Source organism: Lolium perenne, chromosome 2 (assembly GCF_019359855.2).
Source record: "Lolium perenne isolate Kyuss_39 chromosome 2, Kyuss_2.0, whole genome shotgun sequence".
Taxonomy (NCBI): domain Eukaryota; kingdom Viridiplantae; phylum Streptophyta; class Magnoliopsida; order Poales; family Poaceae; genus Lolium; species Lolium perenne.
Window position 1 is genome coordinate 72994067 of NC_067245.2, and position 72089 is coordinate 73066155.

The 72089-nt window shown below is 43.9% G+C and overlaps 1 protein-coding gene across 1 annotated transcript; it reads right to left on the reverse strand.

Moving 5' to 3' along the window:
- Window positions 1-19186: 19186 nt before the first annotated feature.
- Window positions 19187-21397, reverse strand: LOC127332940 (L-type lectin-domain containing receptor kinase SIT2). Its single transcript, XM_051359261.1, has one exon. It carries the CDS (start codon window positions 21319-21321, stop codon window positions 19273-19275), a length of 2049 nt encoding a protein of 682 aa, XP_051215221.1. The 5' UTR covers window positions 21322-21397; the 3' UTR covers window positions 19187-19272.
- Between the last annotated feature and the right edge of the window lie 50692 nt (window positions 21398-72089).

Genomic DNA, 72089 nt, shown 5'->3' on the forward strand with positions numbered 1-72089 from the left:
AAGACCTCTCCAATCCCATTTTCATTAGTAGTACAATTAATATTATCAAGTAGCATAGGACCATCATCTAGAGCTTTATCATAAACATTTGCTAAGCAAAACTCTTTAGTACCATGCATTTCGATATCGGGCACAAACAAAGCATTATTATAAGATTTATCAAAATAGCATGGATTATCATAGATAAAAGTAGCATAATTATTCTCACAAGTTTTACTCATAGGGAATATTTCAAGAGAATCCACAGGAACATAACATTCATCCTCCTTTGGTAAGCATGGAGGACAATCAAATAGTGTAAGAGATAAAGAGGTACTCTCATTAGAAGGTTGGCATGGGTAGCTAATCCATTCTTCCTCCTTTTGTTCATCACTCTCCTCCTCTTTTTCATCCAATGAGCTTTCAGGTTCATCAATTTCTTCTTTCATATGTTCCTGTAAATTGTGAGTGCATTCTTGTGCATGAATGAGTCTCTCTTTATAATCAATGATATAAGGATTATTGTTGTAATATTCTATGCAATAATCAAGAATAGAAGAGACATAATCTTTAAGGTCCTTACAAACAATACAAGTTTCATAATTTTTAGCCATGAAGGATTCTATCTCAGAGGCTCCCATAAATAAAACAAATTGTTCTACTTCTTCGAACCCAAGATGAATATAGTTATTCCAATGATAGTTCACAATTAAAACTTCTTCACTAAAGCCACATTGGAATTAAGATGTTTAGTATCCTGTTTAGATCAACAGTTTATATCATGGCGTTTAAGCAAGATTTTAGCAATTGTATTCAATTTTTCTAACACGGCACTCATGACTTTACCCTTTTTTGATTCTCTATAATTCATATATAATTCTATAAGCTCCATACAGGTTGTGGGTTCTTCCATAACAACAGTTTTTAATTTTTCGGTTTTTCAAATTTTTATCGATTTTTGTGTATATAAGAAAAATAAAACAAGACAAAAACAAACTAGACAAAAGTAAGCTAAGCTAAATAATACTAGCCAGAAATAAACTAAGCACAAATAAACTAGACAAAAGTAAACTAAGCAAAAAAAAAAACAGAGAGAGGTAGAGTGTACTCCCTGGGTGAATTTATGAGTAGAGCTATGCTCCCCGGCAACGGCGCCAGAAAATAGTCTTGATAACCCACAAGTATAGGGGATCGCAACAGTCTTTGAGGGAAGTAAAACCCAAATTTATTGATTCGACACAAGGGGAGACAAAGAATACTTATAAGCCTTAACAACTGAGTTGTCAATCCAGCTGCACCTGGAAAAGCACTAGTAACAGGGGTGATGTGAAAGCAGCAGTAATATGAGAGCAATAGTAATAGTAACACAACAGCAGTAGCAGTAACACAGAGGCAATGGCACTAGAAAATAGTTTATACTACTTCTAATGGCATATAGGACCGAGTGAGTATTTGATGATGAAAGATGGACCGGGGTTCCCAGCTATCTACACTAGTGGTAACTCTCCAATAACAAATGTTGGGTGAACAAATTACAGTTGAGCAATTGACATAATTATTTTATTAAAGCATTAAGACAGAACATCAAGTTTATTAATCATGTAGGCATGTTTTCCCTATATAGTCATATGTGCTCGCAATGAGAAACTTGCATAACATCTTTTGTCCTACCAGCCAGTGACAGCCGGGCCTCAAGGGAATCTACTGGTAATTAAGGTACTCCTTTTAATAGAGCACCGGAGCAAAGCATTAACACTTGGTGAAAACATGTGATCCTCATATCTAAGCCATCCCCTCCAGTTATCACAGTTGCTGTCACTCTGGGGCCTCGGGTTCCGGACATAAACATGTGCAAACATCTTGTAGATACAATCCAAGCAATAATTATAGAGCTTAAATCTAAGATCATGTCACTCGTGCACTAGTGACAAGCATTAAACACAATAAGATTGCAGCAACAATAACTTCACAAACTTTATAGATAGACTGATCATAATGTAACAATTCATCGGATCCCAACAAACACAACACTGATTACATCAGATGGATCTAAATCATGTAAGGAAGCTCATGAGATCATTGTATTGAAGTACGTGGGAGAGAGTATCAACTAGCTACTGCTAGAACCCGTAGTCCATGGGGGAACTACTCACGGAGCATGATGGAGGCGGTGGCGTCGATGGAGAAGGCTCTGGGGGTCGATCCCCCTCCCGACAGGGTGCCGAAACAGGAACTTCTGACCCCCGAAACTAGGTTTCGCGATGGCGGCGGCGCTCCGGGAGTCTTTCTGGAGTATGATAGATATATCTCGGGTTTTCGCGTCATGGGGGAATAAATAGGCAAAGGGGCGATGTCGGTGGAGTCCCGAGGTGGGCTCCCTACACCCCGGTGCGCCTGGGGGCCTGGCCGCGCCGCCCTATGGGGAGGAGGTCGTGGGCCTCCCCCGGGCTTGCCCTTCTGGCTCCGTGTGCCCCTCAGAAAAATAGGAGGTTTGGCTTTTGTTTCGTCGAATTCCGAGAATATTGCCCGAACTGCTTTTCTGGAACAAAAAACAGCAGAAAATAGGAACTGACACTATGGCATCATGTTAATAGGTTAGTCCCAGAAAATGTATAATAATGATATATAATGCATATAAAACATGTGACAATGATACATAAAACAAGCATGAAACATCAGAAATTATAGATACATTGGAGACTGATACGTCTCCAACGTATCTATAATTTATGATGTTCCATGCTAGTTTTATGACAATACCTACATGTTTTGCTCACACTTTATAATGATTTTATGCATTTTCCGGAACTAACCTATTAGAAGATGCCGAAGTGTTAGTCCAGTTTTCTGCTGTTTTTGGTTTCAGAAAGGCTGTTCGGGCAATATTCTCGGAATTCGACGAAACAAAAGCCAAACACCTTATTTCACCGAGACGGACCAGAACACCGAAGGGGAGCCGGAGAGGAGGCCCAGGGCCCCCAGACCATAGGGCGGCGCTGCCTGGAGGGGGGGCGCGCCCACCTATGGGGAGGGAGCCCCCTGGCTCCTCCGACTCCGCCTCTTCGCCTATAAAGTCCCTCGTGACCTAAAAACCCGACACCAATTGACGAAACTCCAGAAAGACTCCAGGGACGCCGCCGCCATCGCGAAACTCCAATTCGGGGGACAGAAGTCTCTGTTCCGGCACGCCGCTGGGACGGGGAATTGCCCCCGGAGTCATCTCCATCGACACCACCGCCATCTTCATCGCCATTGCTGTCTCCCATGATGAGGAGGGAGTAGTTCTCCCCCGAGGCTGAGGGATCTACCGGTAGCTATGTGGTTCATCTCTCTCTCCCATGTGATCTTTATATGATCATGAGCTTTGTATTACTATTAATCTATGTGCTACTCTAGTGATGTTATTAAAGTAGTCTATTCCTCCTCCATGATGTAATGTTGATAGTGTGTGCATCATGTAGTACTTGGCGTAGGTTATGATTGTAATCTCTTGTAGATTATGAAGTTAACTATTACTATGATAGTATTGATGCGATCTATTCCCCCTTTCATAGCTATTGTTGACAGTGTGTATGCTATGTTAGTACTCGGTCTAAATTGCAACGGTCTATTATGCACTCTAGAGGTTACTTTAATATGAACTCTGGATGTTGTGGAGCTTGTTTACTCCGGCTAGAGGTGTGCTTTTGTAGCCCTACACAATGAATGGTGTTTGTTATCCAACAAGAGAGTGTAAAATAGTAGCACAAGTGAAGAGAAGTTATTTATTCATGTGATCATTGTTGAGAGTGTTCACTAGTGAAAGTATGATCCCTAGGCCTTGTTTCCAAATATCAAATCACCATTTATTTACTGTTCTACTGCATGTTTACTTGCTGCCATATTTATTCCAGATTGTTATTACCACTCATATTCATCCATATCACTTGCATCTTACTATCTCTTCGCCGAACTAGTGCACCTATACATCTGACAAGTGTATTAGGTGTGTTGGGGACACAAGAGACTTCTTGTATCTTAATTGCAGGGTTGCTTGAGAGGGATATCTTTGACCTCTACCTCCCTGAGTTCGATAAGCCTTAGGTGATTCACTTCAGGGAAACTTGCTGCTGTTCTACAAACCTCTGCTCTTGTAGGCCCAACACTGTCTATAGGAATAGAAGCGTGCGCAGATATCAAGCTATTTTCTGGCGCCGTTGCCGGGGAGGTAAGGTAAAAGGTATTCACATCCTCCGACGACTAAGCTATTTCCTAGCACTGTTGCCGGTGTGTGAGTGCTCGAAGCTATTTCCTTTAGATCCTGCAATTGCATCTTTTTTTTTCTTGTTTTTTATTTCACTAGTTAGGCTTAATGGAAAACAACAAAAAAATTAGAGATCTTTATGAAATTTATCTTGAGTTAGGACATGAGGTGTTTGAAGAGAAAATTTAAAAACCTATGGAACTTTATATGCATGCTAATGGCAATGTTATTAGTATGAATGCTTTGAACACCATTGTTGCTAATGCTATGGAAAATTCTAAGGTTGGGGAAGCTTGTTTTGATGAGCATGATATTTTTAGTCCCCCAAGCATGGAGGAGAAAATTTTCTTTGATGATACTTTGCCTCCCATTTATGATGATTATAATGATAGTGGTATTTTGGTGCCACCTACTATGGAGGATAAAGTTTATTATGATTATACCATGCCTGCAATTTATGATGATTACAATGATGGTTGTGATAGTTTTACTCGCACTATTACTAATAAAATTGATTATGCTTATGTGGAGAGTAATGATACTTTTATGCATGTGAATAAGAATGCTTTATGTGATAGTTATATTGTTGAGTTTGTTCATGATGATACTGAAAGTTATTATGAGAGAGGGAAACATGGTTATATGCATCTTAATAATATTAACTTTCTCCTCTTTATGTTGAGAATCTTGAAGTTGCGCTTGTGTTGCCTTTCTATGCTTATTGCATTATGCTTACATGACTTGTTTATTTACAAGATTCCTTTTCATAGGAAGTGGGTTAGACTTAAAAGTGTATCTTATTTACTTTTGATGCTCTCTTTTGTTTCAACTTTTATTTCTTGCGAGTGCATCATTAAATTTAAGGAGCCCATCTTAATGGCTATAAAGAAAGCACTTCTTGGGAGATAACCCATGTTTTTATTTTGCTACTGTTTTGTTGTGTCTTGGAAGTTCTTACTACTGTAGTAACCTCTCCTTATCTTTATTTTATTGCATTGTTGTGCCAAGTAAAGTCTTTGATAGTAAGGTTGATACTAGATTTGGATTTCTGCGCAGAAACAGATTTCTTGCTGTCACGAATTTGAGTAGGTCTCTCTGTAGGTAACTCAGAAAATTCAGCGAAAATTTATGAGTGATCCTCGGATATGTACGAAACTTTCATTAAATTTGAGATTCTTCATCTGAGCATGTTAAGTGCCTCTAAAAAATTTGTCTTTACGGACTGTTCTGTTTTGAAAGATTCTGCATTTTATTTCACATTGCCTCTTTTGCTATGTTGAATGGATTTCTTTGTTCCATTAACCTTCAGTAGCTTTGAGCAATGTCCAGAAGTGTTAGGAATGATTGTGTCACCTCTGAATATTTAAATTTTTATTATGCACTAACCCTCTAATGAGATTGTTTTGAGTTTGGTGTGGAGGAAGTTTTCAAGGGTCAAGAGAGGAGGATGATATAATATGATCAAGAAGAGTGAAAAGTCTAAGCTTGGGGATGCCCCCGTGGTTCATCCCTGCATATTTCAAGAAGACTCAAGCATCTAAGCTTGGGGATGCCCAAGGCATTCCCTTCTTCATCGACAACTTATCAGGTCACCTCTAGTGAAACTATATTTTTATTTCGTCACATCTTATGTGCTTTACTTGGAGCGTCTGTATGTTTTATTTTTGTTTTTGTTTGAATAAAATCGGATCCTAGCATTCCATGTTTGGGAGAAAGACACGCTCCGCTCGTTCATATGAACACTGGTGTTCTTAGCTTTACTTTTAATGTTCATGGCGAAGGTTAAAACTGCTCCGTTCATTGTTATTTGGTTGGAAACAGAAAATGCTTCATGTGGTAATTGGTACATGGTCTTGAATAATTTGATACTTGGCAATTGTTTTGCTCAAATAGATCATGTTTAAGCTCTTGCATCATGTACTTTGCACCTATTAATGAAGAACTACCATAGAGCTTGTTGAAATTTGGTTTGCATGATTGATCTCTCTAAAGTCTAGATATTTTCTGGTGAAGTGTTTGAACAACAAGGAAGACAGTGTAGAGTATTATAATGCTTGCAATATGTTCTTATGTAAGTTTTGCTGTACCAGTTCATACTTGTGTTTGCTTCAAACAACCTTGCTAGCCAAAGCCTTGTACTGAGAGGGAATACTTCTCGTGCATCCAAAATCCTTGAGCCAAAACCTATGCCATTTGTGTCCACCATACCTACCTACCTACTATGTGGTATTTCTCTGCCATTCCAAAGTAAATTACTTGAGTGCTACCTTTAAAATTTCATTCCTTGTCTTTGCAATATATAGCTCATGGGAAAATAGCTTAAAAACTATTGTGGTAAAGAATATGTAGCTTATGTATCTTATTTCTTATAAGTTGCTTGTTGAGCGGTAACCATGTTTCTGGGGACGCCATCAACTATTACACCTTTGTTGAATATCATGTGAGTTGCTATGCATGTTTGTCTTGTCTGAAGTAAGGGTGATTTATCATGATCAAATGGTTTGAGTATGCATATTGTTAGAGAAGAACATTGGGCCGCTAACCGAAGCCATGTATCATGGTGGAAGTTTCAGTTTGGACATTAATCCTCAATCTCTTATGAGAATATTATCTGTTGTTGAATGCTTATGCATTAAAGAGGAGTCCATTATCTATTTTCTATGTTGTCCCGGTATGGATGTCCTTAGTTAAGATCTATCAAAAACGAGAAATCAAATGCGATCTATCTCCTTGGACCTTTGTACAGGCGGCATAGAGGTACCCCTTTGTGACACTTGGTTGAAACATATGTTATGCAATGATAATCCATGTAAATCCAAGCTAATTAGGACAAGGTGCGAGCACTATTGGTATTCTATGCATGAGGCTTGCAACTTTTTGGATGTCTTATGCATAACACATATGAATTATTACTACCGTTGACAAAATTGTTTCTATGTTTTCAAAATAAAAGCTCTAGCGCAAAAATAGTAATCCATGCTTCCCTCTGCGAAGGGCCATTCTTTTACTTTATGTTGAGTCAGTTTACCTACTTCTTTCTATCTTAGAAGCAAACACTTGTGTCAACTGTGTGCATTGATTCCTACATACTTGCTTATTTGCACTCATCATATTACTTTGTGTTGACAATTATCCATGAGATATACATGTTGAAGTTGAAAGCAACTGCTGAAACTTATATCTTCCTTTGTGTTGCTTCAAAATTTTCTACTAAGAATCTATTGCTTTATGAGTTAACTCCTATGCAAGTATTATTGATGCTTCTCTTGAAAGTACTATTCATGAAAAGTCTTTGCTATATGATTCAGTTGTTTAGTCATTATCTTTATCATTGCTTCGAATCACTTCATTCATCACATATGCTTTACAATAGTATTGATCAAGATTATGATAGTAGCATGTCACTTCAGAAATTATCCTTGTTATCGTTTACCTACTCGAGGGCGAGTAGGAACTAAGCTTGGGAATGTTTGATACATCTCCAACGTATCTATAATTTCTGATGTTCCATGCCAGTTTTATGATAATACCTACATGTTTTGCTCACACTTTATAATGATTTTATGCATTTTCCGGAACTAACCTATTAACAAGATGCCGAAGTGCCAGTTCCTGTTTTCTGCTGTTTTTGGTTCCAGAAAGGCTGTTCGGGCAATATTCTCGGAATTCGACGAAACAAAAGTCAAACACCTTATTTCACCGAGACGGACCAGAACACCGAAGGGGATCCGGAGAGGAGGCCCAGGGCCCCCAGACCATAGGGCGGCGCGGCCTGGAGGGGGGCGCGCCCACCTATGGGGAGGGAGCCCCCTGGCTCCTCCGACTCCGCCTCTTCACCTATAAAGTCCCTCGTGAACTAAAAACCCGACACCAATTGACGAAACTCCAGAAAGACTCCAGGGATGCCGCCGCCATCGCGAAACTCCAATTCGGGGGACAGAAGTCTCTGTTCCGGCACGCCGCCGGGACGGGGAATTGCCCCCGGAGTCATCTCCATCGACACCACCGCCATCTTCATCGCCATTGCTGTCTCCCATGATGAGAAGGGAGTAGTTCTCCCACAAGGCTGAGGGCTCTACCGGTAGCTATGTGGTTCATCTCTCTCTCCCATGTGATCTTTATGTGATCATGAGCTTTGTATCACTATTAATCTATGTGCTACTCTAGTGATGTTATTAAAGTAGTCTATTCCTCCTCCATGATGTAATGTTGACAGTGTGTGCATCATGTAGTACTTGGCATAGGTTATGATTGTAATCTCTTGTAGATTATGAAGTTAACTATTACTATGATAGTATTGATGCGATCTATTCCCCCTTTTATAGCTATTGTTGACAGTGTGTATGCTATGTTAGTACCCGGTCTAAATTGCAACGGTCTATTATGCACTCTAGAGGTTACTTTAATATGAACTCCGGATGTTGTGGAGCTTGTTTACTCCGGCTAGAGGTGTGCTTTTGTAGCCCTACACAATGAATGGTGTTTGTTATCCAACAAGAGAGTGTGAGAAAGTAGCACAAGTGAAGATAAGTTATTTATTCATGTGATCATTGTTGAGAGTGTCCACTAGTGAAAGTATGATCCCTAGGCCTTATTTCCAAATATCGAATCACCGTTTATTTACTGTTCTACTGCATGTTTACTTGCTGCCATATTTATTTCAGATTGTTATTACCAGTCATATTCATCCATATCACTTGCATCTTACTATGTCTTCGCCGAACTAGTGCACCTATACATCTGACAAGTGTATTAGGTGTGTTGGAGACACAAGAGACTTCTTGTATCTTAATTGCAGGGTTGCTTAAGAGGGATATCTTTGACCTCTACCTCCCTGAGTTTGATAAACCTTGGATGATTCACTTAAGGGAAACTTGCTGCTGTTCTACAAACCTCTGCTCTTGGAAGCCCAACACTGTCTACAGGAATAGAAGCGTGCGTAGACTTCAGAGACGTATCAGATACAAAACACTTAAATAACTAGACCCACACACAAACCAAAGCACTTAAAGAACTATACCACACACGAACCAAACCACTTAAAGAACTACACACACACACGAAGCAAAGCACTTAAAAACTACACTCACACACAAACCAAAACACTTCAAGAACTAAACCCACACACGAACAAAGCACTTAACACTGGGTCGACACATGACCCGCTAGACACACGGACTCTACACACACACATACTAATCAGTTGTCGATATCTTCGTCCTTGCTAGGGGTGTCCTCTGAAGCGGTACTTGAGAGGTTCCACAACCACCGTTCATCATCCTCCCCCATGTCGACTCCTCTCCTTTGGCACACTTCGCTTCATATTCGGCCCTCCTCTGCTGCTTTCGCGCCCTCCTATCTCTCATGTACGTCTGCTTCTCCTTCCAGAATGCGCGCGTGGCCTGGACATCTCCGAGATGGTCTCTGCGCCACTGTGCCATGAACTGCTCGTCCGCCTCGGTGGTATCAATCCGCCGCTGGCAATCTCTGTACCGCCGTGCTTCACCCTCTGAGCGAAGTAGGTGCTCAGTAGAGAGACTCTGGGTTTCCGTCAGAGACCTGACCTCCGGGAAGTTCATTTCGTGGCGCGACCGGCCAAACCTCCAAGCCGCAACATCGCATGCGCATGCAGCAGCCTCCTTCGTGTAGAAGGTGCAGAGCCACACACGCGTACCACCGGCGGTGATTTCAGCCGCGAAATGGCCCGCAGCCCGCTGGCGAACGCCGGTGAAGCCCGTGTTGCTACGGCGATGAGGAGCCATCTCAACGGCAGCTGAGCTCAGAGGATTCTGTGGTGCTGTTGGATGAGAGAGGTGATGAGGAGAGAAATGTTGTTGGTGCTGTTAGTGGAGAAGAGATGGCTATATATAGGCCGACGAGGGGCTTAAACGGCGGGAAAACTTGGCGGGAGAGAATGGGCGCGAGAAGATTGGCGGGAAATCATGGCGGGAGAGAAGGAGCGGGAAAAAAGGGTGGGAATGCTTGGAGGGAAAAAATTGCAGGGCAGCTGTGCCGACGGCATGCCGTCGACGCACATAGTGTGAAGGTGGCCGTCGGCACAGCTTGACGCCGTTTCCTTCCCGCTGACGCCGTTGTCGGTGGCTATCGGTGGCCCCACCAGCTGCTTATGTGCCGACGGCTAGGTGGCGTGCCGTCGGCATAGATGAGGCATGTGCCGACGGCTAAGCTGTGCCAATGGCTACCGTCGGCCTAGATGATCCTGTGTCGACGGCTAATCTGTGCCGACGACGACCTTCCTGGCCTGACGGCGTGGCATTCTGTGCCGACGGCGGCCGTCGGCACCTTGGCGGGTTCCTGTAGTAGTTACAATAGATTCCACTGCTATGTTCAACAATTCAGTTCCCAGATCACTTTCAAACAATGGACAAACCCCTCTGGAGAAAAGCCGAGTGCACATGATTAGGTGTATCATCTAAACAAGAATATTCTAAAACGTGTAAGTTCCTTGAAGAAGTGTATCACAATTGAATGAGGTTCTACTATGGGCTGAAACTTCAAAGAGAAGGACGTGTCTGGTAGTAGCAAACAAAGTCTTGCTGTGATTGTGACTTGTGAGTACTAGTCTTCCATATTAAAAACTACTCCTTTCATTGACCCAGCTAGCCGATCGCATCCTTCAGGAGCTGAAACTATACTGAAGTCATCTGAACATTGCCGTCTCTCAAAGAAAATTTGCATGGCATACCATAGTTCACACGTCTCCTGTCTGTAGACCGAAGAAAAATCATAAATGCATGGCTACCTTTGAACTGTGCTGTGCATCCTGCTTAGTAGTAGTCTACTCTGAAACTGCAAGTGGTCACAGTTGTGAGCTGGGTAAGAGCGACGTTTGTCATTACACGCAGTAGAAAAGAAGAAAAGAAGGATAGCTGAGTGCATCCTCTTTTACTTCTCTAAGGAAAAACCCATGGACTTCTGGTCTCTTCTGCTCCTTTTCTCTATATCTTTCACTGCTATTCGAGAAGGTTCGTAGTTCTGACAGCGATACAATGTAACTCATGCAGCCATTTTACACGGACTACTTGTCTCATAGACTCATACTCGCATGCCATCATTTTGTCTGATCTTACCTAAACAATTTAGATTTACATTTTTGCGAATTTTTTGTTTCCTACTCAGCAGCAAAACTTTCTCAGAGATCTTGTATTATACTAGAGGGTTTAACTCATATTAGGTGGGGAAATTAGGGGATAAAAATGACAAGGATTTTGTGCACATGAGAGTCAGTGCTCCCTTCACTTTTGGATTTTTGAAAATTTCAGATTCTCGTATTTCTTTGCTTTCAAGAATTATGACATTAAATATGTAGATAGATGTGTACACGAGGATTAAAATCAAAAAAGTTTTGTCAAAAAATATGTTATATTTTGGGAGATGCAAAAAAGACAAATTTCTGACCTGACAAAATATACGTACTATTGTACTACTATTTATAGTCAGAAATTTGTCTTTTTCATATTTTCAAAAATACAAAGTATTTTTAATGGGACTTTTTGACTACACTCCTTGTGTCTAAATCTATCTACATATTTAATTCCATAATTTTTGAAAACATAAAAGAGCATGGTTTTGAACATTTTCAAAAATCCAAAAGTCCAAGAAGTACATGTGCTCATGTGCACATGGTACTTTCCGGGATAGCTGAGTGCATCCTCTTTTACTTCTCTAAGGAAAAAACCCATGGACTTCTGGTCTCTTCTGCTCCTTTTCTCTATATCTTTCACTGCTATTCGAGAAGGTTCGTAGTTCTGATAGCGATACAATGTAACTCATGCAGCCATTTTACACGGACTACTTGTCTCATAGACTCATACTCGCATGCCATCATTTTGTCTGATCTTACCTAAACAATTTAGATTTACATTTTTGCGAATTTTTTGTTTCCTACTCAGCAGCAAAACTTTCTCAGAGATCTTGTATTATACTAGAGGGTTTAACTGATATTAGGTGGGGAAATCAGGGGATAAAAATGTAGTATTTTCTTGCTTGATATGATTCCTCAGAGTTTGCAAAATTAGGGGATCAAAATGTAGTATTTTTTTACCAGGAAAAACTCAAATATCTTGTTTGAGAACATAATGTGTTTAGATGATCTGAAATTCAATCATCTGTCTCTCATGGATTTATTAAAACAAGAGACAAATGAGCCATGTTAGGCGAGCTGTATGTAACATGAATAAGTATATTGATTTCCTTATCTTTACTATTATATTCGAGTTGGTACGTCGTCAAACATGTTTGATGTCAAACATTGGAGACATCTGAGTCGTCTAATCACTTTAAACAACTCCCGCTTGATATCTAGCCATTCATGCAATCTACCCTCCTTAAATTGTACTAAGCGCATATCACTTTCCAAAATCAACGCCTAGATTACTGAAACCGTTGTGCCACATAAGGAAGTAAACAAGGTGTATTAATTGAGAGATCGCCACAATTGAAATCAAACAAACACGTCCACAATCAAAAAGGCAAGATCTAAAAGCCCACCGCACAAGGATTAGATATGGCTATCAAAGGGGAAATTTTAATATACTTTCCTAACTAATCCTTCTATTTTTAGCATTGGGCCATAGCTGGACTAATTACTCCTATGCCTGATTTAGTCCGCAGTGTTTTAATTAGGGAGGTGTCAATTCTGGCCGGTTTGCATGCTCGGTGTTGCTACCATCATCGCGCCGCCAAACACCAGCTGTTCATGAAAGTTGTTGCCGACGGGCGTCTCACCTACTATCCCAGCGAGAGGTGCTTCCGACGGGCGCCTCAGCGACTACCGCGGTGGCGAGAGCTGCTGCCGACGGGCGCCTCAGCTATGAGGCCAAGTCGACCCACACACACGCGTGCTTAAAACGGGGAGGCCTTCCCGAGTGCGAGAAGCAGCCGTCGACCTTCGTTCATCCGTGCTATTCGGCGATGTGGAACTGAATGCGACAGTAAGATCTTTGTTGCGCGTGACATCGGCAACCACCTCCTCTATCATCGAGGTCTCCAACTCAGATATCCGATTCTTACCGATGTTTCCATGATCGTGATCGCTTCCATCTTCCTTCATTGACAGTAGGGTGCAGTGGATTTTTTGGCCACCATACCATGCATCATGTTCATGTATATGTATAGTGATGAAATGGAACATTTCTTGGCTTAATTTTACATTCAAACTTGGTTCCTTTTAGACTTTTCTTTCTAGAGAAAGCAACAAGAGTAAATTGCAACGGCCGCACTACTATCTACTAACACCATTATTCGTTAGCCATGTCCTACAGGCATCCTACGTTTACCTCTTCCTGATGTTGCATGTGAATCTTCGTAACACAACTCAACCCCTCGTGAATGTAAGTTTTTTTTTTCATTTCAGAAGAACCTTCAGCTGTAAAGGTGTTCCCAGAAATTTCTTACATTGTTGGTACCTAGCACCTCTCTTCTTAGCACCTCCCACACATCTCAGTAATTCTAAACAAAACAACACGACCCGCACCATACCTGCGCTCCTAACTTTTCATACATCATGTAACTGTAGAAGCCTGGATGTGTTATTTTTATTTCAATTTTCAGTCTTAATCTGCACACGAATATGAATATTACGTAGTACTATTAGCAAAATAGAACATGATTTTTTGTGATGATAATTGACAGTAAAACTGCATTAAAATAATTGTGGCATAGTTTCTAAATCTAGAAGTCGGTGCTAGATATGTCAGCACAATATCACCTCCTGATTATCTTTTGCCAATGTTTTGAGCAATTGCATATGTGGACTACTTGATGGGAAGAAATCCTGACGAGAGTATGAGTAAGTATCTTCATCATGGTTGGTCCTGCAAAGTCCACTAGATAAGTACACCGTACACCTCCATTTACCCCCTTGCGTTCTTTTAGTTCTCCTACGAGGATTGTCCTTTGATTCACTGTAAGTGACTGGCTAATCCAAGGATACTATGACTACTTGCTCGTGAGTTTGATTAGTGGTAAATTCAGCCTATGAGAAGTTTCAATATGTTTATTTTATATTTCATGAAATGTTTGATTTGGTAACAGTGTGCCTCCTAATAATTTGCACTTTGCAGCCACCCAACAGTTAGACCCTTGGGAAGGCGACGGCGGACAAATGGCTGGGCAGTCCTCATTTGCACTTGAATGCTACACAAAAGTTAGTGGAGATACTCAACTCCACCTCCAGGTCAGATGGTCAAATGTTGCACATCAAAAGAGACTAGAATGGCGTTTTCCACAACTATGCTCATCAGGTACGGTTCTTAGGCAATCCCAAGCACTTGTAGGAAAAGGCTCATCAGTGGCGCACCAAAAATCAATTCTGTGGCGCACGGGCGGTGCGCCACAGAATTCTCGCCACAAAAATAAGGTTTCTGTGGCGCACCGGCCCATACGTCACAGAAAGTCTTATTTCTGTGGCGCACCGGCGGTGGTGCGCCACAGATTTTTTTTTTGAAATTCAAAAAAATGGCGGCCAGATCTAGATCTAGATCTAGATCTAGATCTGGGGCCGCCGAATTTTTTTAATTTTTTTTAAATTTCGCTGGAAGGTAGCCGGAGGTGGGTGGGTGGGTGGGTGAAGGAGGAGGACGGCCGGAGGAGGAGGAGTTGGTGGTGATGGTGGTGGTGGTGGTGGTGGTGGTGGTGGTGATGGAGGTGGTGGTGGAGGTGGTGGTGGTGGTGATGGAGGTGGTGGTGGAGGTGGTGGTGGAGGAGGTGGTGGAGGAAGAGGAGGTGGATGAAGAGGAGGTGGTGTTGGAGGAAGAAGAGGTGATGGAGGAAGAGGAGGAGGTGGTCGCCGGAGTAGGTCGCCGGAGTAGGAGGAGGAGGAGGAGGGGGAGAAGGTCATCGTCGCCGGAGTAGGAGGAGGAGGAGGAGGAAGTCGCCGGAGTAGGAGGCCGGCCCCGGAGGAGGTGGTGGTGGTGGTGGAGGAGGAGGAGGAGGAGGCCGGCCGGAGGAGGAGGAGGAGGTGGTGGTGGTGGTGGTGGTGGTGGTGGAGGAGGAGGAGGAGGAGAAGTGGAGGAGAAGTTTGCATAAGAGAAGAAGTGAGGAGAAGTGGAGGAGTGGAGGAGGAGTGGAGGAGAAGTGGTGGAGGGCGGCAGGAAATTCAAATTTTGGACGTTAATTCTGTGGCGCATGGGCACTAGGTGCGCCACAGAAATTTTTTTCTTTTTTTTTGTATTTTGCAGCAAAAAAACTTTAACTTGCCGTAACTTTTTACTCTTTTCGAATTTGGAGATTCTAAAAATTGTCCAATCGGACAAGCCCGAGTGAATTCGGATGTAGAATTTTCGTGGGATCATTTTGATATATTATGCGTTTTTTTCGAGTTCGTATGCGACCAGAAAACCAGTTTGATGATTTTCCCACCCAATTTTGCAAAAAAAGTCGAAATTCATGTTTATTAATTTGCAGTGGTAAAAGATGACATAATACATGGGCATCTTGATGGAATTTATTTTTTGTAATTTCTATCTATTTCTTTCATTTTTTATAGAGGTCAAAAAGGCGATCCACGGGGGGGGGGGGGGGGGTGGAGTTGCGTGGGAAGCAAAAAAAACTTCTGTGGCGCATTAAACTCATGTGCGCCACAGAAATGTGTAGTTTCTATGGCGCACCATCCCACGTGCCCCACAGAAAGTCTTAATTCAGTGGCGCACCAGGACCAGTGCGCCACAGAATGTCTTATTTCTGTGGCGCACTGGTCTTGTGCGCCACAGAAGTAGTGAAACCAATGATTGGGGCTGGCCCCACCAAGTTTCTGTGGCGCATGGATTGTTGGTGCGCCACAAAATTAAGCTATTTCTGTGGCGCACCGTGTCTGCTGCGCCACAAAACAAATTTCGGTGACGCATTTTTGGGTGGTGCGCCACAGAAATAAGATCCGCCTATAAGGCTTTTCCTACTAGTGAAGGTCAACCTATTGTTGTGTCCGTCAGGCTCATGTGCAAAATTGAGGTAATACGAGTTCAGTGTTGGTGGTGCCTTTCCCTGCAATAAATAAATAAATAATTCTTTTTCGTCGCACATTGATAGCTAGATTTTTTGTTGCCTGCTTTACCGAAAGTCAGGACCTCAATGTAGTCATCATTTTCCAACGCCTCCTAATATTGATTAGACAATATATATAACTTTACCTCTAGCTAGCATGTTTAATTTTTCTAGGTTTATTCTTTCAGTAGCAATGCACGGATATTTCTTTTTATTTCATCTCAATGCATATATATTTTCAGATCATAGTCACTTATGGAGAAAATAGGTCCTGACATAATGATGCTTGAAGCCAACCAAAACCCACCAGGTTGTAAAAATCAAAGGAGGTGGGTGCAAAGAATCTTCCTTTCTATATGGCCATATTTACAGGGTAGGTTCATTCACTTGGCACTGTGAGTATATTATTCTCTCTGTATTGGTTTATTTGGGTAATGCACACTTCGAGGAAACACTTCAACCATTAATTTTGTCAACAAAGGATGAGATATATACCACAAAAAATGTACCATTGGAAACTTCTTTTGAAAATGAGCCCAATCTTATAGTTTTTGTGACATATATCTCATATTTTGTTCACCAAATTAATGATCAAACTTTTTTCTCAAAGAATGTATTACACTAATAAACCGATATAGAGGGAGTATGTCCTCTATATGGTTCTAATAGCATTGATATAATATTTTGAATGTTGATATTTTGTCTATACGGTTGGTCAAAACTTTACAAATTTTGACTTCGACTAAAACTAATAGGCAGTGTAATTTGGGATGGAGGGAGTAGTACTAAGAGTTCATAAACTAACTATAGTGTTTCTATCTTATATATATTTATCTTTGACTACTTCTTTGTGTATATTCTTGGCCAAAAAACCGTCTAGATTTATAAAATGTACGTGCTCGTTCTTTCGTACCCTAGACGAAATCTACAAATATCCTACTTCTAAGTATATTTTATATGGAAAAAACTTATATTAGGTGGACATAGAATAAAATTTTATTTGTATAAAAAATAAGTAAGTCTAAAAATTCATCACTTTAGTTTGCAACTTGGCTTAATATATGAAATTCAAAGTAATAAAGACAAATTAGTTCGTGGCTTTGTTTTCATACAAACTTCCTATGAAATCTTAAATAATTAATGGTCATATTTTCTTGAAAACTCATATCAGGTGAATGGAAAAGGTACTGAAATTAGTTTCCGCATGAACTCTGCATGGAATCCACAAACAACTAAGATTTTTCAGTAATACTTTAATATAAAATCCTACAAATAGTTGGAAAAACAATACAATTAAAATGTATTAGCAATGTGATCCCATTTTGGTTCATTCGAATATATAGATACTGAGGAATAGAGCCGAACTTGATCAAGATGTTTTCCAACTATTGTCATGTATTTATGTTTGATTGATCGAGTTAATTTATATTATATGTCATGAATATGGTTTAGAGTAATATAATTTATAATTCATGCAAGCATGAATAGTGGAAGTTGCCTTCACGGTAGTAGATACCATGTATAACTTGTAGCCTCTTGCAGCTTAACATATGAAGGGTGTAACATAGTGTCGTAACAGTAGCACTTGAGGATGAAAGCAACAAATCATGTCAACTACGCTATAAGTTGTTTAGTTGTGCTAAAATTTAAGCTTGAGCAAACAACACGGGGACAATTTAGAAAGGAAAAGTTGCGATAAGGGTAATGAGCAGCGGATGTATAGGCAATGTTTTGTCGTTTAGATACACAGACGATGGATAAAATTAGAGTGAAGTGATGATGTGCAGAAACATCTGAATAGACAACACTACAATAATCGAACTACTTATAATAATAGAAGGCATGGCTTGATAGACAACACATCAATATTTAGATTTCATAACCCATATAAAATGCAAAGAAAGTGCCACAACCGAATTATGTCTCTTTCGTGTCGGTCAAGTAATATTTTATAATTTACCCATTAACTATTTATTCATTCTTAAGTGCATGATATCTCCGGTTCATCATAAATGATCGATGCATGGTAGAGGGGTCAGATCAGTCTCCCACTTCCAGAAAATTATGGCAGAAATTCCCCAATACGTATATTATACCGTTCTCATCATGCCAGCAGATTCAACTTTAGTGTTTCAGCTGGCCTCAAAGTAAAATTCTATAAAACTGTTGTAGTGTCTGTCAATCTGGATGACAGTCAAGTCAATGACCTAAGTGATCTATTTGGATGTAGAGTGGAAGGCCTTCACCTATCTGCTTGGACTCACGTTGGGCACTACCAGACCCTCATTTGCCAATTTAATGCCAATGGTATTTAGACTCGATAAAAGCTAATTTGACATCTCTTCCCTTTTTGAGTTATACTAGAAGATTGAGCATTCTAAATTCAGTAATTGCAGCATTTCCTATATATGCTATGTGCTCACTTAAAGCAGCATACATTTGCTATGGGGTGGTAAAGATATCCAGAAACAGGGAAAATGCCTAGCCAAATAGGAATTGGTATGCATACCCAAAGATCAAGGACTGGGTATACTCAACCTCAGAACACGAAACGAAGCCCTCCTGAAGAAGCTCCATAAGTTATACAATCATTATGACATATTGGATGAAACTTATTTGGGACGCTCATTATAATGGTAATTCCCCTTCCTCGTGCTATTAATCCAAAAGGCTCGATAAAGTTGCGATGAAAAAGTGCCACATATAATATTTAAAATTAATTTATTTAAGTGTTCATAATGTTTAAAATTAATATTGAAAATGAAAACCTAATCATTGACACCTTGTATATTCTAAAATGTTGTCTATTTTGGAACATGGAGGGCATACATGAACACAGTTTTTTCAAAGTTGCATACCAACTGTTTTGTTAAAATATGAAACTTAATGTATAAACATGTAAGAATCTTGCTGCGGAAATACTCTGGTCAGGATGCTAGTGGAAAAGGTAAACTACGTACGTTTCCAGTAAAATGAGTACGATATAGATATATGGGAGCCTCTAGTCAATATCACTGTTACACATTTTTTTACTCACTGCGAGAACCTCACCTTCCTCCTGATAGATCGGAAATGGCACCTATGCTAGTTGATGACGTGCATGCCAGCATGCTCTGGTTGTACTCCCCATCGAACATCCGCTCTAGCATGGTGAAGCTGAGGTACGCCGGTGACAAATCCGGGAGGAGCGTGTCACCATCGAGGTACTTGATGACTTGCCTCATGGTTGGTCTCGCAGTAGGCAACGGGTGTGAGCACAGCAACGCAAGTTCCAGCACCAGCGAGACCTTGTCCGGGCAAAATCCATCTGGAATTCTCGTATCCACCACGTCCATGATCATGCCCTTACGCCATTGCTCCATTACCCAATCCACGAGCACGATGCGGTTGTTATTCCGCCCGTGTTGCTCAATTGGCCTCCGCCCACATGTAATCTCCAGAAGGAATGCACCGAAAGCGAAGACATCGGTGGAAGGGGTTGCCTTGCCGGTATGTCCTAGCTCAGGAGCTAGGTAGCCCATGGTGCCGACCACATGTGTTGTTTGCGCGTTGGCTCCATGATCATACAACCTTGCTAGGCCGAAATCTCCTAGCCGCCCGTTCATCTCTCTGTCTAGAAGAACATTGCCTGCTTTCACATCTCGGTGGATGACCACTTGCTCCCAGTCCTCGTGGAGATACAATAACCCAGCAGCCACACCTCTGATTATGTGAAATCTCTGACGCCAATCCAGAGCACCTGCAGATGTATCATACAAGTACTTATCAAGGCTCCCGTTTGGCATGTAATCGTAAATCAGCAGGAGTTCCCCTTTGCGTCGGCAGTACCCAAGCAACGGCACAAGGTTACGGTGCCGTAGTCGTCCGATGCTTGAAACCTCCGCTACAAACTCCTTCATCCCCTGCCTTGACTCATGGGACACCCTCTTCACTGCGATCTCTTTGGGAGGCTTGCGGAGCTTGCCTCTGTAAACACTTCCAAAAGCTCCTGCCCCGAGCAGGTTCTTGTTACTGAACCCTTTGGTCGCATGGAACAATTCTTTGTAAGAGAATCGGTGTGGGCCAAACGCCTCCTCCCAGTCCTCGCGCAGCTCTGAGTACTTGACACGCCGTCGGACAAAGAAGTAAACGGCGATGCCCACAGCGACAACAAGCGTCGTTGAGGCTACGGACAGCACGATCTCGAGCACCTTAGACCGTGGCTTGGGCCAGGCACGCGGCAAGGTCGGCAGGGCCGAGATGTCCAACGCTGGTGCTGGCCCGTCCAATGCGAAGCTCCAGCCGACCACATAGTGGCGTGTGGACATGACGCCTGTCGCCGACGAAAATCCGACGTACGCTGTGCTCTGCAGCACACCTGAGAGGTTGACGGTGGCCTGCAGAAGGGGTTTCTTGGGCCTGGCAATGCCCAGGGGAGCCAAGGTCACGGTGATCACCGTAGCCATCCCATCATAGTCTACCCACACTTGCATGGCCTTCCGGCTGATCAGGTTTAGGTTCTGAAACATCCCACTGCCGTCGTCGTAGTACCCGGCGTTGGCGGACTGGATAGAAATCAGGCTGTTGACGTTCACGCCGACGTGGTTGCTGTTGATGTCACGGAAATCGGCGTTGAGGAGCGTGTCGAGCTCCACAGCGAAGATTTGGTCGCTCCTGTTGCCGCCACCATTGGTATTGTCGAGGAGGCCCAAGAACTGGCCTGGAAGCGCAGTGGAGAGCACCTCCCTGGACGTGGTGGCGAAGAAGGCCAGTCCGTGGCTGCTCAGGTTCGCTAATTGCCCAAAGATGGCAAAGACGAAAGTGGTCGAGAAGGACCGCACGGTGCCGGTGCCGTTCGCCTCGGCGCGGAACGGCAGCGGGGACGGGTGAAAGGCTTGGCCTTTCATCTGAAGGCTGCCATTAGTCAGCATGAGGAGGCCGTTTGGCGTGACGGTTGTGCCGCCATCGAGCGTCAGGTTCACGCCCACGAAGCTGTTGTAGGTGAACTGCCGACCATCATCCACGCCGCCGCTGCCGCCGCCGGCGGCCACGAGGTAGCGATCGGCAGCCACCAGGACCAGGAGCAGAGTGACGAAGTAGTGATGCTCGAGAAACATGGCTCTTGTATGACTTGGCCGGATGGCCAGTTGGGCAGTGCGTAGTGGATCAAGAAATAGTACTAATACACACGTCTTTTCTTCTTTGGCCATAGGTTTTATTCAAATTTTCAAACTGCATACAGCCAATCCTCAGTTTCTATCTAACATAATTTCCATTTGTCAGTGTTTGCGGCGGAGAAAATTCTGGGAGCCTTGTGGCTCCTGGCGCGTTCAATCAGTCTACCGACTCGACTTGAAATATTAATGCAAATTGGTACGTGGATTCTAGACGTATGATGTCCACAATTAGATTTCCACAATAGCAGCCTACTAAGACAGCGACTGTTGTGTTTAGGATTTTTTTTTTTTTTTTTTTTTTGAAATGGAACACAAGATTCCATTAGAGCGATACTTGGCTCAGCAGAAATGCTGTCCACCAACACACGTACATCAACAGGTAACGAGTCCGGCCACAGTAGTTTTAGTTTCTGCCGGCTCGCACCATAAGCAGCAAAAACATGAGCTAATTTATTACAGATACGTGGTGCAAAAGAAACATTAACTGAATTGAAATGCATTTGCATGTATAGGCAGAGGTCTCGGTAGATAATTCCTTCAGGGGTCCTATCAAACTCTGTCGTGTTCATGGCTTTCACCAAAGACATATGGTAGGCGTCCTGCACCTGAACCCCTCAGCCGACCCAATTGATCTCTCACAGCAAATCCCCATCCTCCTGTCCTGGTCTTAGCAGTATAGGAACCATCAATATTGATTTTTAGTCTGTCGCCCACTGGATGTTGCCAGACAGGTTCCTCTGCCGGAGTTCTTTCCGAATTCAATTTTCTGCAGTACTGATTTGCTTCTCCCGCCCAATATCTGACCTGCGACACAATCTCACCATGTGCCCCAGTCTTTTCTTTTGCATTTAGTTTGTTCCTCCTTGTCCACCATCGCCATAGTAGACATGCTATTAAAATAGACTTGTCCTCGTCTGCTACTAGCAACTCTTGCACCACTGTTTTAGCATCAGGGCATAGGCTCAAACGATTGACGCTCATCCTTTATTTTCAGTTCCTTCCAAATGGGCTTAACCTCCTTGCATTTCAGAAAGAAATGAGCTCCGTCCTCATCAAAACGATGACAACATAGGCATAGTGCACTAGTGGAAAAAGGGCCTTTGGTCGCGGTTCGCAACTGCCATTAGTCGCGGTTGCGCAACCGCGACCAATTAAGCGCGACTAAAGGCACGTCCACGTGGCCGCCAGCAGTCCGTCGGGGCGGAGGACCTTTAGTCGTGGTTCTCCTGGCCAACCGCGACTAAATGCCGCCGCAGGTTTTGGTTTTTAGCCCCCCCCCCCCCCCCCCCCCAAACCTGTTTTCTTTTTAATTTGTATTGTTTTATTTCTTTTGTGTTTTATTTTAATTTTGAAGGAGTTTCACATATTCTACGGTACTACATACATGCATATGAATGTACAATTTCAAACAAATTTGAAATTAGAACCAAAAAGAATTCAAGAGGAATATGCAATATATATTCAATATCATCGGATGACCATATACAATTTTGAACAAGTTTCCATACATAATTTAATGCATATGAAGTTCTACGTCCTCTACATAGTGTTCTCCTTTAGGATCGATGACTTCCCTCGTGAACCATCCAGCTAGTTCCTCTTGAAGTGGTCGGAAGCGAACTTCTGGACTAAGCATCTTCCGGAGGTTATTCCTCTTCTCATTGTTATCACTCGGAACCCGCTCAGAGGTGTATCTCCGGATCATCTCATAGACATAGTATCCACATAGATTGGTCCCCGCTGGCTGAATATCGCCACCATTCTTAGCCATTGACCGCATGAAATGTAGCTCTTTTTTGAATTCACCGACCCTTTCAACTGAGAACCGTCTCCAAACCCTACGAGGCAAAGAAAATTAAATGAACAAGAGAGTTATTAGTTACTTGATATTAGGAAATGAACGAAATAGGCCGATCGATATAGAGCGCAAATGAATGAAAATAATTACTTCTGCAGCATTCTTCTCATGTCTCCCCAAAGCTTTGCATCCAGAGTCAGAGAGTCGTGGACGAGACATGTGGAGGTGTCAAATTTAATTACTAGCAGAATCCAGTGGAACCTGCGGATACAATACATGCACAGTCATGCATAACTCATCGATTAGCCGGCCACATACCATGCATGGAGTAAACAAAAGAGAATGTGCTCAAGACAGAAACACTCACCCAAAATGGTAAGGAAATAGAATATCACTTTTGAGTTCCTGCTTTGTAAGAAACTGCCACAGGTCTTCCTCCACGTCGGCGGGGTGAGGCTCTAACACATATCCATTAACGATGTGTGGGTCAATGAACCCAACATCATGGATGTTCCTTACTTCGCATTCCTTAATAACCAGCATACTTGGGACGCCTTCTTCATCAATCGGCGTGAGAGGGCGCTCGCCAGGTATGAGGAGGACGGTCTGCCTCCTGGGAACTTCCACGAGGCCGGCCGTCGGCTATGGTGGTATGGCCGGACTCTGCAGAGCGTCATGGACTACATCACGGCTGGCGATATCCCCCGCCTGCGCTACCCTCAGTTCGAGCCACGAGCGCCGCCCGACGACAGCGACGACAGCAGCGACGACGACGGCGGCAACTTAGAAGGCGACGACTACCAGTACAACGGCAGTGTCTATGAAGACTACGAGTATGCATATTATACGCCTAGGCAGGAGTATGACTAAATCACTCCAAATTTCATGTATCGTCAGTGGTATCTCGAATCAATCGAATCATTCGAAAATGGACACCAAACACATCACGGGTAATATAATTCACATGATCCATTCAACAAAGTTTGGTACAATAAATTATTACACATCATTTCTTCCCTTGTGTCCCTGCTTGCTTACGATTGTGCCGTATCCATGGAGCATCCTCATCATTTAACTTAATGCTTGGGTCGGTGTTCACTTTGAAGGGCGGAATTTCACCAAACATATTATAATCTTCTAACATGTCTGTCTTGTCCTCCACTCCCACGATGTTTCTTTTCCCTGAAAGAACAATGTGGCGCTTTGGATCATCGCATGATGTACTGATCGTTTTCTTATCCTTCCGTTTCCTCGGTTTGCTACTCATGTCCTTCACATAGAAAACCTGAGCGACATCTTTCGCTAGGACGAATGGTTCGTCAAGGTAACCAAGATTGTTGAAATCCAACATTGTCATTCCGTACTGCTGGTCCACCTTTACCCCACCTCCTGTTAGCTTGAACCATTTGCACCGGAACAAAGGGACCTTAAAGGAGGGTCCATAGTCAAGTTTCCATATCTCCTCTATGTAACCATAATATGTGACCTTTTGCCCATTCTCGGTTGCTGCATCAAAGCGGACACCACTGTTTTGGTTGGTGCTCTTTTTGTCTTGGGCGATCGTGTAAAATATATTCCCATTTATCTTGTACCCTTGGAAAGTCGTTATAGTCGAAGATGGTGTCTTGGCCAACATGTACAGCTGATCTACAACATCATTGTCATTCATTAAATGTTTTCTCAACCAACTGCCGAAAGTCTCCATGTGGGCCTTCCTAATCCAGGATTCAGGCTTCCCCGGGTTGTCCGAGCGTAAAATATTCTTGTGTTTCTCAAAGTACGGAGCCACCAAGCTGGAATTGGTCAGAACTGTGTGGTGTGCTTCAGTCATAGAATGGCCGTCCATACATATCGTTGATTTCCTTCCGATCGTGCCTTTTCCACTTAGTCTCCCCTCGTGCCGCGATCGAGGAAGACCAATCGGCTTAAGGTCAGGAACAAAGTCAACACAAAACTCAATTACCTCCTCATTTACATAGCCCTTGGCGATGCTTCCTTCTGGCCTAGCACGGTTATGAACATATTTCTTTAATACTCCCATGAACCTCTCGAAGGGGAACATATTGTGTAGAAATACAGGACCGAGAATGGAAATCTCTTCGACTAGGTGAACCAGGAGGTGCGTCATAATATTGAAGAAGGATGGCGGGAACACCAACTCAAAACTGACAAGACATTGGACCACATCGTTCTGTAACCGTGGTGGAACTTCTGGATTGATTACCTTCTGAGAGATTGCATTGAGGAATGCACATAGCTTCACAATGTCTACTCGAACATTTTCCGGCAGGAGCCCCCTCAAAGCAATCAGAAGCAATTGCGTCATAATCACGTGGCAGTCGTGAGACTTCAGGTTTTGGAACTTTTTCTCCGCCAAGTTTATTATTCCATTTATATTGGACGAGAATCCAGACGGGACCTTCATACTGCTCAGGCATTCAAAAAAGATGACCTTCTCTTCTTTGGTCAGAGCGTAGCTGGCACGACCTTGAAACCATTCCGGATGCCGGTCATCAGGGTCTTTCAAACGTTGCTGGTCCTGCCGTGCTTCCTTTGTATCATTTGTCTTCCCATACACGCCCAAGAAGCTTAGGAGGTTCACGCAAATATTCTTCGTAACATGCATCACGTTGATTGCAGAGCGGACATCTAGGGCTTTCCAATATTCTAGCTCCCAGAATATAGATTTCTTCTTCCACATGGCTGCGTGCCCGTCAGCTCCCTTCGGAACTGATTGTCCGCCAGGACCCTTTCCAAAGATGACTTTCAAATCCTTGACCATATCAAATACCTCAGCACCAGTGCATTCCGCAGGCTTCGGCTGGTGATCTGCCTTGCCGTTGTAATGCTTGCCTTTCTTTCTTACTGGATGAATTTTCGGAAGAAATCGACGATGCCCAAGGTACACGTTCTTCTTACAATTTGGCAAATGTACACTTTCAGTCTCATGTAAGCAGTGCGTGCATGCATTGTATCCCTTATTTGACAGTCCCGAAAGGTTACTAAGAGCAGGCCAATCGTTGATGGTTACGAAAAGCAACGCTCGTAGGTCAAATTCCTCTTCTTTGAGCTCATCCCACACACGGACACCAGGTCTGCCCCACAACTGTAAAAGTTCATCAACTAATGGCCTTAGGTACACATCGATGTCGTTGCCGGGTTGCTTCGGACCTTGAATGAGCACTGGCATCATAATGAACTTCCGCTTCATGCACAACCAAGGAGGAAGGTTGTAGATGCATAGAGTGACGGGCCAGGTGCTATGGCTGGAGCTCTGCTCGCCAAAAGGATTCATGCCATCTGTACTTAGACCAAATCTTATGTTCCTTGCGTCGGCTGCAAAATCTTTGAACTCTCTATCGATCTTTCTCCATTGCGTTCCATCTGCGGGGTGTCTCAACTCCCCGTCCGACTTACGGTCCTCTTTGTGCCATCGCAACAACTTGGCATGCTCTTTGTTCCTGAACAGACGTTTCAACCGTGGTATTATAGGAGCATACCACATCACCTTGGCGGGAACCCTCTTCCTGGGTTTCTCGCCCTCAACATCGTCACCAGGGTCATCACCTCTGATCTTATAACGCAATGCAGTGCATACCAGACATTCATTCAAATTCTCGTATTCACCGCGGTAGAGGATGCAGTCGTTGATGCATGCATGTATCTTTAGAACCTCTAAACCTAGAGGGAAGACAACCTTCTTTGCTTCGTACGTACTGGCGGGCAACTCGTTATTCTTTGGAAACATATTCTTCAACATTTTCAGCAAGTTTTCAAATGCCGAGTCAGCTACACCTGCCTGTGCCTTCCATTTCAGCAAATCCAGTGTGCAGCCCAGCTTTTTCAGACCATTATCGCATCCGGGGTACAGCGACTTTCTGTGATCCTCTAACATGCGATCCAAATTCTTCCTCTCCTTTTCAGTTTCGCAGCGTCTCCGTGCATCAGCAATGGTCCGACCAAGATCATCAACGGGCTCATCACGTGCCTCTTCTTCACCTTCCCCTCCACCTTCCCCTTCACCTTCAGCATCCTCCATGAAAGTATCACCGAAATGATCAAGATAGTTTTCATCGATGAAATCATCCCCTTCTTCATCTTCTTCCATTATAACCCCTCTTTTTCCATGCTTGGTCCAACAATTATAGCTTGGCATGAAACCGTGCCGAAGCAGGTGCAGGTGAACTTCTCTTGAGGAAGAGTAACCCTTCTGATTCTTACAGTCAACACATGTACAGATAACAAAACCCTTCTGCTTGTTCGCATTAGCCACTACGAGGAAATCTTTCAAAGCCGTAGTGAACTCGCCGGAGAGTCGGTTACCGTACATCCATTGCCGATTCATCTGCATTATTATAATATAAAATATATAATTAACCATCATGCATTTGTTAAACTAACTAGCTATAAACAATAGAAATTAAACAATGAACTACACACATGCATATTTTATCAATGACACATATGAAAGGTTCAAGTTGCTAACCGTGATCGAGGAGGAAAAAATAAATGAGGAAGCTCAAGTGTGGCTCCGACACTTCATATCATGTTTGTTTCATGCTCTTGGGGCATTTCATCAAACACTTTGTGTGCATAAGAGGAGCCAAAAGCAAACCTAACACCCCTTGTGAAGTTTGTGAAGAGAAGTGGCACCAAATGGCTAAGTGCAGTGGGCTGGACGGTATATATGGGGTTGGGCTTTAGTCACGGTTGGCCTGGCCAACCGCGACTAAAGCCCCTCACGTGCACCAGCTGGCCACCGAGCGCTCTGGGCCCAGGCCTTTGGTCGCGGTTCGCCTCCCGAACCGCGACTAAAGACTCCATTAGTCGCGGTTCCTATAGTTTCGCGACTAATGGGGCTGGACGGAAGCCTCTTTTTCTACCAGTGGTGTGTCACAGTCAATACCTCTCCTCTTTATATTCATTTTGAGTGGCGGAATATTGTGGGCAAATCTCCAAATAAACTGTTTTATCTTTGGTGGGCATGCTAATTTCCATATCTTTTCCCATTGGAACACATCACCATTTTGCGCAGAGGACGACTGTTGTGGACCATCTCGGTCTTGGACTTACAATTTACATGCAGATTTATGATACTGTTTATTCTTACAGTTTTGCTAACTTGGAGTTGACGTAAAATTAATTTCAAACCATTGGATTGCCTCGTGATATACATGCTACTGAGAAAAAACCACAGATTATTGGATTGCTTCATGTATGTTTTTCTAGAATAAGAGGGGTCACTGCCCCAAGAAACAAAACGGCGATAGACCTCATACTTGGAAAAAAATTAAAAAAAGTAAAAAAAAAAATCAAACTTTTCTGAAACCAAAGATAATCAGGTATTGTACTTGTATAAAAATATTTCTCTAGGAAATTACTTTTATTGTATCCTTGGTAAAAAAACAAACTCGAAACATCCCACGATCAGGTACTATTCACTTTATATTCTTCATAATTTTGTTTTTTTCTCTGAAGATCATGGGAATCATTTTGTTTCCAAACATTTTTTTACGAGTACAAACTTGATCATCCTTGGTTTTCAAGAAGATTCAATTTCTCTTTACCTTTCTATTTTGTTGGAGGTCTAGCACATATGTTCCCTACTTACTTTCTTATGGTCAAGAGTCAAGAGTATCAAAAATAAACAAAAGAGAGGATAAAGAGTATTCCAAACAATCTCTATAGGATTTTTCTCAAGCATGCTTTATGATTCATAACACTTATCATTCATTTGCTTACAATGCTATTTACTATTATGCTTACTTTGTAGAATGTAAGAGTTATCACTTTATGAGTTCATCTTACCTATTGTCATTCTTTATTGACCGGGCCTTGTAAGGCTTTGCATGATTGCATAGAAGCAATGCAATAAACTCCAAAGTTCATGTTAGCTTTATCACCTTTATGCTCAAGCAAGCATAGATTAAGCTTGGGGATGTTGATGCATATAAAATGCATACATGAACTTTGCACTTTATTACCACATATTACCACCTATTTGCATCTTATATAATGTTATTTGCATGTTTTATATTGTTTTCAGAGATTTTCTAAGCAATCCCCTCTCCTCCGGTTCCTATTCTGTTTGACAGAAAATGCCTCTTTTTAGTGTGTCTTACTTTCTAGGAGCTAGGGACTCGAAAAACGATAAGGTTCAGGGGACACGCTTCGTAAATTTCAAGACGAACAAAATGGGCTAAAGTAGGACACCAGGAGGATAAGGGGATGAAAACTAGAGCAGGTGGTGCGCCCTCCCCCTTTGGGTGTGCCACCTGGTCCCGTTTCGCAGTCGTCCATCCGATTCACTTCAATATTTCGTGAATCGACTTTTTTTTACCTAAAAATGCCTATATATACCACCCCCGAGGGTTTCCTCGAGGACACGGCAACGGGGATCAAAAACACATAAACAGAGAGTTAGTAGGCCAACACCGACAGAGATTAGAGGGGGGAAGCGCTACCGGAATCGCCTCCGGTGGACTCCACCCCCTCTGGTGTGGTCATATTCATCAACATCATCATCATCATCTCCATCACCATCTACAGAAGCGCTATCTTCATCTACCCCTTGTATTCTCTTGGCAAACATGATGTATGATGCAATATATTGTTTTCCCATTATCTATTGTATCTCTATGTTGATGTTTGAGTAGTGACTTGTTATTGGAAATTGTGATATATTTTGTTGTTGGTTGCATACAAGTATTTGTTATCTTCTATGATGATCATTTGTACTGATATATGAGTACACACATATGTTGGGGAATGCATAAGGTTGTCACCGTTGAATGATGATAGGAGGAGGGTCAGCTGGAGCTTGACAGAAACCATGTCCCAATTCTTAGATTCATGTTGTATTAATTCATGGTTAATCAATAGGGGATTTAACTATGGAGACGTTTAAACTTACATTAGTTGTTGGACCTTACGTCTTAATAATTCTCTTGTTTGCTCTTTACTGGCCAAGGGTTCAATCACTATGGGTGTATTTGCTCATATCTATGGCTACACATATCTATGGCTCCTCTCTAAAAGAAACAATAAAAAGACTATCTTTGTGCTTCTCTAATTATGACAACCACACAAATGAAGTAGCAATTTGCTAGAACACTTACGCCCTTGAGTTACTCCACTTTATTTCATTTTACTTTATTGCACTTTACTTTTCTTGCATTAGTTTTACTCATTGCATTTTATTTTTAGCACTTGTGTTTTATAGTATAAACCTCTTCACACACACACACACCATATCTCCTAGCTTTGCATAGAAGGCCATATAAGTGGGTTATAGGGCTTTAGAGAATAGATAGTTTACCTTCAACTCCTCGTGGGTTCGACACTCAAATACTTATCGAATTTTACTGCGGTGATCCCCACTTGGGGGTTCTCAGGGCGTCAATAAGATACTTAATTGCTTATGCTTCTTTTGACATGAATGCTCACCCTTATTTAACTTTGATGATGATAAACTTCCTAGTGTTCCTTAGCATACTTAGAGTTAGCTAGATGAATTGGGATGATTGTTTACACAACTAGTTATTCATGCTTATAAAATCTTTGTTGTGATTGTCTCAAGTTACCAATGCTCGTAGTATATTATTGGCACTTCTCTAACTATGCTCAGCTTTCGAATGGAAGAAGTGCTGGACTCATAAGGCTAAAACTTGGAAGTGAAATTACTTTCTCGTTTTTTGGTTTAAACGCCAAGTTCCTTATGGTTTTGATTTCTTGCTCGAGGACGATCAAGGATAAGCTTTGAGAAGTGATGGCTGTGAAATACGCCATTTTTCCTCACATTTAAACCCTTTTCTAAGTCAAGAAATTGACTAAACATCTCTCTAAATGTGCCACTAATGACTAATTATAGCAAAGATGTGCAATCCCTTCTCTTTTTTATGGTGTGCAGGAAATCAAATTTTTATGGCAAATGGACCTGCAATTACTGAAAAAAAATCTCATCACAAGTACAAAAAAGTCAACCAAGGGGTCAAAGTTGGTTCCAGGGCGCATAGTAGACACCGGTACGGGTAAGCCCCACCAGTACCGTCCGCACGTACTATGTGCCAGAGCACTCCCGAGGTCAAACCCTATAACTTTTGTGAAGGGAGCCAATCGCCGGAAGAAAGACATTCATCTCTAAACAGAGCCACCATCCACCAGATCCATCTACAACTCACCGAAGGAGATCCACCACCATAGTTCTTCCATTTCCTGTCCAATCCCCTTAATAGTCATAGCCATTACCTTGTAATAAATATCTCCTTGCGAATTGGCGACCATTGTAAGAATATTATGATTTCAATCCAAGTATTTGCAAGAATGATTTATATCTTTGATACTTCAGAACATTCGAGGGGCAGATGGAAAAACCATCCATACCCCCCCAAACTTCTCGAGATGCGAATTCCCCTGTTGCGCCCAGCCCTTCTTCTTCGTCCGGGGGGGGGGGGGGTGAAATAAACATCCGCTCCTAGTCTTTAGATGAATTTGCCCCAGGGGACGGATGATTCGGCCATTGGGGGTTGGATGATCCGGGGGTCTTTTTTCCTCCATGTTTCAGGTTTTCCGGATTTGCTTTCTCCTCAACATTGTCACCTCCACCCATTCACATATATCTTTATGCCCAATATAGAACCAGACTCAAAGGAACATATGAAAAGGTTGATACAATCCCATGGTGCTAAAAATAAACCTACACACTTAGTCACACATGGTAAAATTATATTCAAGTGTTGTTATCAAACAGACAAAACACTTGGGATTTAGAATATGCTCTTTCAGTCTCCACCTTTTTGGTGTTTGATGACATCACAAGAATTTGCAAGGCATAATAGATATTATGATAAGATCACATGTTTGCAAAAATGAAATAAAGCTCCCCCTTAATGTGTGCATATTAGCCAGTTGCATTTGAACACAAATACACAAAGATTTTAGAGAAGCTCCACTTTACAAATAAAAACTAGCATGGCATAGCAAGATATATGTGAGTTCTAGGATTGACTTTCATACCTTTGCCTTGCAAAATCCATGAATTCTCCCAATGAATCAATATGCCTATGTGATGATAATAGATATGAAATAGATGAAATCTACCATCACATTTAAGTGGACAAAGATGTCCATAGTTCACCACAACCAGCTAATTAAAGTTATTACAAACCATAGTTAGAATTGGACATAGCGTCAAATGAAGAATTGTTCAAGGCAACATGAAATAAATCGGGGCATCATTACAGAAATAACAAAAGGCAAAATGCAAGCAAGTGATGCCCAACCCATGCAAATTCCCGGCATCCTAATAGAACAACCCCCCTTTGGCATCGAGACACCAAAAAGGGAGAAGAGCATGCTAAACGTCCCGAGGGAAGATCACTCAGAGTTGGAGTCGTTCTCTCCATATTCATCTTCTTCCTCCTCGCTTTCCACCACGACCTCCTTGCCCTTGTGAGAGTACTTGGAGGAGATATCCTCGAAGTCCAACCATTGCACCTTCGAGGTGTTGTAGTCATGTTAGGGGATGGTGGAAGAGGTGGAGCAGTCCACGGGAGGAGGCACTTCCTCTTCACCAGCACAATGACGAGCATCATTCATGATTTTTTTGTTGATTCTTGATGATCTCCCAGTTTTCCATTTGGATCTTGCGGTTGTCCTACTAGAGGCAATAGTTATCCTTGTGGATCTCCACATTCATGCACAACATCATCTTATCGTACCACTTTAGCTTCTTAACCTTCATGTTCACCAAGGTGCGAGAGAGAGTGGAGTGATAGATTGGATCTTCATCCTCTTCCTCCGCAAACCCGGCCTTCTCAACGGACTTGACATGCTCATTCTTGACGCGGAGGGTGCCAAAGTTGTGAACTTCGGCGAACTCAACAAGATCACCTTGATCCATGACCACATGTACAAGCAACTTCATGATATAAGGGGCATATGGAGGCACTTTCCTCTCCATCACTGCACAGTATAGCTGAAAGAGCAAGATCTCTCAATAGTGTTTTGTGTGTTTGATAACAACACTCGAATGTATTTCACCGTGTGCATAGTTGCCTTGAAAGATTTGGAAGACTCAAGATTAGTTGATAGGTTTTCTGGTTTTATGTGTGTGTTGCGAGGCAACGTGGTAGGAGAGGAAAAGAAAAGAAAACAGTTCCAGCATGACCAGTAGTACCGGTACCAAAAGCGGTAGTACCGCTACCATCTTTAGTACCACTCACGGTACCACTGTTGTCATCGCACGATCAAAAGGCTTGAAGTAAGCATGCTGGTACCTTGACGGTACCTCGACCGGGAGTACCACTTGAGTCACCCGCGAGGGTGAAACGCGGTACTTCCGACCAGGTACCGGCACGGTACCGGTCATGCTAAAGCAACGGTACTTCCACCCAAGTACCCCATCGGTACCGGGCAGGAGTTCGTGGCTCCCAGAGCCCCAAGTGGCAACACTGCAGGCTAGTTCTGGACCTAGATGAAGGAGATATGCCCTAGAGGCAATAATAAAGTGGTTATTATTTATATCTTTATGTTTATGATAAATGTTTATATATCATGCTATAATTGTATTAACCGAAACATTAGTACATGTGTGATATGTAGACAAACAAAGAAGTCCCTGGTATGCCTCTTAACTAGCTTGTTGATTAATGGATGATTAGTTTCATAATCATGAACATTGGATGTTATTAATAACAAGGTTATGTCATTGTATGAATGATGTAATGGACACACCCAATTAAGCGTAGCATAAGATCTCGTCATTAAGTTATTTGCTATAAGCTTTCGATACATAGTTACCTAGTCCTTATGACCATGAGATCATATAAATCACTTGTACCGGAAAGGTACTTTGATTACACCAAACACCACTGCGTAAATGGGTGGCTATAAAGGTGGGATTAAGTATCCGGAAAGTATGAGTTGAGGCATATGGATCAACAGTGGGATTTGTCCATCCCGATGACGGATAGATATACTCTGGGCCCTCTCGGTGGAATGTCGTCTAATGTCTTGCAAGCATATGAATGAGTTCATAAGAGACCACATACCACGGTACGAGTAAAGAGTACTTGTCAGGAGACGAGGTTGAACAAGGTATAGAGTGATACCGAAGATCAAACCTCGGACAAGTAAAATATCGCGTGACAAAGGGAATTGGTATTGTATGTGAATGGTTCATTCGATCACTAAAGTCATCGTTGAATATGTGGGAGCCATTATGGATCTCCAGATCCCGCTATTGGTTATTGGTCGGAGTAAGTACTCAACCATGTCCGCATAGTTCACGAACCGTAGGGTGACACACTTAAAGTTGGATGTTGAAATGGTAGAACTTGAATATGGAATGGAGTTCGAATATTTGTTCGGAGTCCCGGATGAGATCCCGGACATCACGAGGAGTTCCGGAATGGTCCGGAGAATAAGATTCATATATAGGAAGTCATATTCCAAGTTTGGAAATGATCCGGTGCATTTATGGCAGGTTCTAGAAAAAGTCCGGAAGAATGGCACTTTGGAAAGTGGAGTCCCGAAGAGACTCCACTTGCATGACCAGCCAACCCTAAAGGGGAGGAGTCCAAGGTGGACTCCCCTAGGGTGGCCGGCCAGCCCACCTCAAGGAAAGGTGGGAGTCCCACCTTGGGTAGGACTCCCTCCTTGAGTAGGTTTCCCACATATGGGAGGTTTTAGTGTTGGGGTCTTATTCGAAGACTTGGACTAGAACTCTTGGGGCTTCCACCTATATAATGAGGGGCATAGAGAGGGGGCTGACCACTTCAAGCCTCAGCCTTGGCCGCACCCCTTAGAGGGCCGGCGCCCAAACCCCCTCTCTCCCCAAACCCTAGCGGTCTCTCTCCTCCACCATATCCCGCACGCTTAAGCGAAGCTCCGCCGGATTTCTCCACCACCACCGACACCACGCCATCGTGCTGTCGGATTCAAGAGGAGCTACTACTTCCGCTGCCCGCTGGAACGGGGAGGTGGACGTCGTCTTCATCAACAACCGAACGTGTGACCGAGTACGGAGGTGCTGCCCGTTCGTGGCGCCGGAACCGATCGTGATCAAGATCTTCTACGCGCTTTTGCAAGCGGCAAGTGAACGTCTACCGCAGCAATAAGAGCCTACTCTTATAGGCTTTGGAATCTCTTCAAGGGTTAGTCTTGATCATCCCCTCGTTGCTACCGTCTTCTAGATTGCATCTTGGCTTGGATTGCGTGTTCGCGATAGGAAAATTTTTGTTTTCTATGCAACGTTATCCTACAGTGGTATCAGAGCCGTGTCTATGCATAGATGGTTGCACAAGTAGAACACAATGGTTTTGTGGGCGTTGATGCTCTTGTTATCTTTAGTTTGAGTACTTTGCATCTTTGTGGCATAGTGGGATGAAGCGGCCCGGACTAACTTTACATGACCGCGTTCATGAGACTTGTTCCTCGTTCGACATGCAACTTGTATTGCATAAGAGGCTTTGCGGGTGTCTCGTCTCTCCTACTATAGTGAAGATTCAACTTACTCTTCTATTGACAACACTAGTATCACCGTTGTGGTTCATGTTCGTAGGTAGATTAGATCTTACTCGAAAACCCTAAACCACGTAAAATATGCAAACCAAATTAGAGACGTCTAACTTGTTTTTGCAGGGTTTGGTGATGTGATATGGCCATGATATGATGATGAATATGTATGAGATGATCATTATTGTATTGTGGCAACCGGCAGGAGCCTTATGGTTGTCTTTAATTTTCATGTTGAGTAGTATTTCAAAGTAGTTGTAATAGTTGCTACATGAGGTGAACAACCATGAAGACGGCGCCATGAATCTTGACGCTACGCCGACGATGATGGAGATCATGCCCGTTGATGATGGAGATCATGTCCGTGCTTTGGAGATGAAGATCGAAAGCGCAAAGACAAAAGGGCCATATCATATCACATATGAACTGCATGTGATGTTAATCCTTTATGCATCTTATTTTGCTTAGATCGCGACGGTAGCATTATAAGATGATCCCTCACATTAATATCAAGATAATAAAGTGTTCTCCCTCGTATGCACCGTTGTACAGGCCTGTCGTTTCAAGCATCTCGTGATGATCGGATGTGATAGACTCAACGCTCACATACAACGGGTGTAAGCAATGTTGCACACGCGAATACTTGGGTTTGCTTGACGAGCCTAGCATGTACAGACATGGCCTCGGACAACGGAAACCGAAAGGTTGAACACGAGTCATATGGATGATATGATCAACATGTTGATGTTCACCATTGAAGCTACATCATCTCACGTGATGATCGGTTTTGGTGTAGTGGATTTGGATCGTGTACCACTTAACAACTATGAGGGATGTTGTATTAAGTGGGAGTTCATTAGTAATTAGATTAAAACATGAACTAATTATCATAAACATAGTCTGAGTAGTATTTTGTATTAATTTTGTGGTATTGGCATCCGTTTTCTACCATGCGCTAGTCTTGTTATTGAGATAGAAATACTGTTAAAATCTGACAAGAAACTTTACGGATTGGTACCGTATTGTTAAAGAATCAAGAATTGATTAAGTCCTATTGCAAACTTTTAGTAAACCTCACATTGTTGATTCAAAGAGCTATGGTTTCAATTAGTACCTAAAGTTATCTTGTCTCCGTGAAACTTGAAGTTCAAATTTGTTTGAAAAGTAAGGAGCTGAAAATTTAGTTTTCAGAAATAATCAAGGTATGAGATATAAGTGATATCTAAGACCTTATTGCAAGATGATAGAATATAATTTGGTGAGACTACATAAACTCATAAGTTTTATGGGAATGTACGAAGGTTGAAGACGCAAGGCGTCACAATCCTCCAACTATTGGGGCACTAACAATATTCGCATATCCATGAAGTGACCATCCTTAATATGCACCGTTGCTAAGACTCGCTGCTTCAAGCATCACGTGATGATCGGGTGTGATAGATTCTACGTGTGCATACAACGGGTGCAAGCTAGATTTGCACATTCAAATAACAAGCTTAAAACATTACGAGCCTAGCATGTACAGACATGGTCTCGGAAAGTCGTCATGATATGATGGATAAAATTATGAGTGAAATTGTTCATCATATTACAAAGTTACTAATAGTGAAATCTGGAACACTTGTCATATGATGATCAACTTCAATGTAAGAACCTCAAGGTTATTGGTATTTGACCAACAAACCTAGAAGTTAACGATGTTGAAGTGTTTTTCTGAATAATGAGGAAAGCTAAAAGAGAAACTGCAAAAGATATTTTGGCAAAAAGAAAAGACTAGAAAGTCTAGCTCGGGTGTATATAAATGATATACATGTTATGGTTGTATTCCTAGTTAAGTCACACTTTGAAATTCTTGGGTATTAGTACTATATTAGTTGGTATGAAGTGTCATACAAAACAACGCAATACAAGAATACAATGGCCTAAGTGACTGACAAGGAATATGATAGGAATGCACGTCTGGAACAAAAATAAAGTGTTATTGTGTTCATCGTTGGCATTCTATCTAGCCCTTAGAATTTATAATAAAGAACTTAATAATTGTTATTTTGCTCTGGTCAAATGAAAACAATGAGTTGTTTAAATTATGACATTACTCCATGTACGATGGATAAGTTATTATAAATCTTAATGGTGAAACACACATACATAACACTGGCGCTAAAAATGCCATAAGGCAAATGATTTGAATTCCACTTATTTGTGGAACCGCAATTTAGGTCATGTTAGAAAGGATCGCATGAAGGAACTCCATGCAAATGGATTTTTGGAGTCATTCGATTTGTTGAATCGTTTGGCACTTGCAAAATCTTTTCTAAAAGGTAATGACTGAAATACCGTTCATAGGCCGAAGAGTTGAACGGGCAACTAACTTAGTGAAAACATACATAATGATATATGTGGTTCATCGGCATAGTTGTAAAGTGCGGAAGATTCTTCTACTTCATGAAAACTTTCAAACAATGAATTGAGTATATATGTGGATATATTCAATAAGGAAAAGTTTGAAATATTTGAATAGGATTCAAATAAATTTCAGCATGAAGTGGAAATCATCGTAATAGAAATCAAATATCTATGATTGGATCATGGTGGAAATATTTGAATTACGAGTTTTAGCGAACATCTAAGAGAGTTATGAAATTGTTCTACAACTTACGTTTCTTGGAGTATCATAGTGATGATGAAGTATCCAAGAGATATATCCAAACTTTGTTGGATCAATGATGAGATAAAGTATTGATGCCATTATATTTTTGTGGATTATGCTTTAGAGACTACCGCTTTTACACTGAATAGAGCATCATCATGATCCGTTGAAATGACACCATACAAGTTATGGCATGGGTATAAACCCTAATAGTCAACCAAAATCGGATGAATGTCTTTGTTGGTTATCCCAGAGATTTAATTGGGAATTCTTCCCACGAGACAAAGACAAAAGTGTTTGTCAATGTTTCTTATTTTCGAGAAATTGTTTCGAGCGAAGTATTTGAGTGGGAGGACAATATAATTTGATAAGGTTTATGAACCTGAGCATAATGATCAGAGTAGCGCAGCATCGGAATTGGTTTCGGAAGCGGCCACGACGATCATGGCTCTCATGACTACAAAGTGTTTTAGCCATGGAGATCGAAGTACATATTGAACCTTGTAGGTATGGTTTACTTTGTGATCAAATAAATGATTTGTGGACAAAGGATTGATTTTGAACAATAATAAACCAACTACAAAACAAAGAAGTTATGATGGGCCCTGACTCCATTAAAATGGCCATGTGCCATGAAATCCAAGATAGATGAATACTTTATGAAAGTAAATGGATCTATGAAATTGATAGACTTGGATGAAATATCCTTGAAGAAAGCTTGACTTATCGAAAAATTGTTTACGACAAAGTTCAAAGAGTTGAATACGATAAGATTAGATCTTCCGTAGCAATGCTTATAGTCTATGTGGATTATTCTAGTAATCACTACATATTTCTTTTATGAGATATGCTAGTAGGATGGCAAAATACACTACTTAACAGAAGTATGTATACAAGATACAACCAAGAGTTTTGCTGGTCCGTGGAATACTAGATAGGTATACAAGCTTCAATTGGATGAAGTAAGTATCACGGAGTTGGAATCTTCACGAGATGAAATAGTCAAAGAGTTTTTTATTTCATCAGAGACAATGAAGAGGCTTGCATTTGCAAGAAATTAAGTGGGAGCGCTAAGACACATTTATAATACTTTATGTAGGTGACATATAGTTGGTTATAAATGATGTAATTATATACTTGATTAAAAAGGTTTCATTGAGAATTAACTTCAATGAAAGGATATGGACTGAAACAAATTTAGTGTCAAGATCTATGAAGATAGATTGAAACACATAAATAAGTTTAAGTCAAAGTACATATGATGGATATTGAAGTAGTTCAATATAGAAATATTAAGAAAATGTTCTTGTCATGTGAAGGTTTAACAAGACTTGAGTGTATCTGACACTCAATGAGTAAAAACACATGAGTGATTATAGATCACGAATAATATGTACACAATCGTATATCATGTGCTATAAAGTGTTATGAGCATATACCAGGATGATTCATATGATGATCATTGGACGACAGTAAGAATATCCTTGAGTACTTTAGAAGAACTAAGGATATATATATATATATATATATTTGTATGAAGAAATGACAAACAAATCGCTGTAAGGTGTTACACCAATATTGGTTTTGTCACATATAAAATATAATTTCAATCTCAAATTAGACTAAGTGTTGTTTAAAAGGTAGCACAATGAGCTAGAAGTTGTCTATGCTAGATTTAGAAGAGTTCTAAATATTGTGATGGATTCTACAAAAGAAGGCAGAGTATGTCATTATTTTGACAATGACAAAGGATGTTAAGTCAAGAGGTTCTTTGAGAACTTGGTGTAGTTCCGACAGAGTCAGAACTTTGAAGCTATATTGTGTGTGACAATATTAGTGACATATTTCAGATCGCGGAATTAAGGTTCCACCAGAAGATCAAACATATTTAATGCCGACTCATTTGGAAATGAGTGATGCGTTGAGACGCAAATGAATTACAAAATACATACGTTTCTGAGCATGTCAGATCCGTTGACTAAAACCTCTCCCGTGAGCAAAACATGATAAAGCACCAGAAGGCCAAGGTGTTATATCTTTACAAATGTAAACTAGATTATTGACTCTAGTGCAAGTGGGAGACTAAAGGAGATATGCCCTAGAGGCAATAATAAAGTGGTTATTATTTATATCTTTATGTTTATGATAAATGTTTATATATCATGCTATAATTGTATTAACCGAAACATTAGTACATGTGTGATATGTAGACAAACAAAGAAGTCCCTGGTATGCCTCTTAACTAGCTTGTTGATTAATGGATGATTAGTTTCATAATCATGAACATTGGATGTTATTAATAACAAGGTTATGTCATTGTATGAATGATGTAATGGACACACCCAATTAAGCGTAGCATAAGATCTCGTCATTAAGTTATTTGCTATAAGCTTTCGATACATAGTTACCTAGTCCTTATGACCATGAGATCATATAAATCACTTGTACCGGAAAGGTATTTTGATTACACCAAACACCACTGCGTAAATGGGTGGCTATAAAGGTGGGATTAAGTATCCTAAAGTATGAGTTGAGGCATATGGATCAACAGTGGGATTTGTCCATCCCGATGACGGATAGATATACTCTGGGCCCTCTCGGTGGACTGTCGTCTAATGTCTTGCAAGCATATGAATGAGTTCATAAGAGACCACATACCACGGTACGAGTCAAGTGTACTTGTCGTCAGAGACGAGGTTGAACAAGGTATAGAGTGATACCGAAGATCAAACCTCGGACAAGTAAAATATCGCGTGACAAAGGGAATTGGTATTGTATGTGAATGGTTCATTCGATCACTAAAGTCATCGTTGAATATGTGGGAGCCATTATGGATCTCCAGATCCCGCTATTGGTTATTGGTCGGAGTAAGTACTCAACCATGTCCGCATAGTTCACGAACCGTAGGGTGACACACTTAAAGTTGGATGTTGAAATGGTAGAACTTGAATATGGAATGGAGTTCGAATATTTGTTCGGAGTCCCGGATGAGATCCCGGACATCACGAGGAGTTCCGGAATGGTCCGGAGAATAAGATTCATATATAGGAAGTCATATTCCAAGTTTGGAAATGATCCGGTGCATTTATGGCAGGTTCTAGAAAAAGTCCGGAAGAATGGCACTTTGGAAAGTGGAGTCCCGAAGAGACTCCACTTGCATGACCAGCCAACCCTAAAGGGGAGGAGTCCAAGGTGGACTCCCCTAGGGTGGCCGGCCAGCCCACCTCAAGGAAAGGTGGGAGTCCCACCTTGGGTAGGACTCCCTCCTTGAGTAGGTTTCCCACATATGGGAGGTTTTAGTGTTGGGGTCTTATTCGAAGACTTGGACTAGAACTCTTGGGGCTTCCACCTATATAATGAGGGGCATAGAGAGGGGGCTGACCACTTCAAGCCTCAGCCTTGGCCGCACCCCTTAGAGGGCCGGCGCCCAAACCCCCTCTCTCCCCAAACCCTAGCGGTCTCTCTCCTCCACCATATCCCGCACGCTTAAGCGAAGCTCCGCCGGATTTCTCCACCACCACCGACACCACGCCGTCGTGCTGTCGGATTCAAGAGGAGCTACTACTTCCGCTGCCCGCTGGAACGGGGAGGTGGACGTCGTCTTCATCAACAACCGAACGTGTGACCGAGTACGGAGGTGCTGCCCGTTCGTGGCGCCGGAACCCATCGTGATCAAGATCTTCTACGCGCTTTTGCAAGCGGCAAGTGAACGTCTACCGCAGCAATAAGAGCCTACTCTTATAGGCTTTGGAATCTCTTCAAGGGTTAGCACTAGTAGGAAAAGCCTCATCAGTGGCGCACGAAAATTCGATTCTGTGGCGCATGGAGGGTGCGCCACAGAAACCTCGCCACAAAAATAAGCTTTCTGTGGCGCATCTGGCCGTGCGCCACAGAATTAAGGTTTTTGTGGCGCACTCGGGCCGGTGCGCCACGTAAATAAGTAGTTCTCGTGGCGCATGTGATATAGCTGCGCCACAGAAATAGGTGCGCCACAGAATTATTTTTTGGTGCGCCACAGAACTATCTACAGGTATACTCGATTTTGTGCTCCCTGGTGTATTATACAGGTTTTATACTGGTTTTATACACAGTATACAGGTTATATACTGATATAATATAGACAGATATAATATGGACATATATAATCATCACATCATCATCACATTACTTAGAGCCCGATCGAGTTATACATATAGCTCCATACAACTCATAATCCATGCAAATTAAGAAAGTTCTCATCATCTCTAGATACAAACGAAGTGACACCGGCCGCCGCCTACACTAGGATGAAATAGAGTACCGCCGCGACGATGGTGAGCAAGAGCGAGAGCACAAGGAAGGCCTTCATCTTGCTCTTGTTCGCTTGGTGCACCCTCCACTTGGCAACCGCCTCGTGTCTAGTCGGGTACCCTTTGTAGCAGTTGCCGCTGAACTTGTGCACCTGTTTCTTGCACTCCTCCCACTCCTCGTACACTCCTGGAACCCGCCCCTCGAACACGACGTAGTACGTCATCTCTATGGACACAAGGCATATTAGTATATAACGCAATGGAAAGAGTTAGAGGGTTCACATGCATACATATTCACAAGAATTAAAGCAAGGAAATAATAATAAACCTAAAAGAAATATAGCATCGGTATCACATAAGTAATATGGTTCAACGATAACGACTACAATAGAAATTGAAGTCCAACAACGACGACCACCGTTTCGAGCAAATTAAGCAAGTTTAGTTTACAACACGGTACAAATTGTCTATCGATTCAAAGTAATGCTAGCTAGGCACACCGGCCTCGGTCAACGAGACGTCTTCTTGAGCGGCTCCGGAACGGCTTGTAAAAGACCTTCGTCGTCCACGTCCTTCCATCACCCTGCCTATGTAGGCGTTCTTCGATATCCCTCTTAGGCAACGCTCTGGCTACGTGTAAGAGCCCCGATCCGTTGGATACATCTTGTAAGATAATTTCCGAGAGCTTTACTTGGATGCGATGGAAGTCTTCTCTAAGATCATCATCACTGATTTCCCCGACATTTTAATGGGGTCTCGCTTACTAGGTGGCGTAGACATCATCTCTGCATCCTCGACAAACCCTTTAAGGTGATTGAGGACATAGAATGCCTCCATAATGCTGCCACCTGGCGGCTTGATACAAGGGAACTTGATCACGTGCTTGAACCCGATCTTTTAGTGTCCGGCCTGATATATTGCCCATTCTTGTCGAAGGTGCCTCCACTTTTGGAGTAGCCAAGGATAGCCTCATCGAGAACACCCCTTATTCTCGTGTAGTCTTTCTTCGTCGTCGTACTCGACGAGTCGAAATACTTTGGGCTAGTGACCACTTTGGATCTAGGATGATGAGTGTGCGTATTTGTCCCTGCTCAACACATGCAATTGAAATGGAATGTTGGAAATGATCGGCAATGGAAGAAATATATAAGAAAGCATAAGTTACGACGGCCGTGAGCGGATGTGTACTTACTCGGGAAAGACAGCGTAAGAATGGTGTTGCTCTCTTTGTGCATGAGCATGAAGTTCGGAGGTACCGCACCGCCTTGGTCCGTGTCCTTGAGCCGTCCTGGAGCTGGCTATCGCGCATGTAGTAGGGATCCGCCACCGCGATGTGGCGGGGTCTCTCTCTCGTTGATCTTCATCTCAAGATTGATCGCGTATAGGCGCACCAAGTTATAGTCGAGCCGTTTCGAGTGAAATAGATTGAAGACGTCCTCGAACGCTATGAAGAAGATATCCGCGGGGTCTTCATTGACGAAGCTCTGGTCGGACGGCACCTTGACCGAGAACACCGGGTAATTTGGATCCTTTTCTTTAAGAAGGACGCTCTCTTGATAATGAATAGAGTGCTGCAAAGGGAGCATTTGTCCACTTGCGAGGTGTTCCATGTCCGGAGGCGTATAGGTTTACCAGCCTCATGACACCGGGGCAAGCCATCCGGGGTAGGTGGTACCATGTCGTCGGCCCGGATCCTCTTAGGAGCAGGCTGGCTCGAAGATGCGCCCTTCTTGGGTCCTCTCTTCCTTCCCTTCTTCACCTGACCTACCGGGGGTGCTTGTGGTGCCGATGGTGGTGCTTCGGTGCTGGTGGTGCTTCTGAGGTTGCTGGGGTTGATTTGGGTGGCTCCCCGATGATCGTCTTACGCAGCGTGTTAGGGCTGAAAACGGTAGCAGGCTTGACTTGAGCTGGATTGCCAGCCTCCGGAGGAGTGTCTTGAGAAAGACCCGTGAAGACCAGGCGCTGCTTCGTGACTGTAGGGGGACGAGTAAGTTGATCGCCGTGTGTGCGGAAGGCTTGTTCATCCATAGGAGGCATGTACATATCTTGGCTGCAGCGCCGTTGTTGATGTAGGCATCGATGTCATCATCATCATCTACATCGTTGCCATCAAGTGGCGCCATGTCCCGGACCTTAGGTGGTGGCGGTTGCGATGCCGCCGCTTGGCGCACCGCGTGTCTAGTAGACGGTCGTTGCGGTAGCGCTCCCAACAACTGTTTGTGTCGTCTGGTGGTGACGGTGATCGTCGGTTCCTTCCGGGTGGCGGCGGCGACCGCCGGTTCCTTCAGTAGTGGGGGCGGCGACCGCCGGTTCCTTCAGGGTAGTGGGGGCGGCGACCGCCGTTTCCTTAAGGGTGTCGTCGGCGCTGGCGATCTTGGGCCGGATGATAGGGGAGGTGGCGCCGGTGCTTTTCTTACCACTCGGAAGACCCCCCCCCAGACGAATCTGGTTCTTCGGCCATGTCATAAGCCATGAGGTGCAATCCCCAAGGGGGAAAACGTCGCCTTCGTCTGTGCCCGGAGGTTGAAAGGGGGGGAGGGCGTAGCGGTACTCCGGCACTACCATTACCAACTTGACCTTCGCCACGTCTTTCGCCAATGTAGTGCCGTGCATAACGCGGGAAGCCATGACATAGCCGCTAGCAACTTCCACCAACTCGCCGCCGGGCTCCACCGTTTGCGGAAGTATGCATTGTTCATCCTGAGTCAGGGGCGCCATGTTGGGCATCGTGAGATGGCAGTCACGAAAGGCAGATATCGTTATTGAAGATGACGCGTAGGAGTTACTAATGAGTTTCCCGCCTTGATGGCGTCGATCTCGGCTACTGTCGATACAAGGGCGGCGGTTGGGGGCGTCGATGCGACCAGTTGGAGCTGCGGCGGCGGTTGGAGCTGCGGCGGCGTCTGGTGGAGCCCCGACGCCGGCGTCGGGTGGAGCGGCACCGTCGGCGACACGTGGAAGCTTGAGTTGCTGCCGCTAATGCTGGGCACATGTATCGGCCCCACTTGACCTCCCGCATTCCAAGCAGCTAACCCCTCCATCAACCCAGGGGGGATGATCTGCCGGATCTTCTCGTCCAACAACTTGTTCATCATCTCCGTGTTCTCCAGAGGCTTTTCGGCCACCAGCTTCTCTAGTGACTCCACCTTCTTCTTCAGCTCCTGAACCTCGGATTTATCCTTTGCCGATGACCTCCTCTCCAGCTTTCTCGTCTTGGCATCCGATCCGTAGTACTCGGATAGCTTCATACTTGTGCCAAAGCCGGACACACGGCCACCCGACGTCGGTGGCTTGTCTAGCTCCCTCTCCTTGTATTTGTTCATCGCCCTGTTGAAAGGCGTGTCCCACGGTTCCGTCGACCCCTGGGACGACGGGCCAGCCTTCGTCAACTCTTCATCCTTCGTACAAAGGAACTTAAGGTTAGCCCATTTGGCTTCATTGCCTAATAAGATGAGCGAAATAATATAGAACTATCCTTACCAGGTACTTCTCGAAATCCTTCACGTCTTCGTGATCCGTAATAAATTCCCCCGTCTTCCAGTCTAAGTAGTAGCGGGACCGGACAAAGTTCCTAGCCTGTTCATCCTGGATTTTGTGCCAGGGGTTTTCTTTCCCCAGACGTACCATCTCGGCATCCTCCTTGTCCCAAGTGGGCTGTTTTCCTCGGTAACCGCCGCTTCCGCAATGGTGGGTCCCTAAGTTCAAATCCCGCATTTTCTTCCCCCAGGCGGTCCATTTTTTAACATCGTCACTCTCTAAGTAAGACTTGAATGCATTAAAGTCTTGTAAGGAGAGCGACGGTTCTTTGGTACTTATCCTCTCCCAGCTTTCACCGGCGTCGATCTTTTTCTTCAGCCGGTTCTTCCAGCTGCTCAAGGCGGTGCTCATCTTCGTGAGAGCTAAAGAGTCCACCTTCTTATTGAACGGCTCCGGGAACGTGTATCGTTGGTGAAGCTTCTGGAGGAGGGATTGGACGATAGCCTCGTTCTCCTTGCTTCTGTGGTCTTGAGTTAGGATCGGCACGGTTTCACGGACGATGCACCCTAGTTGCATGCCGTACCCTTTGGCAACCCACGAAGGCTCCATCGGTTGGCCACTTGGGGAGACTACCGTGACAACATCGGTGACGTTGGCGAGCACTTGCGGCCTCCGATCCCTCCTCGCCCTCCTCGCGTCCTCTTCTTCTTACCCTCCTGAGGGTTGCCGCCGCTATCACCTTCCGTGCGGTTGGCCGCGTTCTCTTCACCGGTCGTCTCTTCACCGGTCTGGGCGGCGTCGTCCCAGGTATCTTCATCGTCGCCGGTGTCGGCGGCGGCCCCCCGGCCCTCTCCCTCGGAGGCGTTGTCCCGGCCCTCTTCCTCATCGTCGGGCGACTCGGCGGCGGCCTTCCGGGGCTGCTCGTAGTCCTCCCAGAAGTCCTTGTTGGCCTCTCTCGCTTCTTCGTTCTGGCTCCTGGGCTTAGAAGTGTTGCCCGACATGTTTATTTTTGCACTTCATTAAAAAGAGGCAACAAGTTAGTACAAAAGTGAACCAAAAAATTCGTCATGACCTTTGCTATTTTTTCTACGTAGGAGTGCCCATTTCTCAACCGAAACGGAAGTTAATCAACGCTTCGGGAGAAATGGGCAACTCAATGAAATCCCTGCAAAAATATCCACCATATACACCATATATCCACCATATACACCATATATCCACCATATCCACCATATCGCTTAGTACTACAAACCGTAAAACCTGGAGCACTACAACAAATTAACCTGAGTACTACAAACCGTAAACCTGGAGCACTACAACACCATATAGTTCCTATTTTTTTTAACCTGGAGCACTACAAAAAATTAACATGAAGCAGCTACAATACAGCAAACAAAACCTGGAGCAGCATAACAGGAGGCATTATTAACCTAGAGCATCAATACAACAGATATTATTAACCTGGAGCATCTACAACAAATTAACCTGGAGAATCTACAATACATCAAACAAAACCTGGAGCAATCACCTGGAGCACTACAACAAACCTGGAGCATCTTTTTAACCAACTGTTAGCATATTTAGTGCAGCCAAGGCAGTAGCTAATGACTTAGAAAAATGACTTCAATAGTAGGCGTAGCATTTCATTCAAAATCAACTAGGCAAGATCATTTCATCATTAGCTTGTTCATTTTTTCATTTGTATTAAAAAACCTATTGCATTGTATTAAAAAACCTATCGCATTGTTCATTTTATTGAACCATGTACATCAACAGAGTAGTAGCAGCTTCATTTTAATTTTCATTTAAACAAACTTCATTCTTTTTCAGAGAGAACTTCAAGAACTTTATTAGCTCTACTGCATTTTCTCAACGAACACAGTTCATATATACTATATATATACTGTATATATACTGCAACCATCTATGCATTTAATCATGTATTTAATTAGTGGTCATATGTGAACTAAAACCATCTATTTAATCAGTGGCCAAAGGTGAACTAAAACCATCTACATTCAAAACATTACCTAGCAGTAGTAAATTTGTATCTACATTCACTAACTACATTCAAAACCTAAATCAACCAATTCACTAACTACATTCACTAACCAATTTGTATCTGCCAATTCACTAACTACATTCAAAACCTAAATCAACCAATTATTTGTATCTACATTTCTCTGCCAATTCGAATTTAGAAAATGAGCATGAGCTATTGCTAACATAGCATTACCTACCAATAGCTAGCATAGCATTACCCAGCAGTAGCAAATTTAAATCACCAAATTATATCAACTAAATAAACCTACTGCTAGCTACTGCTGCTACTTTATCAACTAATTAAAATTGTCCTAAAATTGTATAATTGTTTACTGCAAAACACAAGAGACCAATTAATTGTTTACTGCAAAACCAATTAGCTCTAGTGCAAGCAATGAATTAAAAAAACAGCAACCAATGAATTAAAAAAATAGCAAGAACTTTCTACATCTAGCTATGGAGCCCCTGAATTTCATCACATAGAAAGAATATAATGCCATAACCAAGAAATTAGCTACTGTTAGGATCATGGCAATTCTTTGATGGCTTGGATGGCTTGGATCATGGCAATGCAAACAACAAGAACATGAGACAATACAAAATCTGACCAATGTTGCCCTTCTTCTCCGAAATTCGGGCACAAGATGTTGGGGAGGGGGTCATGGGAGTGGGGAGGGGGAGAGGGAGTCTCACCGAACGGCGGCGGTGGCAGGGCGCGGTGGTGATGGCGTTGTACGTCCTCCTCCTCTGCGGCGGCGGCTCGGGCTGCGCGTCCTCCTCCTCGATCTGCGGTGGCGGCTCGGGCTTGGGCGTCCTGCTCGGCGGTGGCGTGCCCGTCCTCCTCCTCCTCCTCCTCGGCGGCAGCAGCGCTAGGTGGCGGCGTGGCGGTCCTCCTCCCTCCTCCTCTCGCGGCGGCGGCTCGGGCTCGCGCGTCCTCCTCCTCGATCTGCGGTGGCGGCTCGGGCTTGGGCGTCCTGCTCGGCGGTGGCGTGGCCGTCCTCCTCCTCCTCCTCCTCCTCGGCGGCAGCGGCGCTTGGCGGTGGTGGTGGTTGCAGTGGCGCTAGGGTTGTCGGGGAAGGAAACTGCTGTTGTGAGTGTGGGGAAGAAAGGGTCGATCGATATTTCACCAAGTGTCTAAATTCTGTGGCGCACCCTCCATGTGCGCCACGTAATTAAGCATTCTGTGGCGCACCAGCTCGACGTGCGCCACGTAATCCCTTAATTCTGTGGCGCACCTAAAGGGGCGTGCGCCACGTAATTTAGGCACTTAGCAAAACAAAATGGTTTACCGCTGTGTACCGACAGCTACTTAGCACTAGCCCAAAGTGGTTAAGGTCAATGTTAGCCCATTAGTACCCAGGTTCGAACCCTGGCTGCCACACAATTTTTCTTCCTTTTTTTCACATTTTAGTTACATTTCAATAAATAACACAACATTATTTAGTAATTAGTAGAGTATTATAAATTAATTGTCTCATACAAACATGTACGTTCTTGTTTCTCTCACACACACATGGATGTACTTGTCTAACACACACTCACACACACATGTGATAGACCAAAAAAGATCTTCTTCGTCCCGGCTTCGAGCTCTAGCTAGCGTCTCTTCGCAATCTTCTTGCCCTTTCGGTTGTTGGCGGTTGAATACTTTATGCCGGCCACCTTGAGATTTCTTCGCGTGAACGGACAACCTTTAGAGGGTAGGGAGGTCTTCCTTCTTACTTTACTAGTAGTAGGCATGTCGAAGTGCTTGTCGAATTCCTCCTCAATCTTCGGGTCACCGTTCTTGTCCAAGTCTTCCTCGTTGGCGTCTCCTTGCATTCCTATGATGCTCCTCTTGCCCCTCCTGACGACAACACGGCTAGGCCTCGACGGATCGGTGATGAAGAAGCATTGGTCAACTTGGCTACCGAGTACCCATGGCTCATTTTTCGCGGATGCGTTCTTCGATTTTGCATCGGGTATAACCATGGTTGTGAAATATCGGCCTTCTTTTTCGACCTTCTTGGCCCATCTCACACGAAACATTGGCACCGTCTCTCCACAGTAATTGAGCTCCCATATCTCCTCGATCCTTCCAAAAAATCTTTCATTGACATTAGTCTCATCATCGGCGTATGACAAAGCATAGTTACTCCCGAGTTTTGATTTTCACTATTTCTGTCCTTCTCCTCGGTGTAGAATCAGAATCGTTGATGTCGTACCCTGATAGGTCCTTACGTTATGCGCGGGTCCCTGTGATAAGGTGTATATGAGTTTTTCATCTTCGGTAGAAGGCGTATTTCTCTGTGCTTCAAGCAGTTGTGTTTGCTTGAACCAACGCGTGAAGCTGGAGTTGTGCTCTTTGGTTACGTCTCCCATCTTCCTCGGCCGGCCCATATCGATGTAATTCTGCTCGACCATGCTTTTGTGCTCTTGCACGAAAGGTTCGATCAGTTTTAAGTGTTGTAGCGCGACCCGGTGAGCCCTGTCAAAGTCGTCGCGTCGATTTTCAATGCCGACATGGACTGAGCGGTAGCCCTCGCGGTGACCGACTCCGGCCGAGCCTCCCGAGGTGTGTCCTGGGGGTAGACCAACATGATCCTCGTCGTCCTCGGTGCTTAGATAATTCGCAGAAGGAGATGCACTCGTAGGTTAGAAACCCCTTGGCCATGCTTGCGTCTGGACGGGCCCTATTGCGAACGTATCCTTTCATGACACCGTTCTGCCTTTCGAAAGGCATCATGTTGTGGAGGAACGTTGGGCCGAGCTGCTTGATGTCTTCAACGACATGGAGAAGGAGATGGACGCATATATCACAGAATGCAAAGTGGAAGTAAATCTCGAGCTCACATAGTATCACCACGATCTCATCCTCGTAGCATCTTGAGCTGCCTCACGCCGATCGACTTCCCGGTGATAACGTCAAAAAGTTGCATAGGGCAAACAGCGTATCACGGACGTGCTCGTCCATTATGCCTCGGATCGCAACGGGAAGTATCTGCGTCATTAGCACGTGGCAATCGTGAGACTTCATCCCGGTGAACCTCTTCTTCGCTACGTCCATATATCTGCTTATATTCCCCGAGTAACCGTGAGGAACTTTCACTCCTAGGAGGCACCTGAAAAACTGCTCGAGCTCCTCCGGACTCGTTGTGAAGCAGGCTGCGGGAAGCTGCTCCGAGTTCTTCTTAGCCCTTTTGCGGAGACGTTGAGTCCCTTCCGTCCGATCATCATCATCATCATCATCGTCGTATCGGGGCTTGAAGATCTTTCCTGATGCCAAAATGTTTAAGATCGTATCTTGCTTTCGGTCCATCCTTGGACTTTTCTCGAGTTGCAAAGAGTGCCAAGCAGACTCTCGGTAACGTTCTTCGTAATGTGCATGACATCGAGGCTGTGGGGCGTGTGGAGGACCTTCCAAGATCCAAGTCGTGGAAAACAGACCTCGCTTTCCATACACCGAGCAGCGGCTCGCTTCGGTCGCTTCTTTCCCGGCGCTGGCACTCCTTCCAATTTTTCGTAAGATCATCGATTTCGCGCCGCTCCTCGGGCGTGGGGGTCCATCGGGCTCATCTTTACCATTGAACATATCACCGCGTTTTCTCCACGGGTGATCCAAGCGAAGCCACCTTCGAGCACCTGGTAGACGGTTTTCGAGGACCCGGGATCCCTTGGTAGTTGTAGATGCGGGGTATCGTCCATGCACTTCACACAGCCGTTGAATCCGTGGCCCAACACCGCAGATACATATGCGTAACCAGGATAGTCCGTGACCGTCGTGATCAACGCGGCTCTCATATCGAAATAAGTTCTAGTGTAGGCGTCCCACGTACGGGGTGGCGTCTTCCACAACGTGTCTAACTCCTCTTTCAGCAGCCCGAGATACAAATGCATGTCGACGCCTGGTTGTTTCGGCCCCCGAATGAGAATACTCAGGTGTATGTACCTTTGCTTGGTGCACAGCCACGGGGTAGGTTGTAAGGCCATACAAACACAAAGCCAGGTGCTATGCGTGCTACTCTGGTTGACGAACGGATTGAGTCCATCGGTGCTCATACCCAGCCTGATGTTCCTTGCGTCGCCCCCGAACCTAGGGAAGGCGATGTCCAATGTTTGCCACTGTTCAGCGTCTGAAGGGTGTGTCAGCATATAGCCCATCTCCGGATCTTCTTCGGGCTTCTGCCTTTCCGCGTGCCATTGCATGAGCTTTGCTTCCTTAGGGTCCACGAAATACCGCTGCAGACGGGGAGTGATAGGAAAGTACCATACCACCTTTCGAGGTACCTTCTTGTTCCCAACCTTGTACCGTCCGTGGCCACACACCGGACATGTGGTTCTGTCCTTGTACTCGCACCTATAAATCACACAATCATTAATGCAGGCGTGGTATTTTTCGTGCGGTAGGTCAAGGGGACACACGACTTTCTTGGCCTCCTCGGTACTACTTGGCAATGTGTTCCCTCCGGGAGACGATCGTGCCAGAATTTTAAGTTCTTGCTGAAGCTGGAATCGGTCCACTTGTTCTGTCTTCATCCGCAGTAATCAAGCGTTACATGCAAGCGCGTCTCCAGCGGACGACACCCAGGAAAGATCGGAGTCATCCCGTCTTTCTCCATTTGCGACAGCTTGGCTCTCTCTCTAGCTGCAACTCTATCGTTGCTCGTCTCCTGGAGGAGAAGATCTTGAACATGAGAGTCCCGCAAGGCCGAAATTAGCGGGGTCGCGCCGGAATCTTCTTCTTCATCATGATGATGTTCTCCGTCGGCATCTTCTTCTTCATGATGATCTTCTCCGCCGACTTCTTCTTCATGATGATAGTCCCCGTCGGCATGATGATAGTCTTCTTCATGATGATAGTCATCTCGCTCGACATGGTCTTCATGCGCACCATTTGATGGGGCCGGCCGCGCCTGGTTGTCTTGCATGAAACCGCGCCTCAGCAGGTGCTCCTCCACTTGTCCGGAATCAGGGTTGATCCAGCGCTCGAGTTTGCATGATCGACACGGACATCTTATCTCGGCGCCTATTGTTCCGAATCATGTCCTCCTTCGCGTCTATCTTGTATCTAGAGATTCGAGCGGAACTCATCGAGAGGACCATGCTTGCCTGCAAATGGTATACATAGAACAGAAATTAGAACCGCACCAAATGCACACACATGCATGGGCCGTACCTCTCCTCAAGGTATTACATGGAGCGGAAAAATTCGGCATGACCTCTCCTCAAAGTAGGACATATGGGTAGTGCAAAACTTGCCGAAACGGAAATGAATCAACATTTCGGCAAACATCCATGCACCACACCGACACACACAAGCGCTTCACCTGCAACAAGCATCCATACACACGACGGCCACACAAGATCAACAAGCATATGCATGTCTCCTCCAAGCATATGTATGTCTCCTCCAACTACTCACCTTCTAGATTCGATACCGAGACGAGACCGCGATCGATGAGTTCGAGAGGAGGAGAGAGTATGGAGAGCCTTCTCCTCAACTCCAATTAAGTATCAACCAAAGTAAGTGCAATAAATACCCAAGCAAGTGAAAAGTAGAGTCAAAATGGTATGAGAGAGAAGGGGGGGACGAGCTAGATGGAGGAAGAAGAATGACTTGTGTAGTGTGGTAGGTGGGAGGTTGGCTCACTTTTGTAGATCTGGTTCGCTAATTCTGTGGCGCACCTGAACAAATGCGCCACAGAATACCTTATTTCTGTGGCGCACGAGCCAAGCTGCGCCACAGAATAGCTTATTTTTGTGGCGCACCGTGGCTGTGCGCCATAGAATAGCTTATTTTTGTGGCGCACCGTGGCCGTGCGCCACAGAATATCTTATTTTTGTGGCGCACTGCAGTACATGCGCCATAGAAATAGTAAAACCAATGATTGGGGGTGTCAGCTGGTGGGGCCCACCTAGTTTTTGTGGCGCAGGGTTCTTTGGTGCGCCACAAAATTAAGCTATTTTTGTGGCGCACCTTGCCTGGTGCGCCACAAAAAAAGTTTCTGTGGCGCATATTTAGTGGTGCGCCACAGAACTAAGCTTTTGCCTATAAGGGTTTTCCTACTAGTGTAGTCTTGATCATCCCCTCGTTGCTACCGTCTTCTAGATTGCATCTTGGCTTGGATTGCGTGTTCGCGATAGGAAATTTTTTGTTTTCTATGCAACGTTATCCTACACTAGAGTGGTAGTACCGCTTCCATGAGCGGTAGTACCGGTTGTGCGGGAACTAAGGCCAACCGTTGGATTTGTGGGCCCCTATAAAAGGATGCCTTCTTCCCCAACTCGACCTAAGTATTTTTTTCTCTCTCTCCTCCATTGTTGCTAAGCTCAAAACCTTGAGGATCTCCCTCCCCATTGTAACATCCCAAAAATTTCAAATCAATAAAGAGATTCCCTTTTCATTATTCAAATTTTGGAACCAACAAAAACTTTAATTGTTTTATATGTGGTGCATAGTATTAATGCATGAATGTTGTGATCTTGCCATGATGCTTGCTTGAGTGTTTACCAATGTTGCTAAAACCCTAAACCGTGATACCTTGATGGAAGAGAAACAAAGAAAATGGAAAAGAAAATAAAATGGCATCACATATGGGCCTATGGCTATTTTTGCAAAACTTTAACCTAGGCCATTTTAACTTGTGCCAATGGTTTGGAAACCTTACTAAACCAATAATAACAACTTTTGAATCAAGGAAATGCAAAGCAAATCAAAAGAAATAGCAAAACACACTCACATAAGATAATGGTCAAATCTGACTTTTATATCAGGGTACCCACTTTGAGCCCCTGTATTAATTTTTTTTAAATTAAACTCTCTCAACTCTTTGCACCTCATCCAAGAACTCATCAAGATGATCATCTTTGGTAAAGACCAACCTTGCAAGTTCTTTCCCATTTACTAATTATAATCAAGCAAAGATGCAACAATGAAACAGATGCAAGATGATGTCACATTTGGATTTTTCCAAACCAACTCCACTTTGCAAACCAAGACCACCAATATGTGCCAAACATTATTTGAATCACATCCACAAAAGAGTTTGGCAAAATTCAAAAATATTGTTCATGCGGCCATTTCATCAAACACCTTAAGTGCACCAATCTGCCAACTCCACACATGCTTTTAACCAGCAGGTTTTAGACTAAACCATCACCTCCTATATCATCCACAGCCTCTCCTTGCATCCCTTGAACAAAGCCAAGTCTCAAAGACAATGATTTTGCATGATTTCATCATGTACCACACCATGCCGTGTGCACCATGTCACCACCATGCCAACTCCTTTCTCCTCTCACATCTGGCGTGCATCATCATGTCCTTGAGCCTCTCCACACTCTGCTGATCACTCTGGACATCACCATTGGCCAAGAGGATCACTGCAGTGACGGGAACACGACGTGCCCACGATGCACAGGCACGCCAGAGCGTGCGTGGACATGCCACTATACGCGCCAGAGCATCGTCGCGCCCCGTCAGCCTCGTCCTCCCCTTGACCTCTCCTCTCGCGGACGCACGCACCAGTACCATAGCAACCCCCCAGACATGCTCGCTTGCGCCGAAGAGGAAGGTTGCCGTCGTCACCATCGATGACTTTCCGCCACGGTACTGCACGCTCGCGGCACTCTCCTGCTCGCCTCGGACCACCATTTTTTGTGCCATCAAGCTCTCCGTGCTCACCATGACGTCGAGAACACCCCTGCGTCATCGCCCAAGTCTCTCCGCCATTGTATCGCCGTCGCCATGCTTGACCTGCCCCGCGCGCCTCGGCACCTCGTCGCAACTATAAAAGGAGCACTCCCCCTCTCCAATTCTCCACGCCAATCCATTTCTCTCATCTCATAACCCCTCCTCGAGCTATCCCTTGTCCCAATTTACACCGTAGCCCACCAATTGCTCGCCGGAGTGCTGCGGAGCCGCTGCAGACGAAGACGAAGATTAACGCCGCCCCAGGAGACACCGTCAGTACGAGGAGAACCGCCGTCGTTGACAACCTCACCCTGCGTCATCGCCGATCATCGCTGGAGTGCCGGTGAGCCGCCGACCCCCCACCCTCGCCACGGCTAGTAGACGATCTCGTCGGAGACGACGATGACTGTGAGCCGTTGGATCTGTTTCTAATCGTGCGGGCCACGTTGAAACTTACCGCTTCGGGTGTTATGACCCACTGATGGGCGGGACCCATTGTCAGGCGGCCCGCGTGTGTGAGATGCACTGCTGGGCCGGCCTTTCTCTCTTTTTCTCTCACGGGCCCATTTTCGTTTCCCGCCTAAGCCCACGTTTTGAATTTGAATTAATTCATTGGGTTTAAATTCAATACTGATGCCAAGTTCAAAATTAAAAATAGAAAGATCTACTGAGCCAAAATTTATGAATTTGATATTGTTGGAAAGATTATGAAATTGTCTAACCAACTACACTGGTCTCAACCCTAGAGTTGTTGTAGAACTCATGTAGTAAAAATAACAAGCCAGTACCTTTTTCAAATTCAAACAATTATTAAAAATCAACCATAACTTATTTTGAGTTGATTCCAACTCTCATAATTCCCATTTCACATACTGATAAGGGGTGGCCAGATCTTGTCAGTAAGCAACTGTGGTGATGATGATCACGGGGTGATAGCAGCGGAGGAACACGACGATGTAGTGGATGATAACTTGTATGACACAACGAGATCTCTCGATTGGTCCCTGTCGCCAATGCAACAGCTCTCAACCCTGCAAGATATTCACAACTCCACACACTTGCGTATGTAGCCGCCGACCACGAAGCGGTAAGTTGCAACCTTCTAATTCCCAATGGAACAGCAGATCACACAAGACTTTCAGATTTACACAATATCAAGCAATATGGTCTAGGGATTCAATAGTTTTGCTAAAGCAAACAACTAAGAACTAGGATTTATCTTTAACGTGGTCTAAAGCAGCTAGGGGGCGTCCTGGGCACTTATATAGGCGTCCGGGACGACTTCTGGTCGAAAAGATACAAGAATAACCGACCCAGAATAGATCTGGTCGAGACAGACTCGGACACGGCCGGTCGACCAGGCCTAGGACCGGGCTGGCCGGTTCAAACCGGGCCAGGGACCGGGTTCCAACCGGGCTCGGGAATTGTGGCGCAGTAACCCCTCCGGTTGTCATCAGCGTGGCGCCCGGTCGGCGCCGGTTTGATCCGGCCTACCGCCTGGTCGGACCGGGCCAGGGACCGGGCGCGCCGGCGTGGCGGCCGGTCTGACCGGGTGCTGGGCCGGCCTGGACTTCATCTTCCCCTCTCGTGCATGCCTCCCGCTCCTCCCTCGCGCGTCCATGAGATTTCTTCATGTCCAGCTCCTTGTCCAGCTCCACGTCCATCTTCACGTCGAGCTGCTCTTCTTCTCCTCGTGCGATGCTTGTCTCCTCTTCATACCTGATGATACATAAGTAATGGGACTTAGGTAGTATAAAGTTCTGATCAATCAAAGTATCGTTTAGGAACAAGTTCACCTGTTGTTTAAGTAGCTTCGCACGAGCCCTTGTAATAGGTCCAATCCGAACTTCATTGGACTTGAGCTTCACAGCAGGTTCATCTTCAGTTGGTAATGACAGAGGTGGTAGTGAGGTAGGGATGTCCTCCTCATCTCCCCCCCTTCAAAAGGTGTTGACCTCGACGCTCCAAGGTCTTCTCCATCATATGGTGTCAGATCAGCAACATTGAAAGAATTACTGATACCAAACTCATCAAGTGGAAGATCTATCGAGTATGCATTATCATTGATCTTGGCAAGCAGTTTGTAAGGACCAGCACCACGAGGAAGCAACTTGGACTTCCGTAGCTTCGGTAACCTATCCTTGCAAAAATGTACCCAGACCATATCACCAGGCTTGAACAACATCTCCTTGCGCTTCTTGTTCATCCTTGTAGCATTGCTCTTGCCTTTCTTCTCTACCAACTCTTTAGTCTTCAAATGAATCTTTCGCACAAAATCAGCCCTCTTGGATGCCTCCATATTAACTCTCTCATGTATGGGCAAAGGCAACAAGTCAAGTGGAGTAATGGGTTTGAAACCATACACCACTTCAAAAGGACACAACTCCGTGGTAGAATGTACCGCCCTATTGTAAGCAAACTCCACATGCGGCAAACACTCTTCCCACTCCTTCAGGTTCTTCTTGATCATGGATCTCAACAGTTGTGACAATGTTCTATTCACCACTTCAGTTTGTCCATCAGTTTGGGGATGACAAGTAGTACTGAAAAGTAGCTTCGTCCCTAGCTTTCTCCACAACGTCTTCCAGAAGTAGCTCATAAACTTCACGTCACGATCAGAAACAATAGTCTTCGGGACTCCATGTAGTCGTACAACCTCCCTGAAAAACAGGTTAGCAATATGCGACGCTTCGTCGCTTTTGTGGCAGGCAATAAAGTGTGACATCTTAGAAAATCTCTCCACTACCACAAATATAGAATCATGGCCTCTCTTAGTACGCGGCAATCCCAACACAAAATCCATACTAATATCCTCCCAAGGTGTAGTAGGTGCCGGTAAAGGAGTATACAAACCGTGAGGTTTCAGCTTGGACTTGGACTTGTTGCAAGTAATGCACCTCTTCACATACCTGTCCACATCCCGCCTCATCTTTGGCCAATAAAAGTGGTCAGCTAGCATGAGTAGCGTCTTCTCACGCCCAAAGTGACCCATCAAACCTCCAGCATGTGATTCCTGCAATAAGAGAAAACACACAGACGATTCTGGAACACATAGTTTGTTAGCTCTAAACAAGAACCCATCATGTATGTGATATTTTTCCAATGCCTTACCAAGAGCACATAAGAGATATGGTTCAACAAAATCATGATCAGTAGCATACAAATCAGATAGTACTTCTAATCCAGGAATTTTAACATCAAGTTGAGTTAATAGCATATTCTTCCTAGATAGAGCATCAGCAACAATATTATATTTTCCCTTCTTATGCTTAATAATGTATGGAAAAGACTCAATGAACTCAACCCACTTAGCAAGACGCTTATGCAAAGTAGATTGAGCTTTCAAATATTTCAAAGCTTCATGATCAGAATGTATGATAAATTCTTTTGGCCATAAGTAATGTTGCCAAACCTCAAGAACTCTAATTAAAGCATACAATTCTTTATCATAGATATGATAGTTCAACTTAGCACTAGAAAGTTTCTCAGAAAACTATGCAATTGGGAGACCCTCTTGCATCAACACACCACCAATTCCAATACCACTAGCATCACATTCAATCTCAAATTGCTTATTGAAATCAGGAAGTGCAAGCAACAGTGAAGAAGTTAACAATCTTTTCAGTTCATCAAAAGCATGATCTTGGGCTGCGCCCCACTCAAAAACAACACCCTTTTTAGTCAAATCATTCAAAGGTGCAACAATAGTACTAAAGTTGGGCACAAATCTTCTATAAAACCCAACTAGACCATGAAAACTTCTTACTTGACTCACATTCATGGGAGTAGGCCAATTTTGAATAGCTTCAATTTTAGACACATCTACTTCTACTCCATGCTTAGAGACAACATAACCCAGAAATATGATCTTATCTTTGCAAAATGTGCACTTCTCAAGATTACCATAGAGTTTATTATCACGCAACACTTGCAAAACATGTCGAATATGTATAATATGATCAGATTCATTGCGGCTGAAGATTAATATATCATCAAAGTACACAACCACAAACTTGCCGATAAATTCATGCAAAACATGGTTCATCAGTCTCATGGAAGTGCTAGGTGCATTAGTTAAACCAAAAGGCATTACTAACCACTCATATAAACCAAATTTTGTTTTAAAGGTTGTTTTCCACTCATCCCATTCTTTCATCCTAATTTGATGATAACCACTACGCAAATCAATTTTAGAGAAAACAGCAGCACCACTCAATTCATCTAGCATATCTTCTAAACGGGGAATAGGATGAAGATATCGAATAGTAATGTTGTTTATCGCTCTACAATCTACGCACATACGCCATGTACCATCTTTCTTAGGAACTAGAATAACAGGAACAACAGAAGGACTAAGGCTTATGCAGATATAACCTTTGTCGAGTAGCGCTTGTACTTGCTTCTGTATCTCCTTCGTTTCTTCGGGATTCGTTCTATATGGTCCCCGATTGGGTAGCGAAGCTCCGGGGATCAAGTCAATTTGATGCTCAATACCTCGCAATGGTGGAAGTCCTGCGGGTACCTCATCCGGAAACACGTCGCCAAATTCCTGCAAAACATTAGAAACACCAAGTGGAAGAGGGGTCATGTCGTTAGAAACCAAAACCGTACCCCTGTACAAAAGCACAAGAGGCATGGCTGTAGGATCCTCGCTAAATTCTCTCATGTCTTCTTTGGTGGCTAATGAAACTAAGGAATTCACTCTCTCACTTTTCGTTATATCCCTCACGACATTACAATTCACTCGCCTATCTAAAGAAGCATCCTCCAAGTTTACTTCAACTTTCTGACGAGACTCATTGACAATTTGTTGTGGTGACATAGGCTGTAAGTTGATTTTCTTGCCCTTGAACTCCAAGTGATATGTATTGGCACGGCCATTGTGTTGCACAGAACGGTCATAGAGCCAAGGCCGACCCAATAGTAGGTGACACACCATCATAGGAACCACATCAAAGTCAATGCAATCCTTATATGGTCCAATAGCAAACTCGACACACACCATGTGGTTTACCTTCATCTCACCATTGTCACTCAACCACTGAATATAGTATGGATGCGGGTGCGGTAGATACTTCAACTTCAGCTTGGTACACAACTCCTTGCTTGCTAAATTGCGGCAACTCCCGCCATCAATAATGACCTTGCAAGCCTTGTCAGGACCAACTAAAGCCTTTGTTTGGAACAAATTGCGGCGCTGAGTAGATGCACTAGGCAACACATTAAGAGCACGCTGCGACACAACAATGGTGCGAGCATCAGACGGATATGCATCTTCACCATCAGTGTCATAGTCATCATCTTCTGGAGCATTATGATCAACATCTTCTCCAGTCTCATACTCATTGTCCTCATTGATAATCATGACTTTACGGTTAGGACAATCTCTCTTGAAGTGACCTTTGCCACCACATGTGTGACAAGCCATATCACGGTTACGCGCAGTAGACATGTTAGAGCCACTCGTACTTGCAGCAGATTCAGACTTCTTCGTGTTTTGCACATTGGATACCATCTTGCTAGGCGGAGTAGAGTAAGGTGCAGAGCGCGTCGATGGTGCCGGCGCCGTAGATGGGGCCGCGCGAGGTGTGAAGCGCCCAGCTCCTGAAGCTCGACCTTTAATCTTTGCTTCGTCAGCCAACTGTGATTCAACTTCTCTTGCATGATGTAGCAACTCATTCATAGTGGTGTAACTATAATGACGAACAATGCCTTTGATGTCATACTTCAAACCATTGAGAAAACGAGTCATTGTCATCTCAAGGGATTCTTTGACATGACCATGCTGCATGAGCATCTCCATCTCCATGTAGTATTCATCAACAGTCTTCACACCTTGTCTCAATAGGGTCAGCTTACAAATATGCCGCGCAAATAATTTGTGGGCACAAAACGCTCAGTCATTGCCGCCTTCATAGCACGCCATGTGATAATAGGCTATTCACCCTCTTCCTCGCGAGCACAAACAAACCGATCCCACCAACGCAAAGCATAACCATCCAATTCGGACGAAGCAAGCTTTATCTTCCTATCTTAAGTATAATGTGGATGTAAACTCCATAACTTCTCAATCTTGAGCTCCCAAGTGAGGTATTCTTCAACAGCAGCTCCTCCTTCAAACTTGGGTATAGAAAACTTGGGCTTACCCAATCCATCGTCCTCATCTTGTCCACGACCATTGCGGCCAAGTGGAGCCCAACCTCGAGGACGATCACCACGACCAGGGGCTTCATCAGCATCTTCATTTTGTTGTCGCTGTTGATTTGTAAGATTCTCTACCGACATTGTCAAAGTTCGAAGAGTGCGTTGAATATCCGTCATTTGATCTTGCATTGTAGTGACGGTCGCATTAGTAGCATCCAGCTTTTGGGAGATCTCTTGGACCATCCCATTAAGCACCTCATCCTGACCGCGGAATTCACGTCGCATCTCATTACGAAGAGCCTCAAACTCCCTCCATGTGATGAGATCTGCAGCACTCTTGTTTTCCTGGTTAACAAGTTTTTCATCACTAGCAGAAATCGTTAGTAGATTAGTGCACTAAATCAAAAAATATATGGTGGTACTCTCACAACTCACTCAAAAACTGATAAGAAAAGGAAATCTTACCGTTCCAAAGTAAATTAGTGTTTCTTACCACTTGTAGTAAAAACTAGTGCACGGATGTAGCGAAGCGAATATCAAGGGTATAAGAACAAATCACATGGCAAAGCAGGATATATGTGGGGCTGTAGGTAGGCTACCTATTTGCACCAATAACAAGCTCTAGCGCTGACCGTAGACAACCAATGATACTCACACAAGGCGATAAAATGGGGCAATGCAACTATATGTAGGAAAGGTTGCAATGCACTAGAGAGACGCTAGCAAAGGTCAACGAAACAGGCATAAGATTGCTCAACTACGGGTGCAGTAAAGAAAACTTAGGCCTACACTTGATACTTATAACACTTCACTTTTCTTTTTGTATTTTTCTTTTTGTAGAACACACAGCTATGTAGCTCTTTTTGCTTCTTTTCAATTTTCTATTTTTTTATGACTCAACTCCTTGATAACACGGCCGACAAGATATGCAAAGAACTTAATGAGCAGCCTGTCGAGCGGTAAAACTAGTCTCTTCTGGGGAAGTTCCTAGTCACGTATATCGAAAGGCTGTGGCTATGGTTGGGACAACACAATGTATGCTATGTGGACTCGGAGTAACAATAACTGAAACTAGATGATAGTAGAGACTCAAACCCTAACAACTAGATGAAAGAAAAAGATACGCAAAAACAACTACGAAAAGCAACTAAAACTCGAAATTAGTGCAATCTAAGGCTATGGCAAACCCTAACCCTATTTTTTTTTGGCTTTTTCTGGATAGGAAACACTCACAACTCCACTATGGCGTGGATTGTGGATGGCTTACCGAGGAAAACTGGAAATCTGATACCAAGATGATAAGGGGTGGCCTGATCTTCTCAGTAAGCAACGGTGGTGATGATGATCACAGGGTGATAGTAGCGGAGGAACACGACGATGTAGTGGATGATAACTTGTATGACACAACGAGATCTCTCGATTGGTCCCTGTCGCCAATGCAACAGCTCTCAACCCTGCAAGATATTCGCAACTCCACACACTTGCGCACGTAGCCGCCCACCACGAAGCGGTAAGTTGCAACCTTCTAATTCCCAATGGAACAACAGATCACACGAGACTTTCATATTTACACAATATCATGCAATATGGTGTAGGGATTCAATAGTTTTGCTAAAGCAAACAACTAAGAACTAGGGTTTATCTTAAACATGGTCTAAAGCAGCTAGGGGGGCGTCCTGGGCACTTATATAGGCGTCCGGGACGACTTCTTGTCGAAAAGATACAAGAATAACCGACCCAGAATAGATCTGGTCGAGACAGACTCGGACACGACCGGTCTGGAGGCCGGTCGACCGGGCCTAGGACCGGGCTGGCCGGTTCAAACCGGGCCAGGGACCGGGTTCCAACCGGGCTCGGGAATTGTGGCGCAGTAACCCCTCCGGTTGGCATCAACGTGGCGCCCGGTCGGCGCCGGGGTGGATCCGGCCTGCCGCCCGGTCGGACCGGGCCAGGGAACGGGCGCACCGGACGGTCTGACCGGGTGCTGGGCTGGCCTGGACTTCGTCTTCTCCTCTCGCACATGCCTCCCGCTCCTCCCTCGCGCATCCATGAGATTTCTTCATGTCCAGCTCCACGTCCATCTTCACGTCCAGCTGCTCTTCTCCTTCTCGTGCGATGCTTGTCTCCTCTTCATACCTGATGATACATAAGTAATGGGACTTAGGTAGTATAAAGTTCTAATCAATCAAAGAATCGTTTAGGAACAAGTTCACCTGTTGTTTAAGTAGCTTCGCACGAGCCCTTGTAATAGGTCCAATCTGAACTTCATTGGACTTGAGCTTCACAGCAGGTTCATCTTCAGTTGGTAATGACGGAGGTGGTAGTGAGGTAGGGATGTCCTCATCACATACTCTACATGAATATGTAAAAATATAGCATAGTTGTTTACTATGATCATGGGCTAGAGCAAAATAATGGCTATGTGGCCATTTCTAGTCCACTTAAATTACCCAAAATTATTTAGCAAATGGTATGAGAGGTGTCCTCTCATTTAAATCAATGTCCCAAGTAGTTCAATATAAGGTAATGACATTAGTCTATAGAACCTCATATTTGATTACTTGGTGATATTAATGTATTTATTTAGTAGTGTTTAAATTACATGAGATATAGAATCTCATTTAAATCATTTTCCCAAATGGTAAATATGAAGTGTTGACCTTGGTCAACATGATCTCATACTTATTATTTGAGGAGATTAAATCTTAATAAGATTCAATGAGAGGAAATTATTTCTCAAAGGAAATAAATAGAAACCCTAATAAATATTTCTATGAGAGATTTTTTTTTTAAAGAAAACAAAGCCAACCACCTTGTTAATAATGTTGTGATGATAGATTAGCTTGTGTGATCCCTTTGAGTGTTAAGTCTAGTACTTAAGCATTGGTTGGTGATTATATACCTCGTATCCGTTTATAGACGCTAGTACCGAAGACTACCAGGAGGAGGAGGTCTTCTACGAGGAAGAAGAAGAAAACTTGGACCACTGTACCAATCAAGGCAAGCTATACTCTTGCAAGCTACCCTAATGCAAGCTCTACTTAAGCAAGGCACCATTGAAATTTTACTTTGTGTTTAAGAACTTTACTTTCCAAGCCCAAGTTTTTATCTTGCAAAGCTTTTACTTTGATTTATCAAGGCATACTTGTATAGTTAACTTTGGTATAGATATGGAGTAGTACAAGAGCATCAAAGTTAGCCTAGAGAGGTACAAGTTAGTTAGCACCCCTCATGACTAGTTGCTAGTGCTAAAACTAAAATTGAATACTCTAGATGGGAACATGTGAATCAAATGACTTTGAAAACCTTGGAATGAGGAATCATTCTATTGAAAGATTCTAATGGTGAATGTGACTTGAATGACATGCTGATTTCGATAAAAACTGATGATTGGGTTCGGATGCGATACCATTCCAATTCTTGAGTACCCCCACAATACCTGATTATGAGTAGGGCTTTAGCTGGAAACTTATGCATCTTAGTATGGGTTCCCTCTGAACAAGCGTCATAAAGGTTATGCCAAGGCTGCCTCTGTTGAAAGTGAAATGACGTGAAAAGAGTTGAATGTCCTACCCAAGCCCTGTGTAGTTCCCAGGATAGCAGATTGCTATCACTGGGAGGCCAAACTCATGGGGGAGGTACCTATAATAGGGTATGTAAGTGAAAGGTTAAGGGTTGATGATCCGCATATTGAGTATTATTATTCAGGGCTATCCCTGACGGATGTAAACAAATGTTGTGGCACAAGTGTGCAACCTCTGCAGAGTGTAAACCTATTCGAATAGCCGTGTCCACGGTTATGGGCGGTTGGATGGCCATACTGTTCCGTTGTCAGATGCTTTCTAAAAATGAATGGTGAATTGAAGGGTGAATTTGACTTGATCACAACAAATTTGTGGGAATGACACTACTGTTCCCACTCGAGTTAAGTTAGGAAAAATGAAGAGTCTTTGATTACTAAATGCTTATGAAATAAAACTGGCTTTATGCAAATAAACCTAGAGCTTAGAACCCTCTTACTAAAATTGTTAGTACTTATACTAGTGTTAGTTTGCGAGTACTTTAAAGTACTCATGGTTGTGTCCCTGGCTATTCAAATGGTCAGACTATGAAGAGGAGCAGCAGTATCAGGATGATGGACAGCAGGACGTCTACGATAACTAGGATCGTCTCCTGACGTCAAGCGTTTCCTGTGGAATAGATGGACTTCTACTACGTATTTCCGCTATGTGTTTTGTAATTGATCCTTAGATCAACTGTTGTATTAAGACTGGATCATGTGATCCTTTTATGTAAGACTATTATGGTTTGTAATGAATGATGTGCTGTGATATGAACTTATTATGTCTCGCAAAAACAATCTTCCTGGGATTGCGATGTATGTCATAATAGGCATCTGGACTTAAAAATCCGGGTGTTGACAAGTTGGTATCAGAGCCATTGTTTGACCTTAGGAGGCCCTAGTTAGAATGGACGTCTGAAAAACATAGTTTCAAAACCAATTGAAGTGAATACTTATGAACAACTTATTCACACTCTTACCCCTGAGATCTTTTCAAAATGGGAAATTCATGCTCTACTTGTCCTTGTAATTCTACATAAAACTTTGACACACTTGCACTTCTCTAACTTGCTCCTCCAATTCACCTACAGATGGAGCAGCTCAACCACAACAAGTTTTACCAGTTGGGAAACGGAGGAAGCATGATCTTTGAGAGGGACTTGGATGCCTTATCCGAGTATCTCGAGCGCCCGCACCCGGAGTTCTTTGGAACTCAAGTCAACGATCAGCCCGGAGGAGAGTTGCAGTGGATCATAGTTGCAGATCTGAGGGGGAAGATGGAGCCACCTATGTCTGAGAGGATCCAGTTTCCATCAGGGAGAACAACTGGCTGGATGGACTCGCTCGAGCTCTGCAGGAAGCACTTGCCCGTCTGTGTGGGAAAAATGTGACACAGATCTAGGGCACTCGCTTTGCACACTTTGCAAGGCATGACACCATCGGAGGACCAATGGACCTTTCACCGCACCCAGAGTGTGGAGCACTTGGACTTCATGCTGCACGAGACCCGCAAGGAGCTGGACAACTCCCGCGTCTACGCCAACCAGACTCACCTCCAACTGTTGCAGCAGACCGAGACCATCAAGATGCTTGCCAAGGATCGCAAGTCACTCCGCCAGCAGCGTGCCAAGAAGTACTCCACCATTTCTCGCCTCCACGCGAAGATAGCATCCTTGGAGGAGACTGTCCAGGCACAGGAGACTCAGTTAAGGGAACTGGAAAAAAAAGGTGAAGACATTCAGGGAGGAGTAGCCTACCTGAGTGATGACGATGACTTTGAGGAAGACGAGAACACTGATGTGGAAGAATATGAGTTCATGGAAGCCAGCGAAGATGACTTAATCCCGATAGATGTTGATGATGAGTAGTTTCACTTGAGCACTTGCGTAGGTGTGAGTTTGTATCAGGATCCCTTGTATCGTAGAATGGAGAAATGGTTCATAAAACCATGGATGTGTTAGCTTGTAATATGTGTTGTTTGAAATGAATGAAAGTGTTGTTTGATTTCAACATGACAAGTACTCAAGTTTTAAACTTCTAAAATTACCCAAAACAAGCCATAGAAAATTCCCTCTTATCTCATGATCTATCTCAATGTTCAGATAGCCCCTCCAACCCGAAACACCAATCAAGACGCAATGCTGCAGATGCTACAAATTATGATGGAAGATCGAGAAGTAGAAAGAGTTGAACGGCAAGCCAACCTGGTTGTACTACAACAGCTAGCCCAGAACAACCAAGGCCATGGAAATCATGACCATCCTGGATCCAAGTTGAAGAATTTCCAGAACACTAACCCTCCCATGATCAGCAAGACTGAAGAGCCGTTAGATGCAGATGACTGGCTCCAAACAATGGAGAACAAATTAGAGGTTGTAGAGTTGAAGCTGCAGAAAAAATACTGTTTGCCACTCACTACTTGTCAGGACCTGCCAGAGCCTGGTGGACTAGTGCCCGCGCAATGAATGCGGGACAGATGATGACTTGGGAGGACTTCAAACTCAAGTTCAGCAAGTACCATGTGCCCCCGGGCCTAATCAAGAAGATGAGGGATGAGTTCAGGGAACTCAAACAAGGAAGGATGTCCGTGGTGGAATACCGTGACAGATTCCTCACTCTGTCTAGGTACGCCCCGGATGAAACCGACACCAACGAGAAGAAGAAGGAGAGATTCCTGAATGGACTGCACGATGAGATGCAGACTGTGCTTGTGAACATCCCGTTCACTGATCTGGAAGCCCTTGTGGACTCAGTCATCCAGATGGAAGGAAAGCTGCATCAAGCCAATGAGAACCGCAAGCGCCGAATGATGAACCAGAGTGGGCCCAGCAATACCCCAAGGTATCGCCCCAGCTCAAGTGTAGGATTTGCCCCAAGACACAACAATCCCCATGTGCCGCTGTCACGTCCGAGTTTCCCCAATCGGAGTGGAGGACACCCAAGGCCAGGAGGCCACCACAACAACAACCATGCCAACAAGAATCACTTCAACCGTGCCCCGATGAGAGCCCCCGGCAACCACAACAACACCAACACTGCTCCAAGGACTGGGAGCAATGTTGTCCCCGTCACCCCAAAGGACAAGTCAACTGTGACTTGTTATGAATATGGAATTGTGGGTCACTACTCCAATGAGTGCCGCAAGAAGCTTGCCAAGACTGCCCCCAATACCGCTGCACCTGCTCAGCAGCAACGCCGTGTCTCAACCGGAAGAAAGTTTGCTCCAGGCAACCCGAACAACCGCAGCGGCCGCCTCTTTCACATGAATGCCGAAGAAGCCCAGGAAACGCCGGACGTTGTGCTGGGTATGTTTTCTGTTAACTTAGTACCTGCAAGAGTGTTGTTTGATTCTGGAGCATCGCATTTGTTTGTTACTGAAGATTTTGCATGCACTAGTAAGATTCAACATCAGTTTGAAACATGTTAGGATAGTTCAAATACCCGTTCAACTACAAAATCTAGAAAAATTTGCAAAGATGTGCCTATCAGAATACATGAAATAGATTTTTATACAAATTTGATTGTTCTGGGAACAAAAGATTTGGAAGTAGTACTGGGTATGGATTGAATGTCGAAACATCATGGATTGATAGATTGTGCCAAGAAGGCCATCACCATGACTAGTAGCACCGGAGTGTTAGTACAACACGTGTCTGAAAGGCTGCCCAGAAAGTTCACCTGCAACCAGCGTTTAGCCAAGCCAACCTTGGATCAGATCAGGGTAGTCTGTAGATACCCTGATGTGTTTCCTAATGATCTACCCGGTATGCCCCCACATCGGGATATCGAGTTTATCGTTGATTTAATACCTGGAACCGGACCCATAGCTCAGAGAGCCTATAGCATGAACCCAGCAGAGTTAGTGGAGCTGAAGAAGCAACTGGATGACATGCTGCACAAAGGTCTGATTCGACCAAGTGCGTCGCCTTGGAGATCACCAGTATTGTTTGTGGATAAGAAGGACGGTGCCACTCGTTTATGTACGGATTACCGTAAGTTGAACGATGTCACCATCAAGAACAAATACCCCCTGCCAAAGATAAAAGACCTGTTTGACTAGCTGACCGGTGCCAGAGTGTTCTCTAAGATTGATGTTAGGACTGGTTACCATCAACTGAAGATTCGTGCAAAAGATATCCCCAAGACTGCCTTCACCACCAGATATGGATTGTATGAGTACAATGTCATGTCATTTGGATTAACCAATGCCCCAGCTTATTTCGTCAATCTCATGAATAAGATCTTTATGAACTTTTTGGATAAGTTTGTCGTTGTCTTTATCGATGACATCCTAATCTACTCCAAGTCAGAAGAAGAACATGAGCAACATTTGGAAGTTATCCTGGATACCCTTAGGGAGCATCAGTTGTATGCCAAGTTCAGCAAATGGGAGTTTTGGTTAAAGGAAGTGGGATTCCTGGACATATTCTGTCTGCAGAAGGAATTGCCGTAAACCCCGCAAAGATGAAGACCGTAGAGGAATGGAAAGCCCCAACCACTCAGACTGGAGTCCATGCATTTCTTGGATTAGCGGGATATTACCGTAGGTTTGTTGAAGGATTTTCAAGCATAGCAAGACCAATGACTCAACTGTTGAAGAAAGACAAGAAGTTTGAATGGACTGATAAATGTGAAGAGAGTTTCCAGAAGCTGAAGAGCAGATTAACCACAGCCCCAATATTGATCATGCCCGATATTACCAAGCCGTTTGATGTCTATTGTGACGCCTCCAAGATTGGTCTTGGATGTGTGTTGATGCAAGCAGGCAAAGTGATATCATATTTGTCTAGGCAACCGAAGCAACATGAGCAGAATTATCCAACCCATGACTTAGAGTTAGCAGCAGTAGTTTTAGCCTTGAAGGTATGGCGCCATTACCTCATGGGTAATCGATGTGAGATCTATTCGGATCACAAGAGCTTGAAGTACATTTTCACCCAGAAGGAGCTGAATATGAGGCAGAGAAGATGGATTGAGTTAATCAAGGACTATGACATGGAAATTCACTACCACCCCGGCAAGGACAATGTGGTAGCGGATGCCTTGAGTAGACATCCGAGTCAGTTGAACTCCATGATCGCAGAAGAACAACCTAGTTTGTATCAAGAATTTGAGCAGTTTAGACTAGAGCTAGTTAGTGAAGTATTCCTAGTGAGCATTGAGCTCCAGCCCACCTTGTTAGTCAGATAAAGGGAGCACAGAAAGGAAAGACCAGCATTGATGGAATCAAGAGCCAACTAGCTGCAGGAAAGGCACCTGGATTTACCAAAGATGAAGAAGGAGTTCTTTGGTACAACGGACTCCTATGTGTGCCAGCAGATTCGGAGTTGAAACAAGTAATTTTGAAGGAAGCCCATGATACCCTGTATTCCATTCATCCCGGAGGAACCAAGATGTACCAAGATTTAAAGGAACAATTTTGGTGGCATGGAATGGAGAGAGAGATTGGAAGCTACATAGCCAAGTGTGATATCTATCAGAGAGTCAAAGCAGAACATCAGCGACCCGCAGGATTACTACAGCCTTTACAGATCCCTGAATGGAAATGGGATTCTGTAGGAATGGATTTCATAACCGGATTGCCCAAGTCAAGTAGAGGAAATGATTCTATTTGGGTAGTGGTCGATAGATTAACCAAGGTAGCCCATTTCATACTCGTCAAGACCACCTACCAAGGCCCTAAGCTAGCAGAGTTATATATCTCCAGAATAGTGAGCCTGCATGGAACACCCAAGTCAATTGTCTCAGATAGAGGATCCCAATTCACCTCAAGATTTTGGCAGAAGGTACACGAAGGACTAGGAACCCGTCTGAATTTCAGTACAGCTTATCACCCGCAAACTGATGGACAGACCGAAAGAGTCAACCAGATACTGGAAGATATGTTGAGAGCTTGTGTGCTAGAATATGGATCTAAATGGGAAGACTGTCTGCCTTATGCAGAATTCTCATACAACAACAGTTACCAAGCCAGTTTGCAAATGCCCCCCTTTGAAGCATTGTACGGAAGGAAGTGTCGTACACCTCTGAACTGGTCAGAAGTCGGAGATAGTCAAATCTTTGGACCAAATATTCTCCGAGAAGCCGAAGAGAAGGTTCACAAGATCCGTGAATACCTCAAGACTGCCCAATCGAGACAGAAGAGTTATGCTGACAAGAGACGCCGACAAATGACTTTCAATGTCGGAGACTTTGTGTATCTCAAAGTATCACCCCTTAAAGGAATGCTGAGATTCCAACTCAGAGGAAAGCTTACACCTAGATATGTTGGACCATTCAAAGTTCTGAGTCACCGAGGAGAAGTATCATATCAGCTTGAACTGCCAGAGGAAATGTCAGCTGTGCATGATGTGTTTCACATATCATTACTTCGGAAGTGTTTAGAAGTTCCCGAGAAGACGGAGGTGTTCAAAAACATCGATCACAGATCGGTGGATATCAACAAGGACTTGACCTATCGTGATTCATGAAGTACCCATCCGTATCCTGGAGGAGGTATTGAGAACCACCCGCACCAGAAGTATCAAGTTACTGAAGATTCAGTGGAGCAATCATAC

Bases quoted from the DNA above. Each gene is read 5' to 3' on its own strand.
- LOC127332940 (XM_051359261.1), bottom strand. From the start codon at position 21,321: ATGTTTCTCGAGCATCACTACTTCGTCACTCTGCTCCTGGTCCTGGTG.